The sequence below is a fragment of the Drosophila arizonae genome, chromosome X (assembly GCF_054131065.1).
Source record: "Drosophila arizonae isolate 15081-1271.41 chromosome X, UAZ_ARI_1.0, whole genome shotgun sequence".
Taxonomy (NCBI): Eukaryota; Metazoa; Arthropoda; class Insecta; order Diptera; family Drosophilidae; genus Drosophila; species Drosophila arizonae.
The window spans coordinates 35794081-35866169 of NC_142927.1; the positions used below are offsets into that span (position 1 = coordinate 35794081).

Here is a 72089-nt window from a genome sequence, read left to right on the forward strand (position 1 = left end):
TGTTAGTGTAAAAGTTTTATCAAAGTTGGGGAATCTAAGTATGGGATGTGAACTGATCAGGTGTTTCAGTTTTTCAAATGCTTCTACATAAGTGGGGTCTTTTGTATTAATTTTCGCATCTTTCTTTAAGTATTTTGTTATTGGTTGTGCTACTTTAGCATAGTCCTTAATGAATTTTCTGTAATAGCCCGTTAAAACTTAGAAATTTTTTATCTGCTTTTCTGTTCGAGGTAATGCTAATTTTTCTATAATAGCTATTTTATTTGGATTTGGTTTAATACCTTCCTTTGTCAGAATGTGTCCTAAAAATTCCGTTTCTCTTTTCATAAAATTGCATTTATCTATCTGGATTTTTAAATTTTTTTCTTCTAAGATTTGGAAAATTTCGGTAATTGCTTGAATGTGTTCTTGCAAAGAAGTGCTAAATATTAGTATATCGTCTAGATATACAACGCATTTTTTGTTTATGTGATCCCTTAAAATTTCGTTCATGAGTCTTTGAAAGGTGGCCGGGGCATTTTTTAACCCGAATGGCATTCTTATAAACTCATACAAGCCATGTGGCGTTACAAATGCTGTTTTCTTCCTATCTTCCTCCTTAACCAAAATTTGATGATAGCCTTTGGCTAAGTCTAGCGTCGTAAAGTATTGAGCTCTCCCGAGTTTGTCCAAAATTGAATCGATGTTTGGGATCGGAAACTTGTCATCTATTGTTATTTCGTTTAGTTTTCTGTAATCTATTACAATTCTGTATTTTCTCTTTCCCGAATTATCTATTTTCTTTGGGATTACTATGAGGGGGCTTGAATAACGAGAATTACTTTTCCTAATTATTCCCTGCCTCTCCATTTCTTTGATTTAGTTCCTAACTTCTTCCTCATGTTTTGGAGGGTATCTATATAATTTGGAATTTAACTGTTCATCGGTAGTTGTTCGTATCTCATGTTCTATTTCTGTTGTGCTAGTCAGATTGTCACCCTCTCTAAAAAATAATTTTGCGAATTTTTGTATTATTTTTATACCCTGAACCCATTTTCAATGGGAAATCAGGGTATAATGGTTTTGTTGAAATGTATGTAACAGGGAGAAGGAGGCGTGGCAGACCCCACAAAGTATATATATTCTTGATCAGGGCGACGAGCTGAATTGATTTGGCCCTGTCCGTCTGTCTGTCCGTCTGTCCGTCTGTCCGTCCGTCCGTCTGTCCGTCTGTCCGTATGTATGAACGCGTCGATTTCAGAAGATATAAGAGCTTGAGACTTCAAATTTTTTTGAAAATGTCCGTAATTACAGCGCGCATATCAAGTTTATCATTAAAAATCGATAACTCATCCCGATCTTTTTTATCGATAAAAAACCTTATCGAAAACCAGTTATAAAATTATATCCTCTACACCTTTATTGCTAGAGTCTCCAAATTTGTAATGTATGCTTATATGCAATTTATACAATTTCGGTTTTTGTTAAAATCACCCCCCACCTCTAAATTCACCCCCTTTCCCTCACTTTTGTAAAAAGCGTATTTAAAATACTAGAGACTTGTGCTTTGGCAATTACAAGCATATTCATGTTATAATCATAATCTGAAAGTTTCATGAAGATCGTACGTCCATAAAAAAAGTTATTAAGCAATTAAGTTCTCATAGTAAGCGCTCACTGCAGCCCATGCGTGTTTATGCGTGGGTGCTTGTGTGTGTATGTGTTTGTGTATGTGTGTGTTTTTTTTTTTTTTTTTTTTTTTTTTATATTCATTTATTGACAAAATTATACAAGTTGCAAGTTGCGTGGTGGCTAGGATAGCGCGCGGTGCTTGCGGGACGGCCGTAAAGCATTGCTTCGCAAGCACTATGCGCTACCTTAGCCTGGGACAGCTCGTCTTCTCGATCGCTCGACTCTGCGGAGCTCCATCATCACCGTGGCCGCGAAGGTGCTTGTTAGTTCCCAAGCTTTCTCCGATTCCAGCATGGCGTTGACTAAGTTGTCCGCTCTGATGGAGCGGCCCACTGCCTCTTCCAGACGACGCCTCTCCTCCAGGAACCGTCCACATTCGAAAAGAATGTGGTTGGCGTCTTCCACATGCCCTCGCTCGCACCAGGGGCACTCGTCAGATTCCTCGTGGCCAAAGCGCTTCAAATAGCTCCGAAAGCATCCATGACCCGAGAGGATCTGCGTAAGGTAGAAGTTAACCTCGCCATGTTTGCGGTTAACCCATGGTTCAAGCTCCGGGATGAGCTTGTGCGTCCACCGCCCTTTAGCTGAGCTATTCCACCTTCTTTGCCATCGTGCGATGCTGTTTTCTCTGACAGCGTTGAGTCGCGTAGGCCCGTGCGAATTCCGCTCCACGGCTTCGGCGACCAAATACTCCAGTGGCACCATACCGGCTATGACGAGCGCCGCGTCATCGGAGATAGTCCTGAAAGCGCAGCTGACTCTGATTGCGCTCAGCCTGTAGATCGCGCAAATGCCTCGGCTGTAGCTCGGCGTTGCCATCGCTCTTGCCCATATTGGCGCAGCATAGAGGATGACAGACCTAATGACGCTCATTAGGAGGAGACGTCGTTGCTGTTTAGGTCCCCGCGTGTTAAGCATGATTCTCGAGAGAGCTCTACAAGAATCAGCTGCCTTTTTATGCACATATTCTAAGTGCTCGCGGAAAGTTAATCTTGTGTCTATCATGACACCAAGATATTTTATCGCCCTCTTTGACGCAATGGTGACGCTGCCGATCTTTATATTGGCAGTTTCCACTCTTTTGCGACTGCTGACTAGTACAACTTCGGTCTTGTGTGCCGCAAGCTCGAGCCCAGCTCCTGTCAACCAGCTTCGTATGCGATTGATACTTTCGCTGCACATATCCTCTGTATCTTTGAGCTCCTTTCCTATGGCTACGACAGCTACATCATCAGCAAAGCCAATGGTGTGCGCGCCTGCTGGTAGTTCCAAGCGCAGTACGCCGTCGTACATGATGTTCCATAGGAAAGGCCCCAGCACTGAGCCTTGGGGTACTCCAGCTGACACTGTATGAGTTTGGGGACCCTCACTCGTGTTGTATACCAGTGTTCTTCCTCTGAAGTAGCTCTTTATTATCTCTCTTAGATATTTAGGGATATTATATTGTGACAGCGCATTCAGTATCATATTCCAACTAGCTGTGTTGAAGCCATTCCTTACATCCAGGGTCGCGATGATACAGTATTCCTTCGTCCCGTGCCTCCATCTGGTGCCTTGAATAGCGGAAGTGGCCAGACCAACAACTTTGTTAAGCGCGTCCGTTGTTGACCGGGCCTTCCGGAATCCAAATTGGTTTGGTGACAGGCCACCGGCGCTTGCAATCGCAGTCTCCAGCCTAGAGCAGATCAGTTTCTCAAACACCTTTCCCATGGTGTCTAAGAGACAGATCGGTCTGTACGAAGATGGCTCATCTGGTGGTTTGCCAGCCTTGGGTAGCAATACCAGATTCTGGGCTTTCCATTTTGCCGGGAACGTCTCTTGGATCAGGCATTCGTTAAATAATTCGGCGAACGTACTTGGGTGCAAGGCGAGGACTAGCTTTAGCGCACGATTTGGGATCCCGTCCGGCCCTGGAGCTGAGTTGGTTCTAAGACCTCGGAGAACTACTGATATTTCTTCCTCTGTAACTAAAACAATTTCAGTGCTCGTTGAGCCCTGATCAGCAGACTCGGACTCAGGGGCGTGAATGGAGCTTAAACTGTCTGGAAAGAGTGTTTCCACAATCGATTTAAGCTCCAGACGATCCGTAGGCTGCACCTGTCTACCTGCGTATAGTCTTTTAACTACTATCTTATATGCCCTGCCCCAAGGGTCATATTCGGCTGAGTCGCACAACTGTAAAAAACATTCTCTTTTGCTTGCCCGAATGGCCTTCTTCAGCTGTCTTCTAGCTGCCTGGTAAGCTAACTGTTTCTCAAAAAACGTTGACCTACCGCGAGCCCGTTGGTAGCTTCTTCTCGCCTGGATGCATTTGCGACGAATGTCACCTATTTGCGTATTCCACCAATACGTAGGATCATGTTGTCGCGTGAACTGCTTGCGACGTAACATGCTGCTATTGCAGGCACACTGTATTTGGGCTACCATTTGGCATGCTCTGGCCTCAGCATTACCAATTGTACCTAGAGACTGAATGGCCTCTGAAAAGACCGCGGGATCAAAAGTATCTAGCCGATACGACTCCCTCCACAATGTTGACGCCCTGGCAGGTGGCTCACCTATTGTGAACAGAAGTGCCGTATGATCGCTGCCTGTATAGCTATCGCAATGGCTCCATGTTGCTCCCCGAAAGAGGGATGAACTGACAAAAGTAATGTCGATAACAGACCCGTATCCCGCCCGACTGAAGGTGTACTCATGGCCAGTGTTGAGCAGTGCAACATCTAGTGTCGCGAAGATCTCCAGTAGGATACGACCTCTGGCATTTGTTGTTGGGCTACCCCATTCTAGCGCCCAGGAGTTAAAATCTCCAGCTATAATGGCCTTCCGACCCCTGGCATCCTCGGCAAGCTCGTCGAGCACCGTCGTGAATTCACTGAGCTGCATGCTGGGGGCCAGATAGCAACTGTAAAGCCACAAGCTACCATATCGGCCACGTACGAACCCATTGAATGACTTAACATTCGAAAGTACGTTCGTTGAGTTGCCGCATACCCACAACGCGGCTTTGCCATTAACGTCTGTTGACCATGTCCTAGGGCAGCTGGTTCTACAGTGGTGAGGCTCACTGAGAAAAGCTACATCTATACATTTTTCCCTAATGGTCTGCTCTAGAAGATCTTGGGCAGCAACACAATGATTTAAGTTAAGCTGCAAAAACCTTAACATTTCATTTTACGAGCAGCTTCACGGTAAGATGGGCACTTGAAGCTGCCTGCTGAATGGTCCGTCTGCTTTTCACCTTTCCGGATGCAGAGGCTACATTTTGGTGGCTTGGTGCATGCTTTGGCACTGTGACCCATCTCTCCACACCTGAAACAGGCGCCCTTTAAGTCACAGTCGCTGCCGCAGTTTGCTGCCATATGACCGTAATCGAGGCACTTGAAACAGCGTTTAGGCTGCTCCACGGCTCGGATACGGCAAACTACCCATCCTATTCTAAATTTGGACAGCTCGAGCAGAGTTTTAGCTTTCCCAATTGGAAGAGCAACCGTAGCTCTTTGCTGTCCACCGAAAGCTGGCCGAAGCGATTTGATAGCCTCAATGGGGAGTGAGCTATCCTTCAACTCCACCCTAACTGCCTCCAAGATCTCCTCTTTGGTCGCTAACTCATCTAGATCGCGAATCTCAACTTGCGCCGATTCGGTAAGTGTTTTAACTACCGCTCGGTCTCCCAAGGCCTTGCCTACAGCTTCGTGCAGAGCCTCAGCGCTATGCTCCGGCTTCCTACTCAGTTGCAGTAAAAGGTCCCCCTTAGCTGTCTTCCTAATGCCTTGAACGTCGCTGCTCAGATGCTTCAAATTTGGGTCGTTTTTAACTACACGAAGCATGTCCGCATAGCTGCAACCCCCTACGCCTGAAATCGCAATCGCGTCAGTCCTGGGACGTTTTTGCATAGGCTTTCGTCCTTTGACGACTGTCCAGCTGCTCTGGTTTGTCTGTCGGGCGGCCTGGTTTGAAGTTTCACATTCAGCTGTAGCCCGTAGAGCCATTGGTTCTTTTGGGTTCGCTGCACTTCTATTGGTCCTCGGCTTTTTTGAGGGAGTTTTCCTCTGTTCGGAGGCAACTTCCCTCGACCGCTTGGGAGTATTGCTACCTACTGTAGCACTAATGCTCGCTGCCTTAAAGTTTTCGCCTACTTTTTTGAGTGGCGTGGTCTGCACCTCACAGTTTTTAACCGAACGGTTGCAGAACGCTTCGGCCGTCTTGTGAAGGCTGACCAGCCTAGCCAGCTCCTCTCTCATTAAGGCATTTATATGCCGCTGACCCCCAAATAAGGCAGACAAACCCTCTAGTGTAGCTCCTATTTGAGCTAACGCTTCTTTTAGTGACTTGGGTGCCTGGCACTCAGCCACTGGAGCCTGGATAGAAGTCGACGGCTGCGCCAACACCCTCTGTTGTTGCTGCGGCGATCGCTGCAACGAGGAACGACGCGCAAAAGCTTGCAGCTCGTCCTCCATCATGGCATCCATTTCTGCTCCGACTACCACGGCGTGAAGCCTGTAGTGGGCAATGGCTACTACTATAATCTGAGTTTACAACCCGCAGTAACTTAAACTCAACTTGACTACAGCGAGAGCCCGAAAGTATGCACTACTTTTAATAACTGCTACTTCACTCCAGCAGCTAGGTTGCTGTCTTTGCTAAGGCTTAGCAACTCACCAACGTTAGTGAGCAGCTGATTGCCCGATGCAATTTCCAGCACTACTAACAGCTGTTAGAGTGAATGCACCTGATTTTTATACCCTGAACCCATTGAAAATGGGAAATCAGGGTATAATGGTTTTGTGAAAAAGTATGTAACGGGCAGAAGGAGGCGTGGCAGACCCCACAAAGTATATATATTCTTGATCAGCGTGACGAGCTGAGTCGATATAGCCCTGTCCGTCTGTCCGTCCGTCCGTCCGTCCGTCCGTCCGTCCGTCCGTCCGTCCGTATGAGTGCGTCGATCTCAGAAGTTATAAGAGCTAGAGAGCTGAAATTTGGCATGCATACTCGTGAGTACCATACGCAGTACGAGTTTTCTTTATTTTTTCGATAAATCGTTCGATAACTTTTTTATCGAGAATAATCGAAAAATTGATTTTGTTTTTTTGGCCTAATTTGAACATTTTTAGACCTGGAGTCTTCAAATTTGCGTTGTATATAAAGTTAATTGGTACAAAGATTTTGTAATTTACAGATTTTGGATACCACGCCCCCTTCTCCACCAATTTGTAAAAAACGCATTTCAAGTACTAGAGACTTGGGCTTTGGAATGTACACACATATTCACCATATGATTACACCCTAAAAGTTTCATTAAGATCATATGTTTACAAAAGAAATTATTCGACAAATAAATTCTCATAATATTGCCCACACTGCAGCGCAGCCCAAGCGCAGTCGCTGCTTACTGCGCAGTTAGCAGAGCGCAGGCTTATGCGTGCGTGTGGAAGCATGTGTATGTATGTGTGCATAAAAGAAGTGCAGAATGATTTGAATATCAGCTTGGAGGGTTCAGGGTATCTCCTAGTCGAGCAGTCTCGACTGGAGCTTTCTTACTTGTTTGTATTTCTTTTCTTTCTTCCGTATTTAGATGTCCCAGTCGTAAATTTTCGAACGTCGTGTCTGTCTGTTCTAATGTACTTATATTTTCATATACGTACGGATTATTGATAAAATAGCTTTCTTTTTGGTTAAGTGTTATTATCTTTCGTTCTAAATTGATAAAAGTGTTCAAATAGTTTGATAGATCTATACCTATTATGAAATTATATTTTCTGCCTTTCAATGGTGCTACCTTCCATCTGATTCTAGCATTTCTAGGTAAATTAAACTCCCTTGGGGCTGTGGTATGTATCTCATAGTTAATTACTTCTCTGCCTGTTATGGTGCTATATGGTATGGGGTCGTTAAGTTTTATTCGTTTGAAAGAATCAAGGTGTTCGTTTGCTAGACTTAAAGTTGCTCCTGTATCTATCAAAGCTAAGTAAGCCCTATTGTCTATTGTTATTTTTATTATTGGTAAGTGTTCCGAGGCTGCTTCATAAAAAAAAATTGCATGGTTCACTTCTGCTTCACCATTGTGAGGTCTGTTTTGTTCGTAGTCATCGTTCGAGTATTGGTTTTGTTCGTAGTTAGAAACAGTTCGTCCGTATTGATTGTCTTCGAATCTGTTGTTATGTGCTTCTACGTTGTCTATTTCCATTGGTACTACCTCATTTGATCTGAAATTTCTACTCTGTCCGGAACCTGATCTTTGCGTTTGTTGATTATTATTGCCTTGATAGTAATTGTTAGTCTGTCTACTTTGTCCTGATTGATTTCCCTTGAAAGGATTTTGCTGCCTTGGTGTCTCTTGATATCTCTGAGGCCTATTGTTTTGATTAAACTGGTTCTGTTGACCGTAATTATTATTTTGTGGCGGAACATTATTCCTATTGTAGTTATAGTTATTATTTGCTTGGTTCTGATTGCGTCTACCTGATTGATTATTTTCGATTGGAGTCTGATTCACTCGGTTTTTCCTATATTGATACCTGATACAGCTATTTTCAAACCTCCTGCTTGTCATAATTCTCATGATGTTCCCTAATTCTTTTTCTTCATAGATTTTGTCTAATAAGGTACCCTGTGTCATCTTCTTTGCGGTATTTACTAAAAGACTTTCTACATTGCTTAAATCTATAAAATTATCATGCTTATGATATACAATTAATTCATCTGTCTTATATTTAACATTTTGTAGCTCGATGGCCAGCTCGCTCACCGTATTCACTTTCAAATGACAGATCCGTTGGTAGATCTGGTGCGGCTCCGTGTCTGGTCTGTAGCGTAGCTTTAGCGTTGATTTTATCATTTCCCAATCGTCCGGGGCTGGTATGTTGATGACGACATCCTTCGCTTGTCCTTGTATTGTCTTGTAATATATCGATCTGGTCGGTTCTTTCTTAAGTTCAGGGTCAACTATACTCCCTAGCAAGTGTTCCACACTGCTGAAGAAGGAGTTAATAGTTATGTCCCCAGTGCCGGTAAACGTCGCCAGATGGTTGATGTTTTTGAACAGCCTTTCTTTCTGCGCTGTGTTTCCATTGTTAGCCTGGAGCTGTACATATGCCTGTTGTAACTGCTTCAGCTGGCGTTCCCTGATGGCCAGTTGTTCCAATAACTCTGCCTGAGGAGTTTGGGCGTTGTTCGTTGCCATTCTTGCCTCGTCGTATCTCTGAGCCCTCTGTAGTTTCCTCAATGCCAGGTTGGAAATTGTTTATAATGGCACTGCCAACTTATTTGTAGTTGGATTTTTGTGTATCTGCACTGATTTTTAGTTTACAGTAACGCTTGCCCACTTATTTGTAGTTGGGTTGGCACTGATCTGGAGTTATTCACAGTAACACTTGCCCACTTATTTGTAGTTGGGTTTGCACTGCACTGATTTAAAAAAAAAATGATTTTCCGTCGGCCGATAAATATATATATATGTATATATTTATGTTATTATATTTATCAGCTTTATTTTTACCGTTTAAGTTTATTTATTTATTTTTTTTCTTCGGTTCGATTGTTTATCACTGAATCCTTTTTGACGAAAAAGGATCCTACCGGCTGCGCCAATTAAGTAAACTGCAAAGTGGTTTGCTAAAAAAAATAATAACTTCACGGCACGACGTGTATTCTTCAGTGGTCAGAATCAACTCACTCGTTTATTCGAAATGTACTCAATATAAATGTTACATAAAGTGCTTAGTCTACATAAATGTGTCTTACAATATATGTTGTGTCGGCATTACATGAAATTGGGGCATTGCAGTTTTGGTTGCGACACCGGATACTTAGTGTGCAAAATAAAGAGATTAATAAGCTCTGTCGCAACCTAGTTTACTTTAACATTTATAGAGTTCAATAACTCTTGTATCTGCTGACTTAATGAATTTAGCTGAATGTGTAACTTGCAAAATAAAGAGGTTGATAAACTCTGTCGCAACATAATTTACTTAACATTTATAGAGTTCAATAACTCTTGTACCTGCTGACTTATTGAATTTAGTTGAATGATTGAGTTTGCGTTCTGTTCTGGAAGTGGAGTGGGTTTGTTCGTAACTTGCGCGCTGTAATTACGCACACACACACACACACACACACACACACACACACACACACACACACACGCACACACGCAAGCACGCACGCACTCACAGGCATACATACACACACATACACACATACACACACACACACACACACACACACACAAACAATTACATACATATACACACACAAGCATAAACACGCATGGGCAGCAGTGAGCGCTTACTATGAGAACTTAATTGCTTAATAACTTTTTTTGTGGACGTACGATCTTCATGAAACATTCAGATTATAATTATAACATGTGTGTGTGTGTGTGTTTTTTTTTTTTATATTCATTTATTGACAAAATTATATATAACAAATTGCAAGTTGCGTGGTGGCTAGGATAGCGCGCGGTGCTTGCGGGACGGCCGTAAAGCATTGCATCGCAAGCACTATGCGCTACCTTAGCCTGGGACAGCTCGTCTTCTCGATCGCTCGACTCTGCGGAGCTCCATCATCACCGTGGCCGCGAAGGTGCTTGTTAGTTCCCAAGCTTCCTCCGATTCCAGCATGGCGTTGACTAAGTTGTCCGCTCTGATGGAGCGGCCCACTGCCTCTTCCAGACGACGCCTCTCCTCCAGGAACCGTCCACATTCGAAAAGAATGTGGTTGGCGTCTTCCACATGCCCTCGCTCGCACCAGGGGCACTCGTCAGATTCCTCGTGGCCAAAGCGCTTCAAATAGCTTCGAAAGCATCCATGTCCCGAGAGGATCTGCGTAAGGTAGAAGTTTACCTCGCCGTGTTTGCGGTTGACCCATGGTTCAAGATCCGGGATGAGCTTGTGCGTCCACCGCCCTTTAGCTGAGCCATTCCACTTTCTTTGCCATCGTGCAATGCTGTTTGCCCTGATAGCGTTGTGATAGCGTTATATTGGCAGCGTTATATTGGCAGTTTCCACTCTTTTGCGACTGCTGACTAGGACAACTTCAGTTTTGTGTGCCGCTGCACATATCCTCTGTATCTTTGAGCTCCTTTCCTATGGCTACGACAGCTACATCATCAGCAAAGCCAATGGTGTGCGCACCTGCTAGTAGTTCCAAGCGCAGTACGCCGTCGTACATGATATTCCATAGGAGAGGCCCCAGCACAGAGCCTTGGGGTACTCCAGCTGACACTGTATGAGTTTGGGGACCAACACTCGTGTTGTATACCAGTGTTCTTCCACTGAATTAGCTCTTTATTATCTCTCTTAGATATTTAGGGATATTATATTGTGACAGCGCATTCAGTATCATATCCCAACTAGCTGTGTTGAAGGCATTCCTTACATCCAGGGTCGCAATAATGCAGTATTGCTTCGTCCCATGCTTCCATCTTGTGCCATGGATGGCGGAAGTGGCCAGACCAACAACTTTGTGTAGCGCATCCGTTGTTGACCGGGCCTTCCGGAATCCAAATTGATTTGGTGACAGGCCTCCGGTGCTAGTAATCGCAGTCTCCAGTCTAGAGCAGATCAATTTCTCAAACACCTTTCCCATGGTGTCTAAGAGACAGATCGGTCTGTATGAAGATGGCTCATCTGTTGGTTTGCCAGCCTTGGGTAGCAACACCAGGTTCTGGGCTTTCCATTTTACCGGGAACGTCTCATGAATTAGACATTCGCTGAATAATTCAGCGAACGTACTAGGGTGCAAGGCGAGGGCTAGCTTTAGTGAACGATTTGGGATCCCGTCCGGCCCTGGAGCAGTGTTGGTTCTAAAACCCCGGAGAGTTACTATGATTTCTTCCTCTGTGACTAAAACCATTTCAGTGTGTGTTGAGCCCTGATCAGCAGACTCGGACCCAGGGGCGTGAATGGAGCTTAAACTTTCTGGAAAGAGCGTTTCCACAATCGATTTAAACTAAAGACGATCCGTAGGCTGCACCTGTCGACCTGCGTATAGTCTTTTAACTACTATCTTATATGCCCCAAGGGTCATATTCGGCTGAGTCGCACAACGGGAAAAAACATTCTCTTTTGCTTGCACGAATGGCCCTCTTCAGCTGTCTTCTAGCTGTCTGGTAAGCTAATTGTTTCTCAAAAAACGTAGACCTACCGCGAGCCCGTTGGTAGCTTCTTCTCGCCTGGATGCATTTGCGACGAATGTCACCTATTTGCGTATTCCACCAATACGTAGGCTCATGTTGTCGCGTGAACTGCTTGCGACGTAACATGCTGCTATTGCAGGCACACTGTATTTGGGCTACCATTTGGCATGCTCTGGCCTCAGCATTACCAATTGTACCCAGAGACTGAATGGCCTCTGAAAAGACCGCGGGGTCAAAAGTATCTAGCCGATACGACTCCCTCCACAAGGTTGACGCCCTGGCAGGTGGCTATTGTGAATAGAAGTGCCGTATGATCGCTGCCCGTATAGCTATCGCAATGGCTCCATGTTGCTCCCCGAAAGAGGGATGAAGTGACAAAAGTAATGTCGATAACAGACCCGTATCCCGCCCGACTGAAGGTGTACTCATGGCCAGTGTTGAGCAGTGCAACATCTAGTGTCGCGAAGATCTCCAGTAGGATACGACCTCTGACATTTGTTGTGGGGCTACCCCATTCTAGCGCCCAGGTGTTAAAATCTCCAGCTATAATGGCCTTCCGACCCCTAGCATCCTCGGCAAGCTCGTCGAGCACCGTCGTGAATTCACTGAGCTGCATGCTGGGGGCCAGATAGCAACTGTAAAGCCATAAGCTACCATATCGGCCATGTACGAACCCATTGAATGATTTAACATTCGAAAGTACGTTCGTTGAGTTGCCGCATACCCACAACGCAGCTTTGCCATTAACGTCTGTTGACCATGTCCTAGGGCAGCTGGTTCTACAGTGGTGAGGCTCACTGAGAAAAGCTACATCTATACATTTTTCCCTAATGGTCTGCTCTAGAAGATCTTGGGCAGCAACACAATGGTTTAAGTTAAGCTGCAAAAACCTTAACATTTCATTTTACGAGCAGCTTCACGGTAAGATGGGCACTTGAAGCTGCCTGCTGAATGGTCCGTCTGCTTTTCACCTTTCCGGATGCAGAGGCTACATTTTGGTGGCTCGGTGCATGCTTTTGCACCGTGACCCAGCTCTCCACACTTGAAACAGGCGCCCTTTAGGTCACAGTCGCTGCGACAGTTTGCTGCCATATGACCGTAATCGAGGCACTTGAAACAGCGTTTAGGCTGTTCCACGGCTCGGATACGGCATACTACCCATCCTATTCTAATTTTGGACAGCTCGAGCAGAGTTTTAGCTATCCCAATTGGAAGAGCAACCGTAGCTCTTTTCTGTCCACCAAAAGCTGGCCGAAGCGATTTAATAGCTTCAATAGGGAGCGAGCTATCCTTCAACTCCACCCTAATTGCCTCCAAGATCTCCTCTTTGGTCGCTAACTCATCTAGATCGCGAATCTCAACTTGAGCCGATTCGGTAAGTGTTTTAACTACCGCTCGGTCTCCCAAGGCCTTGCCTACAGCTTCGTGCAGAGCCTCAGCGCTATGCTCCGGCTTCCTACTAAGTTGCAACAAGAGGTCCTCCTTAGCTGTCTTCCTAATACCTTGGACGTCGCCGCTCAGATGCTTTAAATTTGGGTCGCTCTTCACTACGCGAAGCATGTCCGCATAGCTGCAACCACCTACACCTGAAACCGCGATGGCGTCACTTCTGGAACGTTTTTGCAGCGGCTTGAGTCCCTTAACAACCGTCCAGCTGCTCGAACTCGTCTGTCGACCTGCCTGGTTGGTATTATCGGCTGCTGCCCGTAGAGCCATTGGCTCTATTGGGTTTGCTGCGCTTTTATTGTGCCTCGGCTTTTTCGAGGGAGTTTTTCTCTACTCAGTGGCAACTTCCCTCGACCGCTTTGGCATATTACTACCTGCTGTAGCACTAACACTCGCTGTTTTAGCCTTCTCAGCTACTTTCTTGACCAGCGTGGTCTGCACCTCGCAGTCTTTGACCGGTCGGTTGCAGAACGCTTCGGCCGTCTTGTGGAGACTAGACTGACCAGCCTAGCCAGCTTCTCTCTCATTAGTGTATTTATATGCCGCTGCCCCCCAAGTAGGGCAGACAAACCCTCTAGCGTAACTACTATTTGAGCTAACGCTTCTTTTAAAGGCTTGGGTGCCTGGCACTCAACCGCTGGAGACTGATTGCAAGTCAACGGCTGCGGCAACGCCCTCTGTTGTTGCTGCGGCGATCGCTGCAACGAGGAACGACGCGCGAAAGCTTGCAGCTCCTCCTCCATCATGGCCTCCATATTGCTCCGACTACCACGGCGTGAAGCCTGTAGTGGGCACTGCCTACTAATATAATTTGAGTTTAGAGACCGCAGTAACTTAAACTCAACTTAACTACAGCGAGAGCCCGAAAGTATGCACTGCTTTTAATACCTGCTACCTCACACCAGCAGCTAAGTTGCTGTCTTTTCTGGGACCACTGACCAAACAACACATAGACTTACATGTCTAGAGCAACGTTTTTCCACGCCGCAAAATCTGTGTAGCAGGTCCCGGCCAACTTCGTATTCGCTCGGCTTGGTATTGGCTGGCTCGGGTAATGAAAGATAGCACGACGAAATCAGTGCGCTATAAGCACGCAAACGAGATGGTCATGCATGCGCTTTGCGTTTTTTGTCTTACTCTCTCTCTCTCTCTCTCTCTCTGTCTCTCTCTCTCTCTCTCTCTGTGGGCTCTCAAATCATGAAGCTCAGCAGCGCACAAAAATTGAAATTTCTTCGCGACGGTCCCAGCTCTTTCCTTTTGAGTAAAGAGTATACCGACATCTTAAAATCGTTTGCGACATTCATGCAAACAAAATGTTAGCGTTTCGATATATATTTATGAGAAGGGTATGAATGCGTTGAGGCGCATAAAGAATATGATCTCGCGACGGGCATGCACACACACACTTGTAGTCCCTTGCCACATGTATGAGCATTTGTGACCTGCGTGCGTTACGCTAGCTGCTTGTAGCAATTTTAAAGCCCAGCATTTGCATTTGGTCGGTTTTGTACATGTATCATTTGATTGTTTGTGTGTTCACATGGGATGCGATGCTCACAATTATGGAATAGCACTTGTAGAAGCATTTGTATGCCTGTGTCCCTTTACATGTGCGTGTGTGTATGTGCATAGGTGTATGCAGGGGACATGAACATTGGCGTGTGCCTACCTCAACTTAGAATTGGTTGACCAATTTAGGGTTCGCATTGCAGAATCGCGTTTCTATTTAAGTACCTTTCAATTTGTATCAATGATCGTGTGCTTGCCTACCGAAGTCATCAATTCATAAAAACAATTGTTTTAAATAGGAATTTGTTTAATATTATTTGATTAATTTAATAAATATAAAACATAAAATTAAATATATGTATATGTATTAACAATAAATAAACAATAAACAAATCAATAACAACAAGTAAGAAAGCTCTAGTCGAGACTGCTCGACTACGAGATCCCCTGAACCCTTGGAGCAATAGATATTTTAATAATTTTTCGCGTCTTTCAGCTTACACAAGAAACACGCACACACACACACACAGGCACGTACGCACACACAGGCACACATACACACACACGCATGCAGCCACACATACACACACACACGCATACACACACACATACTCACACACATACACAAACACATACACACACAAGCACCCACGCATAAACACGCATGGGCTGCAGTGTGCGCTTACTATGAGAACTTAATTGTTTATGGACGTACGATCTTCATGAAACTTTCAGATTATGATTATAACATGAATATGCATGTAATTGCCAAAGCACAAGTCTCTAGTATTTGAAATACGCTTTTTACAAAAGTGGTGGTGAGGGGGTGAATTTAGAGGTGGGGGGTAAATTTTAACAAAAACCGAAATTGTATAAATTGCATGTAAGCATACATTAAAAATTTGGAGACTCTAGCAATAAAGGTGTAGAAGATATAATTTTATAACTGGTTTTCGATAAGGTTTTTTATCGATAAAAAAGATCGGGATGAGTTATCGATTTTTAATGATAAACTTGATATGCGCGCTGTAATTACGGACATTTTCAAAAAAATTTGAAGTCTCAAGCTCTTATATCTTCTGAAATCGACGCGTTCATACATACGGACAGACGTCCACACAAAAAAGTTATTAAACAATTAAGTTCTCATAGTAAGCGCGCACTGCAGCCCATGCGTGTTTATGCGTGGGTGCTTGTGTGTGTATGTGTTTGTGTATGTGTGTATGTGTTTGTGTATGTAAGTGTGTGTATGCGTTTGTGTCTGTATGCGTGTGTGTGTATGTATGCCTGTGTGTGCGTACGTGCGTGTGAAAGACGCGAAAGATGATTGAAATAGCTAACACTCCAAGGGTTCAGGGGATCTCGTACGCGAGCAGTCTCGACTAGAGCTTTCTTACTTGTTTCTACTGTTAAGAATTGTGCCAAAATTAATATAACGTCAAGTTCCCTATTGATGTATTATTTTTAATTTCCTTTTACTTATGCTGGTTTTACCAACAATTTTCTCAGTTTGCCATTTACAATCCTTCCTAATAAGAATTAAGACAAACTGATTAAGAATAAATTTCCTATGCTCAAAACCAGGGTGGGTGGGAGAAAACCATTCAGTATCTAAAGACGATTTTGATGTAGCGTGCATGCAGTACAGAACAATTTTCTCTTTGATACGTGGCATATATGGTTTCTTTTCAAAAATGGTCTTAAACGTTTCGAAATGCAGTTGTATCATATTATAGAAAAGGTCAGAAGGGGCTTTCAACTTAAGATATTTATTTATGTTAAGGCATTTGGATATTTGCCTTCTGAAATATTATTATATATTATTATAAGAAATTGAATTATTATGAATTATTAATTGAATTATTATCGAAATTGTATAGGTTAAGTAATTGAAGCTGAACCACTGTACAGAGAAGTTGTTATTGTACGCGCTAGCACGGGAGTGTCGCTCTCCAAAAGATCGCTCTCTCGCTGCTCGCTGTTAGATGCGCATAGGTGCGCTCTCTACTGTGCAAGCTGCGCTTGCGTTCATGTTAAATTTAATAAATTCAGTACAAAATTGAACACCGGTGCCAGCACTTCGTATATTTCAGAGAGACCGCAAGTTGCTGTCTACTTTTTTTTTATAAATATTATACACTGGCCATCGAAGGACCAGACTCCTTTTGGAAGGACATTTTTGGCGCCCCCGGGTGGACACTCTCTGGAATTGAAGGAAGCTGGATTATGGATTTTGTGGATAATCAGGGAAGTACATAAATACATAGAGCACATAGATGACCAAGTAATGCAAGCCATAAATAAATAAATGCATTACTTGAGACATACAAAATATTAATGTATGTACAATCTACGCCTATGTACATTGTGTTGAGCTTATTTCAAATTGAAATTTAAAAAAATAAATAAAAATAATAATAAGGTGCATATTGACCTTTGATCTGCAAATAATTCAATCTCTATTGCCTCGCATAATCCAAGTTTTCTTTGGCGCCGCTAGTGTGTTACAGTTTTTTTTGCTCATTTTCGTCTCGCACTTTCGTTTTGCGCTTGCGCTCACAGCTCGCTCTCGCTCGCACATAAAAGTTCGTTCTCGCTTGCACAGATAATTGCGCTCTTAATTTACGCTCTTCATTTGCATGCGCGCTTGCAATATCGTTTGCACTCGCGCTTGCACTTATAGTTGCGCTCTCGTTTTACTGTCTCGCTTGCACATATTAGTGCGCGCTCACTTTGCGCTCAGTGCATACTCACTTGCTATATCGTTTGCACTCGCGCTTACACAGCAAATTTCGCTTTAATTTACGCTCATCATTTGCATGCGCGCTTGCAATATCGTTTGCACTCGCGCTTGCACTTATAGTTGCGCTCTCGTTTTACTGTCTCGCTTGCACATATTAGTGCGCGCTCACTTTGCGCTCATTGCATACTCACTTGCAATATCGTTTGCACCCACGCTTGCACACGCAGCAGCGCTCTCGCTTTGCGCTCAAAACGTGCGCTCGTCACTTGGATATATTTTCGCTCAAAACTTGCACTCTCGCTTTGCGCTCATTGTATGAGCTCGATCTGCACTTATATTTTGGCATTCATACCGGCGCGCTCTCGCTTGTGAATGCATTGCACTCAGTCGCTCAACAGTCAAATATAACTCAATAGACCACTTGCCCAAATAGTCACTCAACATTTTGGTTGTTGTCTTCGCTATATCGTATCAACTGTCTGTAACAGTCACTCAAGTATAGTTTAACACTGCCAGCGTAATATATTGAGATTTATTACGATCGCGCGCATTTGTTAACATTCTTGAATTGCTCTTCGCTTGTTGTCATACATTAAGTGAACTTTTATTTGTTTCGATTGAAATTGGTTTCAACTGACCATCACTTATAGCATCATGACTAACAAGCGAGGAAAGAATAGGTCTATGGACGAGTCATCATCAGAGCGTGTCGAAGCTCTGTTGGCCGTTTACAAAAATGTTACAAACGACATAACACGCATTAATAAATCATTAAAAGATTACACTAAACCAGTAGAGCCATTTGAAATTGAATGTCGACTTGAGATATTGAACCGCTACATAGAAAAGGCCTTTAAGACACAACAAGAGTTGGACGACATTAACGCAGATTTAGTGCCTCGGTCAACGTTAGAAGATTTGTGTGTATCGACAAAAGCACTTCTTATGAAGCGAGGTAGTGATAGCCAACCTAAAAGTGAGAGTCCCGCTAACTCTACAATGATTAGCTCAGTGTCACATTCTAGGAATCTACCGAATATAAAGCTGCCAAAGTTTAGCGGAGAATATTCGGAATATAAGAATTTCATTGGACTTTTTGAGAGTTTAGTCGACAACGAGCCAGGGTTATCAAATATAGAAAAGTTTAACCACTTGTTGTCATGCTTGGACAAAGAAGCATTAGGCACTGTCAAGGCATATCAGGTGACAGATGCAAATTATCCAAAAGCGTTAGCTGCTTTAAAAAATGTGTACGACAATCAGTGTCTCATATTTTTTAACAGCATTTCAAAACTATTTGATCTCCCACACATGTCCGAACCGTCAGCATCATCTTTGCGCATGCTGATAGACTCAGTCCGTGCCATTTACGAATCTCTTTTATCGCTAGGATCTGATAAGCAGATTTCGAATGCCATGCTCATCCATTTGGTAATGATGAAAGTGGACGCTGGCACGCGCTCTAGGTGGGAAGAGAATCTTGACTACAATAAGCTTCCATTGTGGCAAGATTGTGAAGCTGCCTTGAACAGACGGTATCAGCATTTAAGTGCTGAAGACTCATCTGGTCCACGTCGTAAGGTAGCTCAGGATAATAAGAAAAGAATTGGGAAAACTTCTCTAGCTGTCGCTCTGCCAAGTGAGTCGCAGAGTCCCAAATGCGTGTTTTGTAAAAAGAACGATCACTTCATTCACTCGTGCTCGTCGTTCGCAGCAATACCTTGCCAGAAACGTTTTACGTTCGCAAAGAGCTATCCGCTCTGTATAAATTGTTTGCGAACAGGACACTCAGTGGCTGCTTGCAAATCAGCCCACTGTCGTGTGTGCTCTAAGCCGCACCATACCATACTGCATAGATACAGCTCTGAAGCGGCTCAAAGTAGCTCAGCAGTTGTATCAGCAGTCCCTCGTGTCACTTCGTCACAGATTTCATCTGTAAATCACGCACGGATAGCCTCTGATCAAGTTCTTTTGGCAACTGCAGTTGTGAAGATAAAAGATCAATCTGGATCTTATCACTTAGCTAGAGCTTTATTAGATTCCGGCTCGCAAGTAAATTTCATAACTGAAGAACTGGCAAAACAGTTGAAATTAAAACGGCAAAGATCTGGGATTCAATTGTTGGGCATTGCTAATTGTCAGTCATCTGTTCGGCACAGCATTCAAACTTCGATAGCGTCCCGAACGGACGACATAGAAATCCGAACAGACTTTGGTGTGTTACGTTCCATTTCATCGTATCAACCAGAGAAGCACACTGAAGAGATCAAGGTACCTGATAATGTACAATTAGCTGATCCTCAATTCCACAAGCCGCAACGTATTGATTTGTTGCTCGGTGCTGATATCTTTTTTGATATATTAAGAGAAGGCAAAATAAAAGGATCCGATAACAACCCAACATTGCAATTGACTGCCTTTGGTTGGATTGTATCTGGTCGCTGCCGAACATTGAATGCAGCTACTAGTTCGTCGACTTTCATTAGCGTCGTAAACGACGACATAGCTATAGATTCAATAGTTCGCAAGTTCTGGGAGTTGGAAGAAAAGCCAAATACAATTAATTCGAATTTGTATACCCCAGAGCAACAACTGTGCGAGAAGTCATTTGTGGAGACTATTTGCCAAACTACCTCGGGTCGTTTCAGAGTGTCGCTGCCATTCAAATCAAGCCCACATTGTCTTGGTACGTCTTACGACACAGCCAAGCGACGATTTCTGGCCTTGGAAAGAAGAATGAGCAAGCAAGAAGACATTCGGCCAATGTATATTGACTTTATGAAAGAATACTTGGCCTTGGGTCACATGAGCCCAACTAACAATCAAATTCCGAGAGAGCCGCATTATTTCATCCCATATCAATGCGTGCTAAGACCGCACAGCGCATCCACTAAACTTCGAGTAGTGTTTGATGCCTCTAGCAAGTCCTCCTCTCAATTGTCGCTGAATGATCTACTCATGGTGGGTCCGACCATCCAGCCGCAGTTATGGGAGACTTTGCTAAGATTTCGACTTCGTCCTTGGGCTGCTACAGCAGACATCGCTAAAATGTACCGTCAAATTGAACTTGACGAGTCCCACCGCAACTTTCAACTTATTGTGTGGAGGGAAACGCCCACTGATCCGTTACAAATCTTTCGATTAAACACAGTAACGTACGGGACAGCGACTGCTCCATTCTTAGCAATTCGATGTTTAAAACATCTAAGCGACTTGCATGCTTCCACTCATCCAGCTGCTGCAAGATCGTTAGCCCGAGATTTCTATGTTGATGACCTGTTGACAGGAGCAGATAGCGTCGAAGAATTGTGCTTGTTGCATCGAGACTTGATAGCAATTCTTCAAAAGTTTGGATTTCCTCTCACAAAATGGTCGTCCAATTGTAAACAACTCGCAGCACAACCAGCTAGAAACGATATAGTTATTGGTCATCAAGAGGACACAAAAACATTGGGATTAATTTGGAATCCAATGAATGACAGCTTTAGATATTCCATGAACTGTCCAGTAGAAGTTCAACAGACCAAAAGATCCGTTTTGTCATTTGTAGCAAGGTTATACGACCCCTTAGGTTTGTTAAGTCCGATCGTAACTCGTGCGAAGGTCCTTTTACAGGAAATGTGGTTGCACAAACTTGGGTGGGATGACCAATTGCCTGTTCAAATGAGGCAAGAATTTGAGGCAGTAACTAGCTGTTTCTCAAATCTAAACTCGTTGCATATACCTCGTTACGTTGGCACACTTAAATCGAAAGGATGTCAAATTCATGGATTTGCTGATGCCTCAACGAGAGCTTACGGTTGTTGTTTATACGTAAGAATGCAAACAGATAAGGGTATCACTACCAGGCTGCTAGTCGCTAAATCTAAGGTAGCGCCCTTGAAAACAAAATCTGTTCCGCGGCTGGAGTTGTGTGCTGCAGAATTGTTAGCTACCTTATGGGATGCGGTAAGGAAAGTACTTGATTGTCCTATTAATCAAGTCACATTTTGGTCAGACTCTGAGGTGGTGCTTCATTGGCTTCATTGTGGTTTTGCGGACCAGGATTTTTAAAGCTCTCTGACACATTGTGGCCAGCCAACCCACAAATCACCCTATCAAAGGAGTTAGAGCTGCTAGAGAAGCGTAGAACTGCAATTACTATGATCGCGGTCGATGAGGTAGCAAATCCTATCGTACATCTTATTGAGTCAACGTCATCATTTTCTAAGCTAATCCGCATCGTTGCCTATATGTTCCGCTTTATCAATGGAAAACAAGAAAGTCATTCTTCACTTGTTCCTACAGCTTCTGAGTTAAGCTTCGCATTCCTTGCAGTTATATCTGTAATTCAACACATTGAATTCAGCGAAGAAATAAAGAAAATAAAGAAGTCAGTCGTGTTGCAACCGTCATTGCAAAAACTGACACCATTTTTGCACCCACATCAGCATGGCAGGCGTATGTTATGGTTGCTACGAGTAGGAGGTCGTTTATTGAAGGCACCATTAGCACATAATGCCAAATTCCCATTGTTGCTTCCAAAAAAGTGTCGTTTCGTAACGCTTTATTTGGAGCATTTGCATCGCTCTCATTGCCACGCCAATCCCCTAGTACTAATGGGCCTGCTTCGTCAGCAGGTTTGGCTGGTCAATGCTCGACAGGCTTGCAGTGCAGTAGTCCGAAAATGTGTACATTGTTTTCGCTACAAGCCGAAACTCTTATCCCAAATAATGGGCAATCTTCCCGCTGATCGCTTACATGGAAATAGGCCATTTGAGATCAGTGGAGTGGACTTTTGCGGTCCAATACTAGTTTCGCTGGGAATTCGGGGCAAATCGCCAGTCAAAATGTATATTGCCATATTTGTTTGCTTTACTTCGAAGGCAGTGCATCTTGAATTAGTCACCGATTTAACCACAAATTCATTTCTAATGTGTTTATCCAGGTTCGTTGGTCGACGTGGGCTTGTCCGGAAGCTGTACTGCGACAATGCCACCAATTTCGTGGGTGCTGCACGCACGCTGGACCTCAAAGCTACGTTCCATGGCAACACAGCGGACATGGAAATGTTTGCTGCGGAGCGGGGCATGGAGTTTGTATTCATCCCTCCTCGAGCGCCGCATTTTGGCGGCCTTTGGGAAGCGGCGGTGAAATCCGCCAAAGGTTTGCTGCTGAAAGCGATGGGCAGCGCTCGACTACGGCAAGACGAGGTGGCCACCGTGCTGGTCGAGGTCGAGGCCGTGCTCAATTCGCGGCCAATGGTCGCTCCCAGCAGCAACCCCAACGACGGCGAAGTGCTCACGCCAGGGCACTTCCTGATAGGAGCAACGCTCGTGCCGCTGCCAATCGCGTCCACAGAGCCAGTCGACGACGCCAAGCTGACACTCTTAAAAAGATGGCAGCTGACATCCAACATCAAGCGTCGATTTTGGAACGACTGGTCAAGGGACTACCTGCTCAGCCTGCAGCAGAAGTCAAAATGGACGAAGGAGAGACAGAACATACAGGTCGGAGCAGTCGTGCTCGTGGGAGAGGACAACGCTCCTCCACAACAGTGGATGCTAGACGTGGTGACGGAAGCCATAGTCGGAGGAGATGGTAGAGTGCGCGTAATTGTCGTTAAGACAAAAAATGGCACATATAAAAGGGCAATTCATCGCGTTGCACCACTGCCACTCCACTAATACACCATGTTATTGAAGCCCTGCGGCCTTTCAACGCGGCCGATGTTAAGGCATTTGGATATTTGCCTTCTGAAATATTATTATATATTATTATAAGAAATTGAATTATTATGAATTATTAATTGAATTATTATCGAAATTGTATAGGTTAAGTAATTGAAGCTGAACCACTGTACAGAGAAGTTGTTATTGTACGCGCTAGCACGGGAGTGTCGCTCTCCAAAAGATCGCTCTCTCGCTGCTCGCTGTTAGATGCGCATAGGTGCGCTCTCTACTGTGCAAGCTGCGCTTGCGTTCATGTTAAATTTAATAAATTCAGTACAAAATTGAACACCGGTGCCAGCACTTCGTATATTTCAGAGAGACCGCAAGTTGCTGTCTACTTTTTTTTTATAAATATTATACACTGGCCATCGAAGGACCAGACTCCTTTGGAAGGACAATTTATATAATGATAATTTTTATTGAGTATTAAATACTCAGAAGAACACTGCATTTCATCTGATGACTTTAAAAGATTTGTACATACTTCACAATCTGTTCTTTGCAACAGCTTGTGTAGAAGATAGCCAGCAAAATATCGCAATGCATTTTCATTAAAAGCATTTTGTATATTAGCAATCGTGGCATCTAATGACAATTCTATTTCTAAATCAGCATCAGGTTCAATATCTGTAGCAATATGACGTGAATTACATTGGTCATGAAATACAGATAGTTGAGACCCACTATCTTCTATGATATTGGCCAACATGAGATCTTCATCTGGAATGCAATTTCCATAGATAACATTCTTGATATTATAGAATTAAATTCAAAAATGGTGGGATTGGTATTTGTCGCTCCCCGACTTCTAATTAAATAAAATAAATTTTCTAATGGGTCTTGGTTCAATTTGGATGTGGCAATAAAGAAAAGATCATTGTTGTCACTCCAAATATTTTCTGCCAAAGCAATTATCGATGAGATTGTAATTATCATCCCATCCATGCAATGCACTTTGTGTGGATAATGCAGATTTTGAAAATAATCACGCATTTTCAGAAGGTATTCGTGAATATTATTTTTCTCCCTAAGAGCACATCTATAAGGATTGCTATCAAATAGCACATGACTATTTAAGCAATCAAAGAAGTTATTAATTTTTTCAATAAATATTGCCGTTGCAACTGCACTGTCTTTGCAATCAGCAAACCCACCTGAATCTATAACAGTGCGTATCGCAGAAGCTACACTGTGGCTAAAGATTTGTGTGGAAAATTTAACCTTCATTTTTTCAAAACAATTCGGACTGACATGCTTTAAAGTTAATTTCGGACATAAACGAGTTAAATTTTTGGTTTCAGTTTCATATAATTTTCTAATTATTCCCCATGAAACTGTGCCATCAGGTGTTAAAATATTATTCTTTAAAAGAATATTTCGAAGAGATTTTATTAGATGCGGTGCATCAAATATTGCAAAAATTTCTTCGCCATTGACTTCAAATGTAGAATTATTTAAATTAATACCCCATAAATCATTTTTCAGGTCAGTATGATTTATGCCACGGGCTGAAACCGTATAGCTTAAAACATACTTCCAGTTATCAAAAAGACCTCTAACAAGAAAAACACAGACTTGCTGTCCTAAAAACTTACTCCTTTTAACACCATCGTCCTCAAATCCCTGTATCTCGTCAAGAGATGAATTGTGCTGCAGATTTTCTAATAAGTCTGGATTAAATCCAGGAACTAAATTTTTCAAAATCGCCCATCGATTCAAAGATTTCTTACATGGGAGTCTTAAATTAAGAACATCCCTAAGATAATCATATGTCCTAGCTGAATAAAAATTAATATCTTGGGCAATTGCCCTTTCAGCACTATTATAGACATGATTATTTTTCAAGAGCATTCTACATAATACTTTTGAATTTTCAGAAACATGATGTAAATTGTTAATTGTCGTGAAGACATTAACATGCTTTTTTACCTTTCTAATTCTATAATAAATGTTTCTGTGTCGAGAGTCATTTTTAAAGCTAAATATTTCTTCTTTAATTTAAGGAATTCTTGCTGAGATTTTTTGAGGTCTACTCCCATATCATAGTATTTGTTCCTATAATATAGCTCATTTTGCTCTCTCTTCAAACAATTTGAGCAAAAAGAAGACCTACCGGCAGTTAAATCTTGCCATAATTGATTTTTTTTATCTTCCTCGTCACTTGGATTTGGAATGTTGCTGATCGGATGCTGCTGTTCTGTGTCAGATGGCTCAAAGCCATCCACTACTTTGTCTAAACTTTTCTTTGTATAGCTATAAGGAATAATATTTTCTTTCTGAAAGTCTATTGAATAAATGTCATCACTTACGTCAGCATTATTATTTGAGAGCAAATTTGAATTGCCCAAATTTTAAGTTGGAACTGCATTAACCAATTTACCAATATATTTCCGTTCAAAATGCCTGTTACATATTCTAGACCTTTTTGGGTCGAAATTATTTGGTAAATTACATGCTTTTATCCACTTGTTTAACTGAAATTCTTTAGACGGAAACGCAAATAATCTAACCGGAAAATGCATGGAACTTTGCCTGTAACTCGCACCACACGTTTCAATTATGCATTTCCCGCCATTTCTTCGTGAACATTTTTTGACACCATCAGTTGATTTTTTTATAACACTTGTCTCAGCCATAGTTTTTAAAAAAAAACTAATAATTTTGGCACGATTCTTAGCAATAAAAAGCACACAAAGTAATAAAAAAGGTCGTTTAACACTCCTTTCTGCAGATTTAATTCGAAATCGCTCGCACACTTAAAAGCCCGTGGCAAGCACAAGCCAATGTTCACGTATTATGAACACACATACTTACAATATTCCACAGGCAGCAACAATAGTTTCTCATACTAACACATAAGGGCTCATACATGCATGTAAAACGGGACAGTAACTGATGATTGACGAAAATACTGAGAAAGAATTGAGTTTCGCGACGCACGGACACAAAAGCACATACACGTAGCAAGGATGTATATGTGTGTGTACATGCTCGTCGCGAAAATGTATTCTTTCTGTGCACAACAGCCTGGGCAAATTGTAAAGCCCAAAATTTGCCGTTGGTTTGCCATGTGAAGTGAGCACATGCATACATGCATTTGTGTATGTGTATGCTTGTATGGGATGGCAAGCTAATTGTCTCTTGATTTAGTAGTTTGTAAATTTTGTATGATTTGAATCGTAGGGTGACTATCAAATGGGCCATTATGACTTAATTAGAAATTTTTGACAATAATGAGTAAAGCTTGAGTGTAATATGACATATATATTTCATATATTGCAAAGCATTTAATAAAGTTAGTAGTGTTTTACGATAATTTTTTCGGTTGAAAATGTGTATAAAATAATTTTAATTATATATGTCGGAACAGTATTTTTATCAGTCATCGTTTCGCGCAGCAAGTTTCGATCGCACTTGGATTCTGGACGTAACTAACTTGTGTCTCTCAATTATTCTTTGTGCCTACCATCGAACCTCACTCGGCGACAGCGACACAACGCTGTCGCCCCGCTAAAACGGTACTTCTTAAGCGACAAAATACAAATATTGGCTGATGCAATATGATGAAATCAATTCTTGGAAAATAGCCGAAAACTACAACCACACACATACAACCTCATTACACACCGACACTACAACCACACGCATAAGTGCGAAGGCATACAGAAAAGGGAAAATATACGAGTAGGTAGTAAGCACAATTATAGTGCTCGCCAACATATTAATACTACTTGCTTCGACACGGCCATCCTGACTCTAACACGCCCTCGTGTGTGAAATAATAACATTTAAGTCTTTCTTTTCTTTTCTTGTTTCTTCATATTTCCTTTTTTTTTTTTTTTTTTTTTTTTAACCAAACGATATACATCATTCTTTACAAAATCGATCTTCTTTTCATGTAATTTGTTAACTCGTATTAACTTATCATTATAACAATACATTTCCATTCAATTCATATAAAGCATCAGCTTCTATGTGTTACCAAAATACCTTAACATAATTATAATTTTTATTTATTATTATTATTTATATTTCTTTGATAAGTAGTTTTGTTAGCATTCTTCTTTAAACATTATTTACTCCATTTCATTCAACATTATATAATCAAATGCCCCACACGCCATGATCAAAACTACATCAGTACGTTTTGCACTTGTGCTTGCATTATTATATAATCAACATTATATAATCAAATGCCCCACACGCCATGATCAAAACTACTTCAGTACATTTTGCACTTGTGCTTGCATTATTATATAATCCAGTACTCTGCCATTTTCTTTGGCCAGCTGTACTCTTCACTCTCTTTAGTGACTTCACTCTCCTTCACTTTCTTTAGTGACTTCAACATTCTCAACCTTTTTATTCTCACTGTCTTTGCCATCTTCAACTGTATTATCAATTTCGGCAATATTATTATAATTATCACACACATTCAATTCTTCGGGCACTTGCCCCTCTGGCAATCTTCTTAAATCTTCATTAGCATATTTGTAGTTTCGTTTACTAGTTAGAGACCTTAAAATGTATCTGTCACCCTCTAGGACTCTGATTATTTCAAAAGGCCCCTGAAACTTTGGACTCAATTTAGTTTGATGCCTCTCTTCACTTTTTAGTAACACAAAATCTCCAACTTTGTGTCTGATTACTTTCGCCTTATTTTTATCAAATCGTTGCTTGTCATAAACTGAGTTAGCTAAAATATTCTTTTCAGCCTGTGCTCTTACATTTGGCAGATCAACCTCATGGTCAATGTCACTGGGTGGGAGTAATCCTAATGGGCGTGCCACCTTTCCCAATAGCATTTCTAATGGACTAGCTTTCGTCACACGGTTAGTTGTACAATTGATTGCCAACTGCACCTCTCCTAACACATCCTGCCAAGACTGAGTTCCAGCTTCAACTGCAGTCAACATATTTTTTAACGTGCTCATGGTTCGTTCCACTTGGCCATTAGCTCGGCTAGCACCAGTACTAATCAAATGCAAGTTTATTTTCTTATCTGCACAGAATTGACTAAACTTTGTACCCGTAAAACACCTCCCCTGGTCAGCTATTATTCGGTTTGGTACTCCAAACAAGTGAACAGCGGATTGAACAGCATTTATGCAACTTTCACTATCTAATTTAAGGCTATGACTAAGATAGACATACTTGGTAAACGCGTCTACTTGAACGATAACATATTCCTTCTGATCACTTTTGCCACTTAGTTTTCCAGTTATATCGATATGGATAGTGTGCCAAGGAATATTGATTTTCGGAATTGGATGTAATTCAGCTTGTATTTTGCCTGATGATGATTTGGACACTTTACAAGTGATACAGTTATCAACGAATTTCCTAACATATTTTGCCATATTGTCAAACCAATAGAAATCGTAGACTTTATCTAGTGTCTTCTCCCAACCTAAATGCATTATCGACTCGTGTACTTGATTTATAACGGACCATCTAAAGGCACGTGGCACCACTGGTAAACAATGTGTTCTGCCATTTCTTTGTATTTTCCGGTGAAGAACTTCTGCCCTTAGCTCATAGGTTTTCGCTATGTCTTCAGCAAGAGAAAAATCTTTTAATTTATTCACAATTTCGGCTATGTCCGAGTCTCGACGCTGTTCAGCAATGAGCCAGTTACTTGAAATTTCAGTCAGATTAACTCTTTTCTCTTCAATCATCCTAACTGCGGAAGTAGGCTTTAGCAAAGGAGGGTTTCTTGACAAAAAGTCGACGTGCGCCATTCTTTTTCCCTCCCTATATTGAATATCAAATGTAAACACCTGCAAATAAGCCCACCAACGTTGAGCTCTGGGGGTCAAATCTTGTTTATTTTTTGACGCCTTTAGCGAGTTACAATCAGTAAACACAGTAAAATTCCTTCCCAACAAATAGTGTCGAAAATGCTTAATAGAGTTTACAACAGCTAGAGTTTCCAACTCATAAGAGTGATACCTTGACTCTGCAGGTGAAGTAGTTTTGCTATAGTATTCTATTACATGAGGTTTGTTGTTAATTTTTTGTAATAAAATTGCACCGTAACCATTACAACTTGCATCTGTATGCAACTCAATTGGATAATTTGGGTCGAAAATGATAAGCACTGGTTTATCAGTAAGGATATGAATAACTTTTTTTCGTATCTGCTCGTGTTCAGTTTTCCAACTAAATTTATTTTTCTCTGAAGTTAAAAAGTACAACGGTTTCATCAACTGTGAAAATCCCTCAATAAATGTCGGAAATAAGATGCCAAGCCAATGAATTGTCTAAGTGTTGTGACTGACTGTGGAGGTGGCAGAGCAGTCAACGCTACTATCTTCTGAGGATTCGGACGAATTTCACCCGCACTAATACTGTAACCTAAATATTGAATCGATGTTTTCAAAAAGGAACACTTTGTGATGTTGAATGAAAATCCAGCCTCTGTTAAGGTGTTTAAAACAATTTCTAATCTCTCTAACGCTTGACCTACCGTTGAGGCAGTTATCAATATGTCGTCCATATAGACGATAACATATGAATTTGCTAATTCACCTAAAGCTTGCATCACTAAGCGTTGAAAAACAGAAGGTGCATTTTTAAGTCCGAACGGCATAGATAAGAACTCATACTGACCATCAGGGGTCACAAACGCTGTATACTCAATTGAATCCGAGTGTAAAGGAATTTGATAATACCCACTGGCCATATCTAAACAAGTAAAATAATTAACACCTTGAAGTCTATTTATTTGATCCTGTATAAGTGGCAACGGATACTTATCAGCCACTGTATTCGAATTTAACTCTCTATAGTCTACACAAAGTCTATCCGAACCATTTTTTTTCTTGACCAGCAATATGGGGCTTGCGTATGGTGAGCAGCTTGATCTAATTATTTTGCATTTTAACAATTCGTTAATTTTTTCTCTTACTAAATCTCGCTCGCATGGACTTAATCGATATGGCCGTCTTTGAACTGTTTTATTTGGGTCGATTAATCTAATTTTCATTTCGCCAACTTTCACTTTAGTAACTGGAATGCCATTTATAAAAGAATTTGAATACTTTGCCAACAATGAATTAAGTTTTATTTTATCTTGAGCGTCAAGATCAGTATCAATATCGGTCGGCTCACTGCCGGTACATAGATTAATTATTTTAGCCCTTGAAATCTTAAATTGATTCGATGAAAGAACAATATCACCACAATATACCACCTATGCCCTTTAACATAACAACATTATTCAATCTCTTGCCAGAAAACTTTTTACTTACCTTTTCTTTCATTAGCGAACACTCTGCTCCAGAATCGAAGGTGATTTCAAAATTTTGGCCTCCATGATTCATGTACCCCTTTGGTGTCGCCACGCTGCACTGTTCCACTCGCTTTTCCTGGTTGAATATCTTGTTGTTGTTAGTTTCCTTCCTTGGGCAATGGGTAGATATGTGGCCTAATTCTCCGCACTTGTAGCATGTCACACTCGATTGTTTGCGGTGTTGATCCTCTTGTCTGATACGTCGTTCATTAGCACTCGGGAAGTGGTTTTGTTGTTTCTTGAGTTTACATTCAATCATTTTATGGCCCAATTTACCGCAAAAGTGACACTCTATCGATGACTGTTTTTGCCGTTTAGAAAAAGTTTCGGATTGATGCTCTATGAAGCCACTCTTCCGCTTATTAAAAGTGAATGCTTTTAATTCAGCCTGCAGATCGCCTCTTGTTTGGATATTTGACGTGAAACTTAAACGCTGCAATCGGCAATCAAAACTTGCTAGCAACGCAAGAGTGACAGACACGGCAATCTCCTCGGTTTCCATTTGGCGCCATTTCGTTGTCAGTTCCGTAACCATACGGCTTGCATGGATTGCAAGACACTCGCCGTCAGTCGGTCGATTTGACAGCATATTCAAAAACATTGCGGCTGGCGTTTCTACAGTGTCAAAGTGCTGTATGAACAATTCTTTAAACTCGGGCCAGGTATTTCTGCGTAACACACTTGAGAAAGCCATTGCGAAGCACTTCCCTCTAATGCTGAGGTTAAGGTCACGACCAACGCACTTCCCTTTAACTCATTTTCTTTTAGAATAATGTCAACAGTATTACACCACGATGATGCGTTGGCGCCCGACTTGTCTGGGTTAAATTTAGGTAGTTGCACTGATTTACTTTGCACTGTGTCTGTTGTTGTTGTTTGTAGAGCCCGCACCAATTCAATTAAATTTTTATTCTGCATTTCCATTATGGCCTTCCATGACGCATCTACTGTAGAAGGTAGAGGGCCAGATCCCACTTCTGATGTCGGAACAGTATTTTTATCAGTCATCGTTTCGCGCAGCAAGTTTCGATCGCACTTGGATTCTGGACGCAACTAACTTGTGTCTCTCAATTATTCTTTGTGCCTACCATCGAACCTCACTCGGCGACAGCGACACAACGCTGTCGCCCCGCTAAAACGGTACTTCTTAAGCGACAAAATACAAATATTGGCTGATGCAATATGATGAAATCAATTCTTGGAAAATAGCCGAAAACTACAACCACACACATACAACCTCATTACTGTAGTGACCGAAAATAAATAACAATTCGAGTCATAGGTATACACACAGAATAGTGGGAACAAATAATAAAATACGATTCGGTATGTCATGAGTCACCCTACGGTCGTTGTTGTTATCTATCTTTGTTTATCATTCGCATAGCGCAAGATATACAGATCATACGATTGCACCGCAAGCACAGATTTTGATCGTACGATTGTACCGCAAGCAGACGAAGAAGAGATGATCGCGCGACTGCGCTTAGCGCCACTTAAACCAGCGTGTTTAGCTAAGCTGCCGATCATAATTGAAAAGATCTTTGACGATAGCAGACGCGACGTTCAGATCATATATTAAATTAAAAGCAAAACATGGGTGAATTATTATACTGCACAAAAAGATTATATCCGTGGATAGTGCGAACAGCAAACCATTTAAATAAGTGTCTAGTGATTTGGCAATAGGTACGTTAAAGTATTAGAGGTTGTAATTCGCTAATTATTTAATAATTTAGGTGACCACCTTGATTTAGCTCAATAGCTAGAGCTATCACCAAAGCCCAAAGACTGCGAAAGAGTAGTTGGTTTTTTTATGTGACTCGTGCGGTCAACGGCATGCAGCGATGAAATAAAAGACCTGACTGCGCAGCAGATTAACCTACCACGAAGACAAGATACCCTCACCGACACGGAGTCAACTCTCGACGACGTCAGTTTCATTAACGGCCAAAAGAGAGACTTCACCCACAACAACCAGAAATAAAGAAATCGGGATCTCTAAAACAACCTACCCCATGACGTAGGACAACCTCGTTTAGATCTCGGCCTTGTCCCAATACATTAGTTAAGTAAGGACCCGACGGAAGGTAGAGCATTGCGTCAGCTGATGCGCTAATGCAGGAACACAGCGAAGGTAGACAGAGCAGACTATGTGCGCTGCTCTAAAAAGGTTTTTATAAAGAAAAAAAAAAAACAAAAAAAAAAGAAAAAAAAAAAAAAAATAATTAGATCAAGAGACCTTTATATTTTTATGTTTTAACCCCAACAGCTAAAATCAACATACTATCGTCATCTTGGGCCCAGGGATACAACGGTATGCAGATATATATATAAAAACAATAAAAACGCTATGTAAGTAATTGAATGATAAGAAAACAAGAAAAATATAAAGTTCTCTAAAATCTAACGTTGATAGACTTCAACTAAAGTAAATAAGAAATATGGAAAAAAAAACATAAACTATAATATACTTGCGTAAATGTAGTTGGAAATATTTAAATTATAATGAATTTATACGTTAATAGAATGAAAAATTATACAAAATCCAAAAATGAAGTAAGAAATGAAAGAATTATAAAATTATAATGGAAACGAAAATGTAACGCTAGAGTTAAAACTAAATGTTGTAGATAATAAGAAATATTGTAAACAAACATAATTAGGAATATAAGAAAAGGCATCAACATATAAGTATAGGAGTAGTATTGATTAGAAAACCTTATCATCTCCCCATCATACCTCTCTCTTAGAATGTCAATGGTATTCTGACGGTTTGATTAGTTTTTTTTGTTTAATACTGAATTAAAATGATGGAAATGAATATGAATTCATAAGTTTTTTGGTCTGTCGACTATCCATGCCAGGATCGTGTAAGGTGTAATATAGTCTTAAAGACTTGATTAGGGACGATACAACTAAAATATAGTATTGTCAAGGTAGGGAGGGTAGAGACGAGGGACGAACAACACCTACTGTCTCTCTGTCGGTCAAAGTCATGTTTAAGTTTACCATATTAATATTGCGTGTCGGCGCATTGGTCCAAATACAGTCAAATTCGAAATATAGTTTCTGAAGCGCACTATAACTAAAGTGTGTTAGGGTGCAATAGTGTAGAATAGGTGGAGAAGAACCCCGACAATCCGGCGAGCTAGATACGAGCATAGCAAGAGTGCGCACCTCGAAGCCTTCTACACGCCATAAAGCAAGCCTGTACATAACATCCGCAGGCGACATACAGCGCTCTCGTCGAGAGAGTCGCAACTTAGTCAAACCCGTACGCTACATAACTTTAATGGCGCCCAACGTGGGGCCCGAGACAGTACACAACTTTAATCAAATACCACTGTGGGAGCATAGACAGTTTAGTTTTCAACCTTTTAGTACTGTCTGGGTTCCTAAAGCTCACCCATCAATCCATCCATACAATTCATGTTTTAGTGAACTAAAAGTCATTTATATATTTGTGCAGACAACATTCTCTTACGCTTAGGATCTTTTTCGTGGAATTAGCGATTGCAATTCATTGTTTTGGATTGGTCGACCTGAATAGACCTACAGCTTCAGAGGGTGATAATCAATAAGTATATAATTGATGATATACAAATTGTAGAATACATCTCAATTATTTTTGGAACACAGTATTCTTACTTCAGTGTGAGAGCTGTCCAGTAATTGAATGTTCTGGTTAATGAAATAGAACAATTAACGACAATAGGTGTAGACCACTATGTACTAGACTGACACCATCTTATAGTTTCTGGCATGGAAAAAGACAGACATATTAGTACCCCAAACAATTTTAATCCTTAATTATTAGTTTTTAAATAGTCCAAGCAAAATGTCGGTGATCCATAGCACGGAAGATATAGCATCCGCATTGCAAACGGAAGAACCTTTTTGCTGTATGTGTAATGAAGTATTAAATAGAAATGATCTTGTAGCAAAAACCCCATGTAGGCATATTTTCCATAAACTTTGTATTATAGACCATCTTAAGGTAACTCCAAAATGCCCAACATGTAACGCTGATTGCACGGCAATGGCCTTAACATTCTCGAACAATACCTTGTTTGCAGAGCTTCGCTCGGAAGCCGGCCCACAACCTGGTGCAAACGAAACCCTTAGTACAAGTGGCAATAGGCTAAATTACCCTAGGAGAAATCAAAGATCCACTAGAGGTCGAGGGATAAGTCCAAGGCGGGGTATGCAAACTCGATCCACCACTCGACAAGAATCTGACCGTAATTTGAACACTACTAGTATCGGACTTAACAACCAAGACGAGATAGCTACCTATATTCAAGCTTCAATAAATATCCAACAGCAGCAATTGGTAGAACAACTCACGTCACACTTATCAAAAATTATTGAGACATCTCTGCAAAGTAAATTAGAATCTCTTAAACTGGTCCCACCCGAACAACCACCAGCCTCTGCTAACGACAGCAACCTTAGGATCAGTAATACAGACATACAACAGTCTCATTACAATAACGTTGAGAACATCTCTAGGTCTAGTGTCAATCAGAATAGCTCCATTTTAAATAGTTCACCTGGGAAAGTACCCAACATTATGCAAAGTTGGCACATCAAATTTGATGGGTCCAAGAATTGCATGCGAACAGACGAATTTATTTATCGCGTTCGTTCTCTCACCAAACAAAATTTGAATAACGAATTTCAACTCTTATGTGACCATTTATATCTATTGTTTACGGGTAAAGCTAGTGATTGGTACTGGAAATTTCATCGTACTCACTCCAACTTTACCTGGGAAATCTTTTGCTTAGAGTTCAAGAGGAGATTTGAAGATATAGAAACCGATTATGACATATGGGAAAAGATTAGGAAACGTCGCCAAGGCGAAAACGAACCATTTGATGACTTCCAATACTCAATAGAAGATCTTGTTGATAGACTCCAAAATGGGATACCTGAAAATGAATTAGTTGATCTGTTGATTCGAAACGCCAAGCCTATAGTACATCACGAATTACTTCATTTAAATGTTTCGAACAGATCGCAGCTCCGAAGAGAAATCAGGAAACACGAACAGTTTTATAACGACATTAGAACTTTTAAGCCTCGGGCTGTGCGTTCATACGTCACAGAATTGTCAGTACCCAACGATTCCGAACAGTTATCGGATGTTGCTAACGTTTCAGAGAACTTATCCGAAATACAAAGACATACCACAAAAACAGTTCAAGTTTGTTGGAATTGTGACAAACCTGGTCACAGATTCGACGATTGCGTAGGGCCTAGAAAAATATTTTGTTTTGGCTGTGGAGCTAAAGAAATATTCAAGCCTATGTGTCCGAAATGTAACCCTTCGGGAAACCGGAAACGGGATGTGTCAACCAACACCAAGTAGACACATCCTCCGAACCCATTGATAGTCAGGATATTGGCATCAAACGGACCACCAATATAATTCTTCCAACACTCACTTTTCATTCACACCTTTACATGAAAGAATACGAAATTACAACGTAGTCCGTAACCGAATTTTCAATAAAATAGATGAATTTAGATATAGAATTAAGCCTAAGCGTTCAACTAAACGTTTAAGAGAATTCTGGAAAAGTATACGGAAGGTTAGGAGAAGGTTTATATCAGCCATTTTTCTAAGCTCAGATAATAGACTTTTCACTGAAATTAGTATAGAAGGTAGAAGTTATATAGCCCTGCTAGACTCAGGAGCCACAATAAGTTGTATTGGCGGCTCAGCAGCAAAAGAATTGTTATTGAACAAAAAAGTTAGAAAATGTTCTGGATACATTAAAACCGCGAATGGAACACCTAGCAAGGTAATAGCCAAGTTTACAAGTCAAATTAAATACCAAGGGAAAGAAGCAGATCTAGAAATGTTTATCATTCCAGACTTGAAGCAAGACGTATATCTAGGCATTGATTTTTGGGATAAATTTGGACTTTTGGACAAAATAACGTCACAAGACGGTGTAGCAGAATTAGATGTAGGTACCGCAGATGAAAATATAGACCCACCCAACTATCATGTATTGTCGAAAGAAGAGAAGGCACGACTTGATAAAGTCATAGCAGTTTTTCCATCATTCGCTACTGAAGGTCTTGGTCGCACCAGCTTAATAACGCATTACGATAGATGTTGGCTCTGCAATACCCATAAAACAACGTCATTGGCCAGTTTCGCCAGCTATTGAAAAGATTATGTTTGCTGAAGTCGATAACATGTTGGCACTAGATGTCATAGAAGAGTCAAACAGTCCTTGGAGTAGCAATTGTGTTTTAGTCAAAAAGGGAGAAAAATATCGACTCTGTTTAGACTCGAGAGAAGTTAATAAGGTTACTAGGCGGGATGCATACCCTTTGCCTCATATTGATGGCATTTTAAGTCGCTTACCACCAGCTCGTTTTATTACCGGCTTAGATATGAAACACGCATATTGGCAAATTCCTCTAGACGAGAAATCTCGACAATATACGGCTTTCACGGTCCCGAATAGACCTTTATATCAGTATAAAATGATGCCCTTCGGTTTATGCAACGCCGCACAAACACTATGTAGATTAATGGATCAAGTTATTCCAGCTCATTTGCGAACACGAGTCTTTGTATACCTAGATGATCTCCTTATTTTGTCTGACGACTTCGATTCACACTTGTTGTTGTTGCAAGAAATAGCACTTTGCTTACGCAGAGCAAATCTTACAATAAACATAAGCAAATCAAAGTTTTGTATGAAAGAAGTCACCTATCTCGGATTCATAATCGGAGACGGTCAAATAAGAACAAATCCCGATAAGATTAAAGCCATCAGTGAGTTTCCTGTTCCTACCACTGTGAAACAACTACGGCGATTTTTAGGTTTATCAGGTTGGTACAGACGATTTGTTGAAAACTACGCCACTGTTAGTTTTGCTGTGGCAAATGAATCAGAAAGATTTATCCGGCAGACTTGCCAGATGGTCCATGAAGTTACGAACCTTTACGTTTAGTATTTTGCACAGAAAAGACTCACTAAATGTGGTAGCAGATACCTTATCTCGGCAAAATGACCCAGCTATTGAAGAGATGACTTTTAATTGTCCGATAATAGATTTAACGTCACGAGAATTCAAATCACCCGAATATTTAAGTCTAATTGAGAAAGTCAAATTAAATCAATCCAGATTACCCGATCTAAAAGTAATTGACGATTTCGTTTACAAAAGAACAGAGTTTTCTTCTGGCGAAGAAGAACAAGAAAATAGTTCTTGGAAACTTTGGGTACCATCAACATTAGTGACTGAAGTTTTACAGCAGGCACATGACGCGCCAAGCTCAGCACATTGTGGTATGAGTAAAACTGTGGAAAAGATAAAAAGATATTTGTTTTGGCCTAGAATGGTTAGTCAGATTCGAAAATATATATCCGAATGTATCGTATGTCGCACGACAAAGAGCCCAAATACCATTCTTAAACCGCCAATGGGTAGACCCTTTTCATCTGATAGACCTTTTCAAAAATTATATATTGATTTGTTAGGACCCTATCCACGTTCCAAAAAAGGTAATATTGGCATGCTTATAGTTGTTGACCATTTCACGAAATTCCATTTCTTGTGTCCGCTTAAGAAGTTCACGGCTTCTAAAATTTGTGAATTCTTAGAAGGCGCTATATTTTACACATTTGGAGTACCAGAAATGATACTCACAGATAATGGATCTCAATTTAAATCCAGTGCTTTTCAGGCCTTCTTAACGAGTTTCGGTGTAACTCAAAAGTGCACCGCGATTTATTCACCACAAGCTAATGCTAGTGAGCGATTAAATAGATCTGTGTTAGCCGCTATACGAGCCTACATAGGTTCTGAACATACCGATTGGGATGTAAATCTGAATGCTATTAGTGGAGCTTTGAGAGCTTCATTACACCGAAGTACAGGATATTCTCCTTATTTTCTTGCTTTTGGTCAAAACATGATTTTAAATGGGAAAGATTACTCTCTACTAAGGAACCTAGATCTTTTGAATGATGACACCAAACTAAGCAATCAAGATACATTACAGATGCTGCGACAAAAAGCAAAACAAAACATAAATAAATGTCATGAAGCAAACGCCAATAGATATAATTTACGTAGTCGTAATGTTCAGCTGTGTGTAGGAGATACAGTTTATGCACGGAACTTTACTCAGAGTAATGCTATTAAAAGATTTAGCGCTAAGCTGGCACCAGTATTTATTCCAGCGAGAGTACACCAAAAGCGCAGTCCAAATTACTATGTACTTAAAACAGAAGACGGAAAGAACCTAGGGGTATACCACCTAAAAGATATACAGATTCGTACCTAAATTAAAATCATATGGTCTTCAGATAATGGTTCTTCGAGCAGGTCTTGCAACATTATCTGTGCTGTAGTGACCGAAAATAAATAACAATTCGAGTCATAGGTATAAACACAGAATAGTGGGAACAAATAATAAAATACGATTCGGTATGTCATGAGTCACCCTACGGTCGTTGTTGTTATCTATCTTTGTTTATCATTCGCATAGCGCAAGATATACAGATCATACGATTGCACCGCAAGCACAGATTTTGATCGTACGATTGTACCGCAAGCAGACGAAGAAGAGATGATCGCGCGACTGCGCTTAGCGCCACTTAAACCAGCGTGATTAGCTAAGCTGCCGATCATAATTGAAAAGATCTTTGACGATAGCAGACGCGACGTTCAGATCATATATTAAATTAAAAGCAAAACGTGGGTGAATTATTATACTGCACAAAAAGATTATATCCGTGGATAGTGCGAACAGCAAACCATTTAAATAAGTGTCTAGTGATTTGGCAATAGGTACGTTAAAGTATTAGAGGTTGTAATTCGCTAATTATTTAATAATTTAGGTGACCACCTTGATTTAGCTCAATAGCTAGAGCTATCACCAAAGCCCAAAGACTGCGAAAGAGTAGTTGGTTTTTTTATGTGACTCGTGCGGTCAACGGCATGCAGCGATGAAATAAAAGACCTGACTGCGCAGCAGATTAACCTACCACGAAGACAAGATACCCTCACCGACACGGAGTCAACTCTCGACGACGTCAGTTTCATTAACGGCCAAAAGAGAGACTTCACCCACAACAACCAGAAATAAAGAAATCGGGATCTCTAAAACAACCTACCCCATGACGTAGGACAACCTCGTTTAGATCTCGGCCTTGTCCCAATACATTAGTTAAGTAAGGACCCGACGGAAGGTAGAGCATTGCGTCAGCTGATGCGCTAATGCAGGAACACAGCGAAGGTAGACAGAGCAGACTATGTGCGCTGCTCTAAAAAGGTTTTTATAAAAAAAAAAAAAAAAAAAAAAAAAAAAAAAAAAAAAAAGATAATTAGATCAAGAGACCTTTATATTTTTATGTTTTAACCCCAACAGCTAAAATCAACATACTATCGTCATCTTGGGCCCAGGGATACAACGGTATGCAGATATATATATAAAAACAATAAAAACGCTATGTAAGTAATTGAATGATAAGAAAACAAGAAAAATATAAAGCTCTCTAAAATCTAACTCTGATAGACTTCAACAAAAGTAAATAAGAAATATGGAAAAAACATAAACATAAACTATAATATACTTGCGTAAATGTAGTTGGAAATATTTAAATTATAATGAATTTATACGTTAATAGAATGAAAAATTATACAAAATCCAAAAATGAAGTAAGAAATGAAAGAATTATAAAATTATAATGGAAACGAAAATGTAACGCTAGAGTTAAAACTAAATGTTGTAGATAATAAGAAATATTGTAAACAAACATAATTAGAATATAAGAAAAGGCATCAACATATAAGTATAGAGTAGTATTGATTAGAAAACCTTATCATCTCCCCATCATACCTCTCTCTTAGAATGTCATGGTATTCTGACGGTTTGATTAGTTTTTTTTGTTTAATACTGAATTAAAATGATGGAAATGAATATGAATTGATAAGTTTTTTGGTCTGTCGACTATCCATGCCAGGATCGTGTAAGGTGTAATATAGTCTTAAAGACTTGATTAGGGACGATACAACTAAAATATAGTATTGTCAAGGTAGGGAGGGTAGAGACGAGGGACGAACAACACCTACTGTCTCTCTGTCGGTCAAAGTCATGTTTAAGTTTACCATATTAATATTGCGTGTCGGCGCATTGGTCCAAATACAGTCAAATTCGAAATATAGTTTCTGAAGCGCACTATAACTAAAGTGTGTTAGGGTGCAATAGTGTAGAATAGGTGGAGAAGAACCCCGACAATCCGGCGAGCTAGATACGAGCATAGCAAGAGTGCGCACCTCGAAGCCTTCTACACGCCATAAAGCAAGCCTGTACTTAACATCCGCAGGCGACATACAGCGCTCTCGTCGAGAGAGTCGCAACTTAGTCAAACCCGTACGCTACATTACACACCGACACTACAACCACACGCATAAGTGCGAAGGCATACAGAAAAGGGAAAATATGCGAGTAGGTAGTAAGCACAATTATAGTGCTCGCCAACATATTAATACTACTTGCTTCGACATATATAATTATTTACGGATATAAACACATTTATAAACATGATTAGCCATAATAATATATAAATGTACTTATGTACATACATATGTATGTTCATACATTGTACATCTGTGTAAAGTGGCTATGACAGTCCGTAAGACCCACCAAATGCAAATGCTGGGCTTTAAAATTGCTACAAGCAGCTAGAGTAACGCACGCAGGTCACAAATGCTCATACATGTGGCAAGGGACTACAAGTGTGTGTGCATGCCCTTCACGAGATCATATTCTTTATGCGCCTCAACGCATTCATACCCTTCTTATAAATATATATCGAAACGCTTGTAAGGTAGTAAATTTAAGCCGGGGACAGACTCAGTCTGACCAGGGTGTACTCACAAGAAATTGATTTGAATCGTGAGACACCAGGGGGGGGATGTTAGTGATATGACCGGGAATAGGGAAAGAGGGAGGGGAAAACTCACTATGAGAACCGCCACTCACGTGCACCGCTCGCTTCGTAATCGCCTCGCCGCCGTCCGATCCTCTGCTTATCCGCCGCCGCCTCTCTTAATGGAAACTCTTCTTCGTTTTATCTCTTTTCTACTGAGTCGCTTTATTTTTCACTTTTGACTTAGCTTAAGCGCACTTAAAGATAACTTTCACAATTGAGTCTTGACTTTTTCCACCGACCGGCGGCTTCCGCTGCTCGATCCCGACTACTCATCCTTTTTATACCCTGAACCCATTTTCAATGGGAAATCAGGGTATAATGGTTTTGTTAAAACTATGTAACAGGCAGAAGGAGGCGTGGCAGACCCCACAAAGTATATATATTCTTGATCAGGGCGACGAGCTGAGTCGATTTAGCCCTGTCCGTCTGTCTGTCCGTCCGTCCGTCCGTCCGACCGTATGTATGAACGCGTCGATTTCAGAAGATATAAGAGCTAGAGACTTCAAATTTTTTGTAAAATGTTCGTAATTACAGCGCGAATATCAAGTTTATCATTAAAAATCGATAACTCATCCCGATTTTTTTATCGATAAAAACCCTTATCGAAAACCAGTTATAAAATTATATCTTCTACACCTTTATTGCTAGAGTCTTCAAATTTTTAAAGTATGCTTATATGCAATTTATACAATTTCGGTTTTTGTTAAAATTAACCCCCCACCTCTTAATTCACCCCCTCACCCTCACTTTTGTAAAAAGCGTATTTCAAATACTAGAGACTTGTGCTTTGGCAATTACATGCAAATCCTCGTTATAATCATAATCTGAAAGTTTCATGAAGATCGTACGTCCACAAAAAAAGTTATTAATCAATTAAGTTCTCATAGTAAGCGCTCACTGCCGCCCATGCGTGTTTATGCTTGTGTGTGTATATGTATGTAATTGTTTGTGTATGTGTGTGTGTGTGTGTGTGTGTGTGTGTGTGTGTGTGTGCGTGCGTGTTTCTTGTGTAAGCTGATAGACGCGAAAAATTTTTGAAATAGCTATTACTCCAAGGGTTCAGGGGATCTCGTAGTCGAGCAGTCTCGACTAGAGCTTTCTTACTTGTTCTTTTTGCCTTGCCCAAAGCGCTCGGCATCGGCGACGCAACTCTCCGCTCAAAACTCTCCGCGCAGGGTTGCGCCGCCGATCGCTGATAAATCACCAGCGCTTTGGCCGGCATTTTCAAATGTAAATTTAAATGGCATTTCAAACTTAAACCCTAATCGCCCCACCTAAATCTTAACTTTAACCTTATTTAACTAAAAACTATATATAGATTAAATTCAATATTAACTAAATGCTAAACAATTCAATTCAAGTCATTCAATATTGCATAATAATACTAAACAATAATAATACTAATAATACTAAACAACTCAACTAAAAATAAAATTCAATATCAACTTAACACTAAACAATACAACTAAAAATCAAATTCAATATTAACTTAATACTAAACAATACAACTAAAAATAAATTTTCATTTGTTATAAAAATCTTGCGAGGTGGTGATTGGCGAGCCGCCTCACACGCTAACATTTTGTTTGCATGAATGTCGCAAACGATTTTAAGATTTCGGTATACTCTTTACTCAAAAGGAAAGAGCTGGGACCGTCGCGAAGAAATTTCAATTTTTGTGCGCTGCTGAGCTTCATGATTTGAGAGCCCACAGAGAGAGAGAGAGAGAGAGAGAGAGAGAGAGAGAGAGAGAGAGAGAGAGAGAGAGAGAGAGAGAGAGAGAGAGAGAGAGGAGAGAGAGAGAGAGAGAGAGAGAGAGAGAGAGGGAGAGTAAGACAAAAAACGCAAAGCGCATGCATGACCATCTCGTTTGCGTGCTTAGAGCGCACTGATTTCGTCGTGCTATCTTTCATTACCCGAGCCAGCCAATACCAAGCCGAGCGAATACGAAGTTGGCCGGGACCTGCTACACAGATTTTGCGGCGTGGAAAAACGTTGCTCTACATGTCTAGTCTATTTGTTGTTTGGTCAGTGCTGTGACTTAGAAACTCACCAAAGTTAGTGAGCAGCTGATTGTCCGCTGCAATTTCCAGCACTACTAAAAGCTGTTAGAGTGAATGCACCTGATTTTTTATTATTTGCACAAGTGTAACGCCTAAAGTTACAAATTTTTTCGCTCTTAAAAGAAAAGGAAAGAGGAAAGCCCTGACGCCAAAAACAGTGACGCTATTGCCCCCCTCTCTTGCACCACCGTATTGTACCACTGGGGTACTCCGCGAGACCGCCGCAAAGTAAGTCTTTCGATAGTTTTTGCCGTCGCTGGGTGCGTCATGCCCACAGCAACCACGTTGTCTACAGTTCTTTCCACTTATTGTTCACGATGGATCACGATGATAATTAAAACTTTCTATGTGGACGATCTTATGACAGGCGCTGAATCCATACAAAACTGTAAAGATATTGTTGAATATGCTTCCAGTGAAGTAGCAAAAGTAGGATTTAATCTGAGAAATGAAATAAATGAAGAAATAGACAGGAATGAGGAAAATAAGTTGTTATGCATTGAAGAGAATTAGTCAATAAAAACATTAGATGAATTGAAATTTATGTTCTCTGACAGCAATAATAAAACAATATATAAAAGAAAGAATAATATGAAATATGTACAAAACATAAGAATACCTACCTATCTACCAAAATACAAAAAGATATTTAAGTGCAGTTTCAGCCTATGCAGCAGTAGTATATGCCAAAGTAGGTAATTCAGTGATGATATTATCTAGTAAAAGTAAAGTTAGTCCCAAGTTGGAACTATGTGCTGCCCATCTTTTGACAAAACTCATTTCTAAAATAACAAAATCAATTAGAATTAATGTTGAAATCTTTGCGTGGAGTGATTCCACTGTCACATTAGCTTGGATCCAAAACGGATTGAAAAAAAAAAAATCCATTAGAAAATGAACGGAGGAGATTAGGAAAATGTCAGAAATTAAATGGATTCATGTAAAATCAGAAGATCAGAATCCAGCAGATATAGCATCCAGAGGAAACAATACCTATAAGTTAGTAGAATGCGAAATTTGGTGGAATGGGCCAAAGTGGTTACCCAAATCAAAGAACAATTGGCCAAAAGAAGAAGAAAATGTAGATGAAGAAAAAATAATTGTTAACACTATGATAGAAAACTCAGAAAAGAATATAATAGGTGAATTGATCAAACGATATTCTTGTATGCAAAAATTACAAAAAGTAGTAGCATTTATTATTAAATTTATTAAAATCATAACCAAAAAAGCGATACAAAAGAAACAGAAATATATAACAGTAGAAGAATCAAACAAACCCAGAATATTCATTATTAAACAACCACCAGCATGTCAGTTTAGAACAGAAATAGGAATGTTGTTGGGGAAACAATATTTACAAAATAAGAGTAAAATAATTAGCATGAATCCATTTTTAGATGAGAAAGGAATACTTCGAGTAGGAGGAGATTAGAGAAAGCTAGTATTGGATTTGACGTAAAACATCCAATTATTCTTGACAAATGCCATTTAGTTAACTTAATAATTAAAGATGCGCACACTATCACTTTGTAGGAGGTATTAATGTAATGAGAAACTATATTCAAAGACAATATTGGATAATTGGACTCAGAAACTGTGTAATGAAATACCCACGTAATTGTATTACATGCACTAGATATTATCATACGCCCACACAACAAATAATTGCAAATCACCCTATGAATAGAATCACAATGTCATAACCATTCCTAAATACGGGAATAGACTATGCGGGGGCTTATTGTATGAAATGTTCTAAGTATCGTGGGCAAATAATGTATAAAGGGTACATAGCTGCGCTCTGCTAACTGCGCAGTAAGCAGCGACTGCGCTTGGGCTGCGCTGCAGTGTGGGCAATATTATGAGAATTTATTCGTTGAATAATTTCTTTTGAAGACATACGATCTTAATGATCTTCAGAGCGTAATTATATGATAAATATGTGTGTACATTTCAAAGCACAAATCTCTAGTACTTTAAATTTTGAACACATTGGTGGCAAAGGGGGCGGGGTATCCAAAATCTGTAAATTACAAAATCTTTTTATCCATTAACTTTATATACAACGCAAATTTGATGACTACAGGTCTAAAAGTGTTCAAATTAGGCTAAAAAAAAAAACCAAATAAATTTTTCGATTATTCTCGATAAAAAAGTTGTCGGATGATTTATCGAAAAAATAAAGCAAACTCGTACTACGTATGGTACGCACGAGCATGCATGCCAAATTTCAGCTCGCTAGCTCCTATAACTTCTGAGATCGACGCACGACGGACGGACAGACGGACAGGGCTATATCGACTCAGCTCGTCGCGCTGATCAGGAATATATATACTTTGTGGGGTCTGCCACGCCTCCTTCTACCCGTTATATACAATATATATACAATAGCGTCATTGTTTTGGCGCCAGGGCTTTCCTCTTACCTTTTCTTTTAAAAAATTTGTAACTTTAGGCGTCACACTTGTGCAAATAATAAAAGTCAGGTGCAGTCACTGTAAGTGCTGTTAGTAGTGTTGGCTCACTGACTTTGGTGAGTTGCTAAGTCTTAGCAAAGACAGCATCCTAACATCTGGAGTGAAGACGCAGTTACTAAAAGTAGTGCATACTTCGGGCTCTTGCTGTAGTTAAGCTGAGTTTAACATACTGCGGTCTGTAAACTAAAATTATATTAGTAGCCATTGCCCACTACAGGCTTCACGCCGTGGTAGTCGGAGCAGAAATGGATGCCATGATGGAGGACGAGCTGCAAGCTTTCGCGCGCCGTTCCTCGTTGCTGCGATCGCCGCATCGGTTAAAAACTGTGAGGTGCAGACCACGCCACTCAAAAAAGTAGGCGAAAACGTTAAGGCAGCGAGCATTAGTGCTACAGTAGGTAGCAATACTCCCAAGCGGTCGAGGGAAGTTGCCTCCGAACAGAGGAAAACTCCCTCAAAAAAGCCGAGGCCCAATAGAAGTGCAGCGAACCCAAAAGAACCAATGGCTCTACGGGCTGAAACTGAAACTTCAAACCAGGCCGCTCGACAGACAAACCAGAGCAGCTGGACAGTCGTCAAAGCGCGAAAGCCTATGCAAAAACGTCCCAGGACTGACGCGATTGCGATTTCAGGCGTAGGGGGTTACAGCTATGCGCACATGCTTCGTGTAGTTAAAAGCGACCCAAATTTGAAGCATCTGAGCAGCGACGTTCAAGGCATTAGGAAGACAGGTAAGGGCGACCTTTTGTTGCAACTGAGCTGAAAGCCGGAGCATAGCGCTGAGGCGCTTCACGAAGCTGTAGGCACGGCCTTGGGTGACCGAGCGGTAGTTAAAACACTAACAGAATCGGAGATTCGTGACCTAGATGAGCTCACTCCCCATTGAGGCTATTAAATCGCTTCGGCCAGCTTTTGGTGGACAGCAAAGAGCTACGGTTGCTCTTCCAATTGGGATAGCTAAAACTCTGCTCGAGCTGTCCAAAATTAGAATAGGATGGGTAGTATGCCGTATCCGAGCCGTGGAACAGCCTAAACGCTGTTTAAAGTGCCTCGATTACGGTCATATGGCAGCAAACTGTCGCAGCGACTGTGACCTAAAGGGCGCCTGTTTCAGGTGTGAAGAGTTGGGTCACAGTGCAAAAGCATGCACCAAGCCACCAAAATGTAGCCTCTGCATACGAAAAGGTGAAAAGCAGACGGACCACTCAGCAGGCAGCTTCAAGTGCCCATCCTACCGTGAGGCTGCTCGTAAAATGAAATGTTAAGGTTCCTTCAGCTTAACTTAAATCATTGTTTTGCTGCCCAAGATCTTCTAGAGCAAACTATAAGGGAAACATGTATAGACGTAGCATTTCTCAGTGAGCCTCACCACTGTAGAACCAGCTGCCCTAGGACATGGGCAACAAATGCTAATTGCAAAGCGGTGTTGTGGCAACACAACGAATGTTCTCTCGACAGCTGCTACCTGGCCCCCAGCATGCAGCTCAGTGATTTCACAGCGGCGCTTGACGAGCTTGCTGATGATGTCAGGGGTCGAAAGGCCATTATAGCAGGAGATTTTAACTCAAGGTCGCGACACTAGATGTTGCACTGCTCAACACTGGTCACGAGTTCACCTTCAGTCGGGCGGTATACGGATCTGTTATCGACATTACTTTTGTCACTTCATCCCTCTTTCGGGGAGCAACATGGAGCCATTGCGATAGCTATACGGGCAGCGATCATACGGCACTTCTATTCACAATAGGTGAGCCACCTGCCAGGGCGTCAACATTGTGGAGGGAGTCGTATCGGCTACATACTTTTGATCCCGCGGTCTTTTCAGAGGCCATTCAGTCTCTGGGCACAATTGGTAATGCTGAGGCCAGAGCATGCCAAATGATAGCCCAAATACAGAGTGCCTGCATTAGCATCATGTTACGCCGCAAGCAGTTCACGCGACAACAAAAGCCTACGTGTTGGTGGAATGCACAAATAGGTGACATTCGACGCAAATGCATCCAGGCGAGAAGAAGTTATCAACGGGCTCGGGGTAGGTCTACGTTTTTCGAAACACAATTAGCTTACCGGGCAGCCAGCAGACAGTTGAAGGATTCCATTCGGGCAAGCAAAAGAGAATGCTTTCTAGAGTTGTGCGACTCAGCCGAATATGACCCTTGGGGCAGGGCATATAAGATAGTAGTTAAAAGACTATACGCAGGTCGACAGGTGCAGCCTACGGATCGTCTTTAGTTTAAATCGGTTGTGGAAACGCTCTTTCCAGAAAGTTTAAGCTCCATTCATGCCCCAGAGTCCGAGTCTGCAAATCAGGGCTCAACGAGCACTCAAATTGTTTTAGTTACAGGCGAAGAAATCTTAGTAGCTCTCAGAGGTCTTAGAACCAACACAGCTCCAGGGCCGGACGGGATCCCAAATCGTGCGCTAAAGCTAGCCCTCGCCTTGCACCCTAGTACGTTTGCCGAATTATTCAACGAATGCTTACTACAAGAGACGTTCCACCCAGAACATGGTATTGCTACCCAAGGCTGGCAAACCACCAGACGAGCCATCTTCATACAGACCGACCGGCCTCTTCGACACTATTGCTAGAGCCGGATGCCTATCACCAAATCAATTTGGATTCCGGAGGACCCGGTCAACAACAGATGCTCTAGAAAAAGTTGTTGGCCTGGCAACTTCCGCCATCCAGGGCACAAGATGGAAACACAGGACGAAGCAATACTGCATTATTGTGACTCTCGACGTTAAGAATGCCTTCAACACAGCTAGTTGGGATATAATACTGGATTCGCTTTCAGAATATAATGTCCCTAAATATCTAAAAGAGACAATAAAGAGCTACTTCAGAGGAAGAACACTGGTATACAATACGAGTGAGGGTCCCCAAACTCATACAGTGTCAGCTGGAGTACCCCAAGTCTCAGTGCTGGGGCCTCTCCTATGGAATATCATGTACGACGGCGTACTGCGCTTGAAAGTACCAGTAGGTGCGCACACCATTGGCTTTGCTGATGATTTGGCTATCATCGCCATAGGCAAGGAGCTTAAAGATACAGAGAATATGTGCAGCGAAAGTATCAATCACATACGAAGCTGGTTGACAGGAGCTGGGCTCGAGTTAGCGGCGCACAAGACGGAAGTCGTCATAGTAAGCAGTCGCAAAAAAGTATAGGCAGCGTCACCATCGCGTCAAAGAGGGCGATAAGATATCTTGGCGTCATGTTAGACACAAGATTAACTTTCCGCGACCACTTAGTATATGTGCATAAAAAGGCAGCTGATTCTTGTAGAGCTCTCTCAAGAATTATGCTTAACACGCGGCGACCTAAACAGCAACGACGTCTCCTTCTAATGAGCGTCATTAGGTCCGTCATCCTCTATGCTGCGCCAATATGGGCAAGAGCGATGGCAACGCCGAGCTACAGCCGGGGCATTTGCGCGATCTACAGACTGAGCGCAATTAGAGTCAGCTACGCTTTCAGGACTATCTCCGATGACGCGGCACTCGCCTGTGCGACACAACGCTATCAGGGCAAACAGCATTGCACGATGGCAAAGAAAGTGGAATAGCTCAGCTAAAGGGTGGTGGACGCACAAGCTCATCCCGGTGCTCGAACCATGGGTTAACCGCAAACACGGCGAGGTTAACTTCTACCCTACGCAGATCCTCTCGGGCCATGGATGCTTTCGAAGCTATTTGAAGCGCTTTGGTCACGAGGAAACTGACGAGTGCCCCTGGTGCGGGCGAGGGCATGTGGAAGACGCCAACCACATCATTTTCGTATGATAGGTACTGGGCTGCTCCATCAGAGCGGACAACATTGTCAACGCCATGCTGGAATCGGAGGAAGCCTGGGGACTAACAAGCACCTTCGCGGTCATTCGCAGAGTCTAGCGAATAAGAAGACGAGCTGTCCCAGGCTTAGTTAGCGCATAGTGCTTGCGAAGCAATGCTTTACGGCCGTCCCGTCTTAGCCACCACACAACTCTCAACTTGTAATATAATAAGATTGTCAATAAACGAAGATAAAACAAGTAAGGAAGCTCCAGTCGAGACTGCTCGACTAGGAGATCCTTCGAGCAACTAATATTTTAATAATTATTCGCATATGCACACAAACACGCACACACACAGACATACGTACGCACGCATAAACACGCATTGGCTGCAGTGAATGGACTATCTTCATGTATCGTTCATGCATGTATTTGCCAAAGCACAAACCTCTAGTATTTGAAATACACTTTTTATACCCTGAACCCATTCTCAATGGGAAATCAGGGTATAATGGTTTTGTTGAAATGTATGTAACAGGGAGAAGGAGGCGTGGCAGACCCCACAAAGTATATATATTCTTGATCAGGGCGACGAGCTGAGTTGATTTGGCCCTGTCCGTCTGTCTGTCCGTCTGTCCGTCTGTCCGTCCGTCCGTCTGTCCGTCTGTCCGTCTGTCCGTATGTATGAACGCGTCGATTTCAGAAGATATAAGAGCTAGAGACTTCAAATTTTTTTGAAAATGTCCGTAATTACAGCGCGCATATCAAGTTTATCATTAAAAATCGATAACTCATCCCGATCTTTTTTTTATCGATAAAAAACCTTATCGAAAACCAGTTATAAATATTATATATGTATATCTTCTACATCTTTATTGCTAGAGTTTCCAAATTTTTAATGATTCTTATATGCAATTTATACAATTTCGGTTTTTGTTAAAATTTACCCCCCACCCTTAAATTCACCCCCTCACCATCACTTTTGTAAAAAGCGTATTTCAAATACTAGAGACTTGTGCTTTGGCAATTACATGCATATCCATGTTATAATCATAATTTGAAAGTTTCATGAAGATCGTACGTCCACAAAAAAAGTTATTAAGCAATTAAGTTCTCATAGTAAGCGCTCACTGCCGCCCATGCGTGTTTATGCTTCTGTGTGTGTGTGTGTGTGTTTGAATATGTGTGTATGTATGCCTGTGTGTGCGTGCGTGCGTGCGTGTGTGTGTGTGTGCGTGTTTCTTGTGTAAGCTGAAAGACGCGAGAAATTATTGAAATAGCTATTACTCCAAGGCTTCAGGGGATCTCGTAGTCGAGTAGTCTCGACTAGAACTTTCTTACTTGTTTATACCCTGAACCCATTGAAAATGGGAAATCAGGGTATAATGGTTTTGTTAAATGTGTGTAACAGGCAGAGGGAGGCGTGGCAGACCCCATTAAGAATATATATTCTTGATCAGGGCGACGAGCTGAGTTGATTTAGCTCTGTCCGTCTGTCCGTATGTTTGAACGCGTCGATCTCAGAAGATATAAGAGCTAGAGACTTGAAATTTTTTTCCTAGGTCCGTGTATAGCACGAGCATATCAAGTTTTGGTTTAAATATCGATGAATTGCCCCGTCATTTAGTTAACGATTAAAAGCATTATCGAAAATTAGTAAAAAATTTATATCTCCTACATCTTTAAAGCTAGAGTATCCAAATCTTTTATGTATACTTATATGCATTTTATACAATTTCGGTTTTTGTCAAAATTCACCCCCACCCCTTGTTCACCCCGTCATCCGCACATTTGTAAAAGGCGTATTTCAAATACTAGAGACTTGTGCTTGGGCAAATACGTACATATCCATAAAGTTTCATGAAGAAAGTACATCCACAAGAAAAGTTATTGAACAATTAAATTCCCTTAGTAAGCCACCACTGGAGCCAACGTGTCTTTATGCGTGCGTGCGGGCGTATCTCTGTGTGTGTGCGTGTGTGTTTTTTTTTTTTTTTTTTTTTTTTATATATTCATTTATTGACAAAATTATACAAATTGCAAGATGCGTGGTGGCTAGGGTAGCGCGTGGTGGCTAGGGTAGCGCGCGGTGCTTGCGGGACGGCCGTAAAGCATTGCTTCGCAAGCACTATGCGCTACCTTAGCCTGGGACAGCTCGTCTTCTCGATCGCTCGACTCTGCGGAGCTCCATCATCACCGTGGCCGCGAAAGTGCTTGTTAGTTCCCAAGCTTCCTCCGATTCCAGCATGGCGTTGACTAAGTTGTCCGCTCTGATGGAGCGGCCCACTGCCTCTTCCAGACGACGCCTCTCCTCCAGGAACCGTCCACATTCGAAAAGAATGTGGTTGGCGTCTTCCACATGCCCTCGCTCGCACCAGGGGCACTCGTCAGATTCCTCGTGGCCAAAGCGCTTCAAATAGCTCCGAAAGCATCCATGACCCGAGAGGATCTGCGTAAGGTAGAAGTTAACCTCGCCATGTTTGCGGTTAACCCATGGTTCAAGCTCCGGGATGAGCTTGTGCGTCCACCGCCCTTTAGCTGAGCTATTCCACTTTCTTTGCCATCGTGCGATGCTGTTCGCCCTGACAGCGTTGAGTCGCGTAGGCCCGTGCGAATTCCGCTCCACGGCTTCGGCGACCAAATACTCCAGTGGCACCATACCGGCTATGACGAGCGCCGCGTCATCGGAGATAGTCCTGAAAGCGCAGCTGACTCTGATTGCGCTCAGCCTGTAGATCGCGCAAATGCCTCGGCTGTAGCTCGGCGTTGCCATCGCTCTTGCCCATATTGGCGCAGCATAGAGGATGACAGACCTAATGACGCTCATTAGGAGGAGACGTCGTTGCTGTTTAGGTCCCCGCGTGTTAAGCATGATTCTCGAGAGAGCTCTACAAGAATCAGCTGCCTTTTTATGCACATATTCTAAGTGCTCGCGGAAAGTTAATCTTGTGTCTATCATGACACCAAGATATTTTATCGCCCTCTTTGACGCAATGGTGACGCTGCCGATCTTTATATTGGCAGTTTCCACTCTTTTGCGACTGCTGACTAGTACAACTTCGGTCTTGTGTGCCGCAAGCTCGAGCCCAGCTCCTGTCAACCAGCTTCGTATGCGATTGATACTTTCGCTGCACATATCCTCTGTATCTTTGAGCTCCTTTCCTATGGCTACGACAGCTACATCATCAGCAAAGCCAATGGTGTGCGCGCCTGCTGGTAGTTCCAAGCGCAGTACGCCGTCGTACATGATGTTCCATAGGAGAGGCCCCAGCACTGAGACTTGGGGTACTCCAGCTGACACTGTATGAGTTTGGGGACCCTCACTCGTGTTGTATACCAGTGTTCTTCCTCTGAAGTAGCTCTTTATTATCTCTCTTAGATATTTAGGGATATTATATTGTGACAGCGCATTCAGTATCATATCCCAACTAGCTGTGTTGAAGGCATTCCTTACATCCAGGGTCGCGATGATACAGTATTCCTTCGTCCCGTGCCTCCATCTGGTGCCTTGAATAGCGGAAGTGGCCAGACCAACAACTTTGTTAAGCGCGTCCGTTGTTGACCGGGCCTTCCGGAATCCAAATTGGTTTGGTGACAGGCCTCCGGCGCTTGCAATTGCAGTCTCCAGCCTAGAGCAGATCAGTTTCTCAAACACCTTTCCCATGGTGTCTAAGAGACAGATCGGTCTGTACGAAGATGGCTCATCTGGTGGTTTGCCAGCCTTGGGTAGCAATACCAGATTCTGGGCTTTCCATTTTGCAGGGAACGTCTCTTGGATCAGGCATTCATTAAATAATTCGGCGAACGTACTTGGGTGCAAGGCGAGGGCTAGCTTTAGCGCACGATTTGGGATCCCGTCCGGCCCTGGAGCTGTGTTGGTTCTAAGACCTCGGAGAACTACTGATATTTCTTCCTCTGTAACTAAAACAATTTCAGTGCTCGTTGAGCCCTGATCAGCAGACTCGGACTCAGGGGCGTGAATGGAGCTTAAACTTTCTGGAAAGAGTGTTTCCACAATCGATTTAAGCTCCAGACGATCCGTAGGCTGCACCTGTCTACCTGCGTATAGTCTTTTAACTACTATCTTATATGCCCTGCCCCAAGGGTCATATTCGGCTGAGTCGCACAACTGTAAAAAACATTCTCTTTTGCTTGCCCGAATGGCCTTCTTCAGCTGTCTTCTAGCTGCCTGGTAAGCTAACTGTTTCTCAAAAAACGTTGACCTACCGCGAGCCCGTTGGTAGCTTCTTCTCGCCTGGATGCATTTGCGACGAATGTCACCTATTTGCGTATTCCACCAATACGTAGGATCATGTTGTCGCGTGAACTGCTTGCGACGTAACATGCTGCTATTGCAGGCACACTGTATTTGGGCTACCATTTGGCAAGCTCTGGCCTCAGCATTACCAATTGTACCTAGAGACTGAATGGCCTCTGAAAAGACCGCGGGATCAAAAGTATCTAGCCGATACGACTCCCTCCACAATGTTGACGCCCTGGCAGGTGGCTCACCTATTGTGAACAAAAGTGCCGTGTGATCGCTGCCTGTATAGCTATCGCAATGGCTCCATGTTGCTCCCCGAAAGAGGGATGAAGTGACAAAAGTAATGTCGATAACAGACCCGTATCCCGCCCGACTGAAGGTGTACTCATTGCCAGTGTTGAGCAGTGCAACATCTAGTGTCGCGAAGATCTCCAGTAGGATACGACCTCTGGCATTTGTTGTTGGGCTACCCCATTCTAGCGCCCAGGAGTTAAAATCTCCAGCTATAATGGCCTTCCGACCCCTGGCGTCCTCGGCAAGCTCGTCGAGCACCGTCGTGAATTCACTGAGCTGCATGCTGGGGGCCAGATAGCAACTGTAAAGCCACAAGCTACCATATCGGCCACGTACGAACCCATTGAATGACTTAACATTCGAAAGTACGTTCGTTGAGTTGCCGCATACCCACAACGCAGCTTTGCCATTAACGTCTGTTGACCATGTCCTAGGGCAGCTGGCTCTACAGTGTTGAGGCTCACTGAGAAAAGCTACATCTATACATTTTTTCCTAATGGTCTGCTCTAGAAGATCTTGGGCAGCAACACAATGATTTAAGTTAAGCTGCAAAAACCTTAACATTTCATTTTACGAGCAGCTTCACGGTAAGATGGGCACTTGAAGCTGCCTGCTGAATGGTCCGTCTGCTTTTCACCTTTCCGGATGCAGAGGCTACATTTTGGTGGCTTGGTGCATGCTTTGGCACTGTGACCCATCTCTCCACACCTGAAACAGGCGCCCTTTAAGTCACAGTCGCTGCGACAGTTTGCTGCCATATGACCGTAATCGAGGCACTTGAAACAGCGTATAGGCTGCTCCACGGCTCGGATACGGCAAACTACCCATCCTATTCTAATTTTGGACAGCTCGAGCAGAGTTTTAGCTTTCCCAATTGGAAGAGCAACCGTAGCTCTTTTCTGTCCACCGAAAGATGGCCGAAGCGATTTGATAGCCTCAATGGGGAGTGAGCTATCCTTCAACTCCACCCTAATTGCCTCCAAGATCTCCTCTTTGGTCGCTAACTCATCTAGATCGCGAATCTCAACTTGGGCCGATTCGGTAAGTGTTTTAACTACCGCTCGGTCTCCCAAGGCCTTGCCTACAGCTTCGTGCAGAGCCTCAGCGTTATGCTCCGGCTTCCTACTCAGTTGCAGTAAAAGGTCCCCCTTAGCTGTCTTCCTAATGCCTTGAACGTCGCTGCTCAGATGCTTCAAATTTGGGTCGTTTTTAACTACACGAAGCATGTCCGCATAGCTGCAACCCCCTACGCCTGAAATCGCAATCGCGTCAGTCCTGGGACGTTTTTGCATAGGCTTTCGCCCTTTGACGACTGTCCAGCTGCTCTGGTTTGTCTGTCGGGCGGCCTGGTTTGAAGTTTCAGATTCAGCTGTAGCCCGTAGAGCCATTGGTTCTTTTGGGTTCGCTGCACTTCTATTGGGCCTCGGCTTTTTTGAGGGAGTTTTCCTCTGTTCGGAGGCAACTTCCCTCGACCGCTTGGGAGTATTGCTACCTACTGTAGCACTAATGCTCGCTGCCTTAAAGTTTTCGCCTACTTTTTTGAGTGGCGTGGTCTGCACCTCACAGTTTTTAACCGAACGGTTGCAGAACGCTTCGGCCGTCTTGTGAAGGCTGACCAGCCTAGCCAGCTCCTCTCTCATTAAGGCATTTATATGCCGCTGACCCCCAAATAAGGCAGACAAACCCTCTAGTGTAGCTCCTATTTGAGCTAACGCTTCTTTTAGTGACTTGGGTGCCTGGCACTCAGCTACTGGAGCCTGGATAGAAGTCGACGGCTGCGCCAACACCCTCTGTTGTTGCTGCGGCGATCGCTGCAACGAGGAACGACGCGCAAAAGCTTGCAGCTCGTCCTCCATCATGGCATCCATTTCTGCTCCGACTACCACGGCGTGAAGCCTGTAGTGGGCAATGGCTACTACTATAATCTGAGTTTACAACCCGCAGTAACTTAAACTCAACTTGACTACAGCGAGAGCCCGAAAGTATGCACTACTTTTAATAACTGCTACTTCACTCCATCAGCTAGGTTGCTGTCTTTGCTAAGGCTTAGCAACTCACCAACGTTAGTGAGCAGCTGATTGCCCGATGCAATTTCCAGCACTACTAACAGTTGTTAGAGTGAATGCACCTGATTTTTCTTATTGCGCAAGTGTGACGCCTAAAGTAACAAAATTTACGCGCTCACAAAAGACAAGGAAAGGAAAGAAGCCCTGACGCCAACACACTGACGCTATCGCCCCCCCTCTCTTGCACCTCCGAATTATACCGCTTGGGAATTCCACGAACCGCCGCGCAGTAAGTCTCTGGTAGTTTTTTGAGGTCGCTGGGTACGCCGCGCCCACAGCAAACACGTTGACTTCAGTTCTTTCCACTTTCACAGGGGAAAACACAGTTCAAGCTATTGTCTACGATGGACCACGATGACATCGACCGCACTCCGTGAAAACGCAACTCCTGTGTGTGCGTGTGTGTGTGTGTGTATGTGCGTGTATGTGTCTAATGTAAGCAGAAAGACGCGAAAAATGATTGAAACACCTATTGCTCGAAGGGTTCAGGGGATCTCGTAGTCGGGCACTCTCGACTAGAGCTTTCTTACTTATTTTGCTTGGGTTTCAGCTGCGCTATGTTGACCACCCTCCTCTTGCATTCGCCTTCCCTTTTCAGGCGCACCACATTGGGGGAGATGAATTTGACGACTTTGTACGGGCCATAAAATGTAGGCGCCAACTTCGCTGCGAATCCTTCCGCCGCATTCGACAGCTGATGCTGTCGCAGAAGAACCTCCGAGCCCAGCGCTGGCCTACCTTGATCCCTCGACGCCCGCTGCAGGTTGCTGCGCACGATGTCGAAAACTTCTCTCATTCTGTCTTCTTTAGCCTCGGGCTGTATCTCTTTCGTCGCCGAACCGGGAGTGACTTCGTCGTATAATGCGGCTGGTAGGCGAGGCTCCCGTCCTTTGATGTCCTTCGATATATTGAGCTATCAGTGTCTTCACCGTGCGATTCGTTCTCTCCGTCGGGCTCTCCTGCGGCGAATAAGGCACTGTATACTATAGTGTCACCCCCAGGGATTCCATGAACGCCTTGAAACTTCTGCTTGCAAATTGTACACCGTTGTTGCAGACGAATGTCCTGGATACTCAAAATGTGCTGAGTATACGTTCCCGCAACGCCAGCTGCAGCAGTGCGGTAGTGGCTCTCCTCAATGGCACCAACACCAACAACATTATGTTCCCACGCTTAGAACGAGGCAAAAGTCCCACGAAATCTGCGCACAAGACCGGCATTGGCTCCGCCACCTGCCTGGTCAGCATCTGCTCGGCCGGCTTTTGTTGTACGCATTTGAATTTTTGACACGCCTCGCAGTGCTTCACGTACTTGGCGGCATCCCGGAACATGCCCGGCCAATAGTACCTCTGCGCGAGCCGTGCTGCCGTTTTCCTCATTCCTTGATGCCCGGCTGTGGGAGCGTCGTGGCACTTCCATGGGATAAAATCCTCTTCGCCTCTCCGCTTGTTTGTTTTTTTCTGTTACTTACTCTTGGGGTGTGCATATATACCCGCTCTGCTCCTACGATTCGTTGCTCACCCTTCTTCTTATTTTGCTAGATCTCGACGACGCACGCTATGCTGCCCCAGTGCGTGCTCATGCTTGTGCATGTGCGTATTCGACTTGCGCTTCTGCGCAACATTTTTCGCGCGCACTGTACTTTCGGCGCCGTAACTGTTTTTTTCCGCTATTTGCTTCCTGAAATTTCTAATCCCCGACCCCGTGGCCGTCGTAGGGTATCTTCGCTTATTAATTTTTACACTTTACCACGAATGTTCTCGATTTTCACCACCAATAACTCTACGATTACCTTTATTGCCCAACACCTCTATTTGAGTATGCCGGCGGTCTCTTACGCCGCCCGTATACCACACTCTCTTCAGCCCGGCAGTCCCTGCTCAGGCGCCACTTGTAAGGTTACATTAATTTTCCAGCCGGGGTCAGAGTCTCAGTCTGTCCAGTGCCATAACTTACAAGAAATTTATAAGTTAGTGCGGGACAATTCAGAGTTAGAGAAATGGGAGAGGGGGGGGGGGGGGGGGGGGGGGTTGTTATAGGTTAGGCGACCACGCGGTCTGAACTCGCCGACCACGCCCACGCGTTTGCACACGGGAGGGCGGCAGCAATCGAGTGGCGCGATCAAGCGCACTCTAGATTGCTGGGGTCGGGGTTGCGAAGAAACGCTGTGGAGAGTTAGTGGGGCCACTACGAATGGTAGATTGCGGGTCGAGGAACGCCCAGCGTTGCCGCCGGCGTTCACTCACAGACCACGCGATTTTCACTGCCAGAGATTTACCCTTCTGGCGAACGGGTCGTAACCACGTTCAAACTACCAGTTAGTGTTGTTATAGTTAATTGCAGTTAGTATCGAGAGTCAATATGTTAGACGAACTAACTACAAAGGAATACACGGCCATTTCTACATGTGCTTACTTTATTATGAGGCTCCCAAGCTTAACCTCAATTCTAATACCTCTTCACCGATTTGATTTTAGCGAACGTCTGCTCACTCCGAGAGCTCAAAACTAACTAATTCTTGCATGCAGTATTCAATCCCTTTCCGCTGCTATGCAGATTTCACCACGCGACCAGCAATGAAATTCACCCCTACGAGCTTTCGAGCCGCACGGTTGTATTGCTGATCGCGCGCCCGCCCACTAATTTGAATTTCTGCTTATTTTCTAAAACTGACTGCCATAACACTTACGACTACTTATTAACTACTTAGTGCTATTTTACAAACTAATGCTTGTTCTACTTATAGCCTAACTTACTCTCTACCAAAATCTAACTTCATAATTCAACGACTTCAATTGCGTCACTTCAAAATATAACTAAACATAGTTCACCGTTTCCGCTTATTTACTACAAACTAAAATATAATTCCAAATTCAACTTCCTCTCTACTAACAATGGGTTTAATGCCACCTCACCTTACAACCGAAATTGAAATTTTAACCATACTAAATGTGCGTTTTTAAAAGTTTGGTTATTCTAGTTTAGTTTAGTTTTGTAGTGAGTTTTGTATTTCATTTATATTTTTAAATACATCGAAATTGAAATTTTAGCTATAGTAAATGGGCATTTTTATTAGTTTGGTTCAGGGTGGTTGTTGAGCTATCGAGATTTTTCGAATAGCTTTAAATTATTAAACGATTGAATTTACTTAATGATTAGTTTATTAGCGATTATTAGAGTTTACAGAGTTTATGTGATAGACGCAATGTGATGTGATAGAGCAAGCGACTAGGCTGTCGTGCTGTCCGCTACTATGTATGTAATAGTCAATCTAACACTGCATCTGCTCTAAACAAGAGTTAATTTCATACTAACTACAATGTACGCGAGCCGGCTGATTAAGCTGAGCCGGTGCGTGGGAGAAAGAGACAACGCAAAGGATGAGCGTGATCTCCGATACAAATTCTCTTAAATGCTAACATATTCTTAATTACAATGAAGCGATGACTGCTGAGCCCAACAGTAGTATCTAGTCGAGCACTCTCGACTAGATTTTTCTTACTTGTTAGACGCATTCACGAAAGTGAAATGAGTATATTGGTTTTGTGCAATGTCCGTCTTGCTGTCCGTCCGTCCGTCCATCTGTCCGTATGAACGCAATCTATTTCGGCGCTATTGAAGCTAGAGACTTGAAATTTGGAACACATACTCGTGTATACCTCCGATTTGTAAAGTGTTAAAATTTTCCCGATCCGCCCACTAGGGGCGTGGCAAATCGGAAAATGCCTTTTCCGATATACCAGAAATCATGTTTGTTGAAGAGCTAGAAAGCTGACATTTGGTATGTAGGTCCGCGCCGACCACTCAAGATCACAAGCTATGGCGGATATATCTCCGCCCATTAGGGGCGTGGCAAATCGGATAAAACTGTATCTCCTAAAGTTATAAACCTAGAAAGCTGAAACTTTGCACGTAAGCTGATTCTATGAAGATGGGTAAAAAAGTTATATATATTTACGAGTGGTAAATCGGACCTGAAGATATAGTGATTTTTCGAATTCTGCTATATTTTAGGCACTATTGATGCTAGAGATCTGAAATTTGGTATATATACGCGGGTTGATCACCCAAGTCCAACGAGCTATGGTAGATATATGTCCGCCTATAGGGGGCGTGGCAAACCGCAAAAGTTTATATCTCCTACAGTTTAAGAGCTAGAAGCTTCAAATTTGGATAGTTAAGTTACTGGTGGCCTCCTCTATCGATGCCCCAAAAATAATTTTTAAGCCTCTTTAGGGGCGTGGCATATCGAAAAATACCCTGTAATTTTTTGAGCGTAAGAATTCAAATTTTGCAATTGCTCGTTCTAAGAACTGGCTAAAAATGAGGAGTCTACGACCACTAGGGGCATGGCAATCGGCATTTACAGTGCCCGAATCGCTACATTTATATGCGCCAGCCATTTATTTATGCATTTGTACATATAAATAGGCTTAATAGATGTTCATAATAAGAAAAGAAACATTTTTATGAATTGAAAAAATATATAAAAGAAGCTAAAATAACAAAAATTGGCAATTTACAAAAAAGTGTTTTCCGCGGGATTTGAACTCGCACCCAAGCCGAATAGCATGTTTATGTCAAAATATCTAAAATAAATATCGCCGGCTCTTCAGCCTACAGCACCACCGCGTCGTTTCGAGCAATAGCCTGGAAATTCAAACACAATGCAAAGACAAATCAATCGCAACGAGATTCTTAGAATATGCTAGAGTACGCATTTATGTGTGCATACATACAAATGAGCGCGAGTATAAGGCTGGAATGCTTGATGCTATGCGTGCAGAGTTACATATATACATATATACATATTTATGTATTTGCGTATATGTATTTGAGGGCTATTTAAGAAGAAACAAATTTAAACTTATAAAATTATTCGACTAAGAAAATGAAAAGTATTAAGTGCCATTCAGTCAAGCTCGCACCTTCCCAATAAAAAATCTATTTTATAAAAAACGAAATATGTATAAAAATAAAAATAAAATAAATAACATAGTAGAGGTTCGAACCTCCCTACTCTAACATTACTTGCGTCGCTTTTAGCACCCGCACCATTGCTTTGCTTAACCAGCCACTTACTAAAATAGAATAGCTTATTAAATGAGCGTCATCAGACAAAACTACAGTAACGGCTAGAAAGTCCAGAAATCAATCGAAATTCTAAAAATGTGAGAAAAGGCGCGCTTCTGTCTGTACGCATAGAATAGACGATGAGTGTGTGCACATATATAGGAAAATCGCGCTGATCTGCTGTTAGCTTGAAACTGGTATCCAATATATGGATATAAATATATATCAAAATTGTATAAATTATATATGTATGTAATTTTAATGCATAGCTATCGATGATTTTCCAATTTTAATGGCATCATGCCGTGTTTTTTGTTACGCACTAGACTTGAAAATAGCCCTATATACTATGGTTGATAGCGTTTGGGCTGTGAATGAGTCTTCTGCAATCGGTATCGCCCGACTGCAACGTTCTTACTTGTTTTTATACCCTGAACCCATTTTCAATGGGAAATCAGGGTATAATGGTTTTGTTGAAATGTATGTAACAGGGAGAAGGAGGCGTGGCAGACCCCACAAAGTATATATATTCTTGATCAGGGTGACGAGCTGAGTTGATTTGGCCCTGTCCGTCTGTCTGTCCGTCTGTCCGTCTGTCCGTATGTATGAACGCGTCGATTTCAGAAGATATAAGAGCTAGAGACTTCAAATTTTTTTTTAAATGTCCGTAGTTACAGCGCGCATATCAAGTTTATCATTAAAATTCGATAACTCATCCCGATCTTTTTTTATCGATAAAAAACCTTATCGAAACCCAGTTATAAAATTATATCTTCTACACCTTTATTGCTAGAGTCTCCAAATTTTTAATGTATGCTTATATGCAATTTATACAATTTCGGTTTTTGTTAAAATTTACCCCCACCCTTAAATTCACCCCCTCACCCTCACTTTTGTAAAAAGCGTATTTCAAATAATAGAGACTTGTGCTTTGGCAATTACATGCATATCCATGTTATAATCATAATCTTAAAGTTTCATGAAGATCGTACGTCCACAAAAAAAGTTATTAAACAATTAAGTTCTCATAGTAAGCGCGCACTGCAGCCCATGCGTTTATGCGTGGGTGCTTGTGTGTGTATGTGTTTGTGTATGTGTGTGTATGTGTTTGTGTATGTGCGTGTGTATGTGTATGTGTGTGTGTATGCGCTTGTGTATGTATGCGTGTGTGTGTGTGTCTGTATGCGTGTGTGTGTATGTATGCCTGTGTAAGTGTGTGTGCGTGTTTCTTGTGTAAGCTGACAGGCGCGAAAAATTATTGAAATATCTATTACTCCAAGGGTTCAGGGGATCTCGTAGTCGAGCAGTCTCGACTAGAGCTTTCTTACTTGTTATTTTTGTTTTACGGAAATAATGTATTATGTCGATTTTGTCTTCATTACCTTTTAGTAATTCAATTTGTCTGTTATATAAGTTAAAAGGTCTTTCTGAAATAATTAAGTTTTGGTTGTCTTCCTGAACACTATGAATGGTTGCTCGGGAGCTGCTAATTTCTTCTCCTACAAGATTTTCTTCTAGTTTCATTGTAGAGAGAGCATCTGCTACGTGGTTTCTTTTCCTGGAAGATATTTAATAGTATAGTCGTATTCGTTTAATTTAATCTACCATCTTTGTAATTTCATGTTTGGTTCTTTTATATTGTGTAGCCATACTAGTGGCTTATGATCGCTAAGGATTTGGAATTTTCGACCGAAGAGATATGGTCTGAAATATTTGGTAGCCCATGCGATGTCTAATCCTTTTCTATTGCTGAATAATTAAGTTCGTGATCGTTTAAAGTTCTACTTGCGAAAAAAATTGCTTTGTGGTCCTGTGAGAGGACTGCTCCTATAGCCACATTACTTGCGTCTGTGGTTAGAGAGAAAGTTTTGTTGAAATCTGGATAGATTAGTATTGGGCATTTGTTATAAGTACCTTCTTGTGAGAAACCATTTGTAATTTTTTGCACATTCATAATTTTTTTTAGAATATTTGTCATTTTTTAGCATAATTTATAGCTTTCATTATTATCGGTGAATGAAGAGCCGCATCGAGATCAATTACCCGTTAAGTCGATAAATTTATGTTAGTATTGAGTAAGCAAACGAACGGACAAGTTGAGCGTACCAGCAATTGGCTGTTTTAGTTCATATGAAATAAAGAAATATTTAATAATTTATCATAAATATGGTCCTTCGAGCCGGAGCCGTTGGGCATTGCTACTGAATGCTCACTTGGAGTTGTTGGAAACAGCACGCACTATTGGAAAAGTGAAGTGTTTTGTCTTGTCTTGTTTTTGCTGCTGCAGACGCAGCATTTGCAAATTCTTAGAATTACGTACCGATATTTTGCATCGGCTGTTAGAGAGGCAGCAATTTCATCACATTAAGTTAATACCTGGCTATTTAGGATAAATTGGATTGACTGCTGGCAACTCAGCATATCGCACGGATTCATATCGCACAATTTGATGGAGATTATAAGGAATGGCACGCGTTTAAGGGTCTATTCGACAGTGCCGTTCACAGCTAGACAACGTTGACGAATATTCAGAAGTATCATCACTTAAAATCTTGTTTAAAAGGAGAAGCTACAAAACTTATTCAGCATCTGCCCTTAGCCGATGCCAACTATGAAATAGCTTGGAATTCATTAGTTGATCGGTACGAGAAGCCTCGCTATTTGGTAAACGTGTTGTTGGATACATTTAATGGACTGCCCAAGGTTGCGGATCAAAACCCAGCATCGCTTCGATCGTTAACAAACGAAGCTTGTACCGTAATTCGGGCATTAGATGCTTCTGGATAAACGGATCGGGATTGTTGGCTGACTTACTTGCTCATGACAAAGGTTGATGACAACACACGTCGTGAATGGTAAGAAAAGAGTCAAGATATAGCAAATCCTACGGTAACGCAGTTGCTCAAGTGAATGTACGAATGTGAATGTACGTTGTGATCGACTGGAGCTCAGTCAATCTGCAACTACGACAAGCAGCAAGCCTAGACAGGACCGAGGTACCAGGAACGCACATGCGCTACTCGCCACTTCAGAGCGCTGTGCAAAGTGCAATAAAGAACACGCATTGATGGCATGCACAGTTTTTGGATCTATCTATTCAGCAGCGATATGACTTTGCGAAGTCCAAACACATGTGTTTTAATTGTTTGAGACTTGGTCATGGAGTGAGCGCTTGCACATCGAGGTCATCTTGTAAGCATTGCAAGCGCCGACATCACTCACTCTTGCACTTCGACCAACGTAATATTAAGCAGAAAGGTGAACCACAGCAACACCAGCAGGATGAGTCAAATGAGGCACCAGGTGCTAGCACAGTAGTAGCACTGACGAACGCCATTAATACTTCGAAAGGTGGCAAGAGTGCAAATATGAGAGGTACACTGGCAAGGACCACGAGCATGAGTTTCCTAGAGCAGCTAAGATATTACTTGAGGATTTCTACGGGGACGATGTATTAACAGGAGCCATGACAGAGGAAGAAGTTATTGACATTCAAACTGAGCTGGTTGCACTCATGTCACGTGCGCAATTGGAATTGGGAAAATAGATCTCAAATAGCACACGACTAAGCACTGCGCAAGGTGATAGAGTCAACATGTCAACAGCAACATCAAAGGTATTATTACTACAATGGGATCCTGGAGAAGACAACCTTGCATACAACATTGTATTATCGGAGACTGCAAGCTGTACAAAGCGACAAGTGCTATCCGATGTAGCACACATTTTTGATCCTCTATGCATTTTAGCGCCAGTGGTAGTCAAATTCAAGATTCTACTGCAAGAACTTTGGCTGCTGGATTTGGATTGGGACTCTGAACTTCCGATGAAACAGGCGCGCTCTTGGCAGATGTATCGCAAGGACATTTCGTCGCTACAACAGCTCAAGATACCCCGCTTCATAGACAGTCACATGGATCACATCAAGTTACATGCATTCTCAGACGCTTCGCTTAAGGCATACTCTGCGGTCGTCTACAGCAGAGTTGAGTATAGTGACGGATCTATAGGAGTATATCTTGTTGCTCGCCGGTGACCTTCTTAAATTTGACTTATGGTGGAAGGGACCGTCCTGGCTACATGATTCCCAGGAGTGTTTGGAGATGCTTCGACGATCAAAATTTTCCTGTTCTCTCGTGCCGCCAGCAGCAGAAGCGGAATTCAAGGCTTATATTCTGACGGTAACGGAGGACATGGCATCGTCCCCCTTTGATGCTTTACTTACTAGAGTATCATCATGGCTGCGTCTGATTCGAATCATCGCATACGTCCGACGCTTTGTACATCGCGTCCGATCAAGGAACTCACTTCATTCAGCAGCCTTGACGTTCCATGAAATTGACGCAGCACGAAAGTTTTGTCTAGGGTAAGCACAAAACGCATTTGATGTTGATCGGCAGCGCTTGTTGAAGAAGCAACCGCTGCAACACCGTTCCAAATTGAGCAAGCTAGCTCCATTTATTGAGCAGGATAGCCTTATTCGAGTTGGAGGACGCTTAGAAAACTCTTACCTATCTAGGGATGCCAAACACCCAATTGTACTACCTAACCATCATCGACTAGTTGAGCTGTTACTGAAGCATGAGCATCAGTTCAACCTTCATCCTGGAGTTTTTGCAATGTTTGCTATAATTCGTCAGAAGTACTGGATACTTCGATCCAGAAACCTCATCCGACGAATCACGCATGGATGCCCTAACTGTTTCAAGCAGCGTCATCAAACTACACAACAGCTTATGGTTAATTTACCTGCCACTCATGTGCGGCAGGCCTTTACATTCGAACACACTGGAGTCGATTACGCAGGACCTATCATGCTAAAGGTACACAAGGGACGCAACACGCGTAAAGAGAAGGGCTACATTTGTCTCTTTATATGTATGGTGACATCAGCACTTCATCTGGAATTGGCAAGCAGAGATACCATTCTGGCAGCCCTCAGACGCTTTATGGCCCACCGTGGGAAGCCTGCCGAAATGTATAGTGACAATGGGCGTAATTTCGTCGGTGCTAAGCGCACATTAAACGAGATGTTACAACTACATACTTCACGCGAGTATAATGAAGTGGTTGCAAGGAAATTGGCGGAGCAAAGCATCAAGTGGAATTTCATTCCACCATATACTCCACATTGGGGTGGAAAATGGGAGTCTGCTGTACGTTCCGTGAAGCTACACTTGCGGAGAGTGATCGGAAACACAGTGATTACCTTTGAGCGGATGCGCACTCTGCTTACACAAATAGAAGCAGTCCTGAACTCCCGTCCATTATGCGCAACTTCGGACACAGAAATTGGATTCTTGTCACCAGCACATTTCTTGATCGGACTTACGTACACTGCAGTTCCAGATGGGAGCTACGCAGAGGTACCAATCGCTTGGGATATTGGCTACATACTCAGGTAATGCTTCAAAGATTTTGGAAACGTTGGCAGCAGGAATACTTAACAGCATTGCAGCAACGACCAAAATGGTCTACCAAGATGCCTAACATATCCCTTGGAAACATTGTACTCATCAAGGATTCGCATACGCCTCCAGCAACATGGAACTTAGGACGCGTAATCGAAGTGTACCCAGGAGAGGATGGATTAGTACGGGCAGTTAAACTCAAGGTCGTTTCTGGAGAGATTACACGACCCATCACGAAGATTGCAGTTCTACCACATTCTGAAACAGAGTTTCAGTGGGGACCGGGATGTTGAGCAACTATTTGTCATTTTTTGCACATTTATCATTTATTAGCATATTTGTCATTTTTAGCATAATTTATAGCTTTCATTATTATCGGCGAATGAAGAGCAGCACCGAGATCAATTATCGGTTAAGTCGATAAACTTATGTTAGTATTGTGTAAGCAAACTAACGGGCAAGTTGAGCGTACCAGCAATTGGCTGTTATTGGCTGTTTATATATATGAAATAAAGAAATGTTTAATTATTCATCAGTATATACATTGCAGTATAGCTTAGAACTTGCTAGGCATTTAATGATGTTAAGCTTGTTGTTTAAGGCTGGCAGAATTTTTTTGATGTGCGCGTCCCATATATATATGGTGAGTCTTAAGATCATTATTTTGGTACCTGGGGGATAGTGGGTTGTTGCATGATATGCTGCAGATGCAGTTTTGGTTGCGGCAAACATGAAGGTGTTGACATTTTTCTACTGATAGTGATGCTCCTGAATATGAACACCACTCAATATGTTGGAAAAGAGTTGGTCAAGATTGCAGGATTGCTTTTTTTGTTTGCTAAGAGGGATAATAGGCAAAAGTCGTCGGCGTAGGCGGTGAAATGGATATCTTTTTGTACGCTGATTATGTGGGAGAGTCTGTTGTATGCGATTAGGAAAAGGCTGTCGGATATTGACGATCCCTGGGAGATGCCGTTTTGAAGAGGATAGGGATTACTTTTTACATTTTTATACCCTGCACCCATTGAAAATGGGAAATCAGGGTATAATGGTTTTGTGAAAAAGTATGTAACGGGCAGAAGGAGGCGTGGCAGACCCCACAAAGTATATATATTCTTGATCAGCGCGACGAGCTGAGTCGATATAGCCCTGTCCGTCTGTCCGTCCGTCCGTATGAGTGCGTCGATCTCAGAAGTTATAAGAGCTAGAGAGCTGAAATTTGGCATGCATACTCGTGAGTACCATACGCAGTACGAGTTTGCTTTATTTTTTCGATAAATTGTCCGATAACTTTATTATCGAGAATAATCGAAAAATTGATTTTGTTTTTTTAGCCTAATTTGAACATTTTTGGGCTTCGGAATGTACACATATAGTTTCATTAAGATCGTATGTCTAGAAAAGAAATTATTTAACAAATAAATTCTCATAATATTGCCAACACTGCAGCGCAGCCCAAGCGCAGTCGCTGCTTACTGCGCAGTTAGCAGAGCGCAGGCTTATACGTGCGTGTGGATGCAAGTGAGCGCGCACTAATTGTGCAAGCTAGACAGTAAAACGAGAGCGCAACTATAAGCGAAAGCGCAAGTGAAAACGATATTACAAGCGGGCTAGCAAATAATGAGCGTAAAGAGCGCAATTTACTGTGTAAGCGCGAGTGCAAACTATATTGCAGGCGCGCATGCAAATGAAGAGCGTAAGTTTTATGTGTGAGCGAGAGCGCAAAGCGAAAGTGCGAGACAAAAGTGAGCAAAGAACTGTAACACACCAACGGCGCCAAAGAAAACTTGGATTATGCGAGACAAAACAGAAATTGAATTATTTGCAGATCAAAGGTCAATTACAATATGCACCTTATTTTTTATTCAATTTCACTTTAAATAAGCTCAATACAATGTACTTAGGCGTATATTGTACATACAATAATATTCTGTATGTTCCAAGTAATGCATTTATTTATTTATTTATCGCTTGCATTACTTGATCATCTATATGCTCTATGTATATTTATGTACTTCCCTGATCGTATACAAAGTACATAATCCAGCTAACTTTAATTCCAAAGAGTCCACCCGGGGGCGCCAAAAATGTCCTTCCAAAGGAGTTTGGTCCTTCAGGTATAATATATAATCGAATATATGGACTGCAACTTTCGGTCTCTTTGAAATTAACACGAATGAAGTGCTGGCGCCAGTGTTTCAATTTGTACTGTTTTATTGAATTTAACATCAACGCAAGCGCAGCTTGCACAGTTGAGAGCGCGCCTAAGCGCGAGAAGCAGGAGAGAGACACTCCCGTGCTAGCGCGTACAACAACAATTACTTTGTACTGTGATTTACTTTCAATTCTTAACCAATTTCAATAATGCAAATAGAGAGGGCATATATCCAAGTGCCCCAACAGTTCTATTATACCTTTAATGGCTTGGACTTTTGGATGTTCTTTAGTTTCTGGGAAATTGAAAAAAGTTTTTATTAATAAGGTTTATGGAAGAACCTGTGTCTATTATGCATTTAAGGAATGTATTATTTAAGATGAGTCTGATGTAGGTGTTTGCTCGGTTGGTTTTATTGGTCTGGTTTGATCCGAGGCAGATTGATGAAAATTTTCTGACCAATCCATTTTAGTCTGTCCGCTGTTGCTTTCTCTAGCTCGTTTATTTGGTTGGTTAGGGAAAGGACTTTAAGTTTTAGTGGTCTGTTGATAGTTTAGAGGATTTTGTTGCGTTTCGTGATTTAATTTGTTACGGAACTCAGTATAAAGTTATTGGTTAGTAGGATTGTTCTGTCCTGCTGAAGTAGTTTGATCGTTATTTTATTTGTAATTCGTTTAGTTTTGGGTTGGTTTATATTGTAATTCGTTTCAGTTTGGTTTTGTTTAGAATAAGGTTGGGAATCGGTTGACTTCGAAGATTACTTAGGATTCTCTGCGAAACTATTTTCATATAAGCCTTCTCTTTGGGCTACTTGTTATACCCTGCACCCATTGAAAATGGGAAATCAGGGTATAATGGTTTTGTGCAAAAGTATGTAAAGGGCAGAAGGAGGCGTGGCAGACCCCACAAAGTATATATATTCTTGATCAGCGTGACGAGCTGAGTCGATATAGCCCTGTCCGTCTGTCCGTCCGTCCGTATGAGTGCATCGATCTCAGAAGTTATAAGAGCTAGAGAGCTGAAATTTGGCATGCATACTGTAAAGAAGTGATTTCAACGGCCGGGTACAACTCTCAGTCTCCCCCAGGTTCATTTACAAGGATATTTGTAAATTGCCGAGACCAGATAAAGGAGAGTGGATAACGGGCCGAAATGGCCGAGCTATCCGTGATTGGGGCACAAGAAACTTGAAAGCTTGAAAACGAGAAAACTCGAAAACTTGAAAACTCGACAACTAGGAGGACGCGCATAACGCTCAGCGCCGCGTCGCATTGCACCCGCTATGTGCTGGTGTGCCACATGGGTACTCCCGAGAACCGATAGCCCCCGCCACCGACAACCGGTCAGTGTGTTGACTCAGCTATGGTGCATAACACTCGGAGCCGGGTCACACTACACCCACTATGTGCAATGGCCGGTTGTCTCGAAAGCTAGCCCCAGCCTATCTTGCCTCCGGCCACGCGGCTTCCCCACGATCCCGCTCCGATGTATGACGCTCGGCGTGGAATCGTGTGACCAACGTCGCGGGCGGCGGCGAGACACCTATGGCCTACCTCTTTCACGACGACCTATATTATATCTCCACTCTCGACACGTAATCAGGCTGGTCATTGTCGCGATCCGGACCTGGCGTATAATGTTCAGAGCCAGTTCGTACAACGCCCGCCAGATCACGCTGAGATATCTGGGTGCAGACGGTTTCTTACATCAGACACACTTTCTACATAACGGCAAACGCGGCAATCCCTCTCTCGACGCGTACCCAAACCGAAGGCCGCCGCAATCCGGCTCTGGCGTATAACGCTGATAACCAGGTTGTGCAGTCCCAGCAGGCTACGGCGAGACACGAGTCACCGAGTCAGGGAAGGCAGTAGGCCGGCGGCTTGCATTCCAGGCCCTGGCGTATAATGCCGTCGTCCACTGCCTCCCGAACGCAGCGACTCGTTTCTTGTCCGCACCATTAACAATGCACTAATTTATGTTATGTCTTTTATGTTTTCACAATTTATTTCACTTTCACTATCGCCCCCACTATAAGGCACTCTCACAACCAAAAAAAAAAAAAAAAACAAAACAAAATATTAACGGGGGAATGAAATTCCCGTCGGCTTACCGGCGAGCTCTGTCCGCGTCCCTGTCCATCGTCTATAATTTTATTGTTTTCCGCTGACGTCCGTCTGCTGCGTGGGTCCAAAGATAAGTGATCTAATTGCATTTTCGGCAATTAGCGCTAAGCCTTTGCTGCTCAGAGCTTTCACTTCTGCCTGCGGCTGCGTCGCTGCGTCTAGGCGCTGAGAGCGAGCTATGCAATTGCGTTGCATTGGCATTCGTTATGTTTAAGCGGAGCTTTCGGTCTCGATCTTGCTTCGCGCTCTTTGTTCTTTGCTGCTGCCTTACGTTTAGCAGCCGTAAGAGCTTTCAACTCTGCTCGCCGTGACGTCGCTGTTTGCATTGCGTGAGAGTTTCTTGCGCTCTTAATTATTTCGAATGCGTGCATTACTCTTATTCTCTTTATCGCAAACGCGTCAACGACGACGCAAGAGATGCGCCGTTAGATATCCAAAGTTGCTTGCCGTTGTCGTCCGTTTTGTCATTGTTTTTGTAACTAGTGTTGTGCTGCTCTGTGTGCGTCGCGAGTTGCGTGGTATAGACTGTACTCGATTGCCGTTTTGATTTTATATGTCGTTTTCTGTTGCTGTCCGTTTGTCATTGTTACTGTCCGATGTTATTGCTGCGCCACTCTAATGATACCCTACACTAAAAAATATGACGGGTATATCTATTTTGCGTACATATACATATATTTCTATGAATTTTCCAGGGGTTGTGATTCTTCACAATAGTCGTGTGTACCATACGCAGTACGAGTTTGCTTTATTTTTTTCATTCAATAATTTTTTTTTGCGATAACTTTTTTATCGAGAATAATCGAAAAATTGATTTTGTTTTTTTTTTTAGCCTAATTTGAACACTTTTAGACCTGGAGTCTTCAAATTTGAGTTGCATATAAAGTTAA

The 72089-nt window shown here is 42.2% G+C and overlaps 1 protein-coding gene, 2 long non-coding RNA genes and 1 pseudogene across 5 annotated transcripts in view; 3 read left to right on the forward strand and 1 right to left on the reverse strand.

Annotated features, from left to right (window-relative positions):
- Positions 1-7524: 7524 nt before the first annotated feature.
- Positions 7525-9102, reverse strand: LOC149268280 (uncharacterized). The gene is made up of 2 exons (XM_089474605.1): positions 7799-9102; positions 7525-7536 (listed from the first exon to the last, which is right to left on the reverse strand). The coding sequence occupies exons 1-2, from the start codon at positions 8855-8857 to the stop codon at positions 7525-7527; spliced, it is 1071 nt and encodes a 356-aa protein (XP_089330731.1). The 5' UTR covers positions 8858-9102.
- Positions 9103-16080: 6978 nt separating this feature from the next.
- On the forward strand, positions 16081-23507 carry LOC149268281 (uncharacterized; annotated as a pseudogene).
- A 167-nt stretch (positions 23508-23674) lies between these two features.
- On the forward strand, positions 23675-40482 carry LOC149268282 (uncharacterized). Of its 3 annotated transcripts, none has more exons than XR_016270883.1 (4): positions 23675-28378; positions 28435-32204; positions 32255-32688; positions 32788-40482. It is a non-coding gene; the product is annotated as an uncharacterized LOC149268282 (long non-coding RNA). The 3 variants fall into 3 exon arrangements; XR_016270882.1 differs by having other exon boundaries at positions 23690-32204; positions 32788-39344; positions 39395-40482; XR_016270884.1 differs by having other exon boundaries at positions 23694-32204; positions 32788-39828; positions 39925-40482.
- A 28244-nt stretch (positions 40483-68726) lies between these two features.
- The window catches only part of LOC149268283 (uncharacterized), a 16600-nt gene continuing 13237 nt past the window's right edge, over positions 68727-72089 (forward strand). The window contains exon 1 of the long non-coding RNA XR_016270911.1: positions 68727-72089. This exon is cut by the window's right edge and continues 11615 nt beyond it. This is a non-coding gene — a long non-coding RNA (uncharacterized LOC149268283).

Coding starts and splice junctions, on each gene's coding strand:
- LOC149268280 (XM_089474605.1), bottom strand. CDS start 8,857: ATGGCAACGAACAACGCCCAAACTCCTCAGGCAGAGTTATTGGAACAA.